The 60948-nt window shown below is 49.3% G+C and overlaps 3 protein-coding genes and 1 long non-coding RNA gene across 5 annotated transcripts in view; 3 read left to right on the top strand and 1 right to left on the bottom strand.

The window, feature by feature from the left end:
• The first annotated feature begins 1475 nt into the window (after positions 1-1475).
• LOC111065022 (ATP-binding cassette sub-family A member 13) lies at positions 1476-15580 on the top strand. The gene is made up of 11 exons (XM_022352965.2): positions 1476-1900; positions 8086-8549; positions 8626-8768; positions 8831-8914; positions 8990-9130; positions 9286-9425; positions 9497-10606; positions 10674-11202; positions 11289-11980; positions 12045-13309; positions 13388-15580. The coding sequence occupies exons 2-11, from the start codon at positions 8248-8250 to the stop codon at positions 14955-14957; spliced, it is 5976 nt and encodes a 1991-aa protein (XP_022208657.2). The 5' UTR covers positions 1476-1900; positions 8086-8247; the 3' UTR covers positions 14958-15580.
• A 14574-nt stretch (positions 15581-30154) lies between these two features.
• LOC121405023 lies at positions 30155-31744 on the top strand. Its single transcript, XR_005968329.1, has 3 exons — positions 30155-31070; positions 31165-31360; positions 31458-31744. It is a non-coding gene; the product is annotated as an uncharacterized LOC121405023 (long non-coding RNA).
• Positions 31745-36619: 4875 nt separating this feature from the next.
• On the top strand, positions 36620-38311 carry LOC111064993 (trichohyalin-like). The gene has a single exon (XM_041595485.1). It carries the CDS (start codon positions 36620-36622, stop codon positions 38309-38311), a length of 1692 nt encoding a protein of 563 aa, XP_041451419.1.
• Positions 38312-47011: 8700 nt separating this feature from the next.
• LOC111065035 (glycine-rich protein DOT1) overlaps positions 47012-60948 on the bottom strand; it is an 80227-nt gene continuing 66290 nt past the window's right edge. The window contains exons 3-5 of one of the 2 annotated variants that reach the window (XM_022352990.2): positions 53031-53190; positions 52389-52574; positions 47012-48143 (exon numbers count right to left, since the gene is read on the bottom strand). In XM_022352990.2, the coding sequence (XP_022208682.2) occupies positions 47161-48143; positions 52389-52574; positions 53031-53118 (1257 nt within the window). In that variant the 5' untranslated portion in view covers positions 53119-53190 and the 3' untranslated portion in view covers positions 47012-47160. Of the gene's footprint in view, positions 48144-50891; positions 51441-52388; positions 52575-53030; positions 53191-60948 lie in introns of those variants that run through there. The other variant, XM_022352991.2, reaches the window with a different exon arrangement.

Raw genomic sequence — 60948 nt, 5'->3', positions numbered from 1 at the left:
CTCTTTGTTCTGATAAACAATTTCATAATTTGGTTTTTAATTTTAATTTTTACTATTTTTGAGCATTTAGTTTTTTTACGATCCGCGGCCTGGGCCTGGGCCTGTGCAATAATGACTTTGGCAATTATGCCCCAACTGATATGCAACCAAGCGAAAACTTTTGGACATTTTTATTTGTATTTGTATTTGGTTTTCGTTTTCGTTTTCGTTTTCGAATGGGAATGTGAGAATGGTTCTGGTTCTGGCTCGTATAATCCGCCAAAAGGGGAAGGGGAATGGACTCGGTGCTGGATGGGTGGCATGGCGTACGTCCAAGTTCTGTTCTAAACAAATGTGGGAATGGGGCTTTAGCTTTGGTTTTGGTGGTATTTGGTATTTCTTTTGGGTGCCCAAGCACTCGACAATTGCCACGATTACTGGGAATCATAGGGCTGGGCTTGGCTCTTGTATGATTCGCCCACAGCTGTTTACAGGGGAAATAATTCAGCCATTCGGTCGAATCAATTTCCTAAAAAGTGCAAATGCACCCACAGGGTGGAGATCTGTTTTGCTCTAGTCCACGTGCACACACGTACACGTATGTATTTAATATCCAAAGTATGCACTTGACGCATTCCAAAGGAGTTCTTCCTGAGAAAACAGCTGGAAACAGTTTTGTGTAATCTTTGACTTAAGGTGTGTTTTTTTTCTCTATTTTCTTTTTTCTTTGTTTGAAGTTCTCTTCCCCATGGACCATTCTCTGTATATAATGTTGATCGAGAGTTGGCAAATATTTCATTATGTCTTGGGCGATTTCAGAGTGTTTATCCTTGCAGATTGAAAATATGTCGAGTCGGTAGCTCTCCCCCCCCCCTCGACTGGAAAATCCATTAGCAAAAACCTATATACATACATATATGGAAATTGCCTAAAGTCCGATCCCTCTCAGGTACAAAGTACAGGCATTACACGCCCCACTGGCCAAACAAATTAGCCTTAATTTGAGACCCCAATCCCAACCTCCCACCCATCCCCCGCTCACACTCTCTCGCTCGCATTTTGGGTTGGAAAAAGGCTTTTTAATATTTCGGCATATCATTGGATATAAGTACGGGGATCTTGACTGCTGGCGCAGAATCAGAACTAGCAATTAAAGCAGCCCCCAAATCTATTGGAGTTATTAATTATAGAAATATATTGAAATCAGAGTTGGAAATGGGATTCGCTTCCGTCACGCAATCGCAGATCGCAGATCGGAGAAAGAACAGTTAGGAGTAGGCTGTGGAAGGGAGCGCGCGCGTGCCCTCTGAGCAACATGTTGCTCTGTCTGAGAGCAAAGCAAACAAAAACAAAAACAACAACACACGCAGAGCCGAAGTTTAAAGTTTTGAAGAGACGATCGTATCGGTTCGGTTCGGATCGGATCGGATCGGAGAGCTTCGAACGCGTCGTTGGTCGGCCCACGCTGCGGAATTAAATAATTCCCGGTACACGCGTTTCGTCAAGCTCAGTTCAATTGTTGAACTGGAAGCGGACGGTTGAGCTTTTGATTGGAAGCGATCGATTCAATATTGGTAGTAGCTTTAAAATAACTTACTCTATTTTGTTGTTGTTGTTCCTGTGAGTGCGTAGTAAATGCGTAGGAGGAGGATGCACTTGCACTTGCACTCCCGCCCCCAGCCATAGCAGAAAAAGAACCAGTGATCAGTGATCTCAAAACTCAAAACTCAGAGGAGCCTAAAAGCAACAAAGTGCGTGTGTGTTCAGTGTGTGTGTGTGCTTTGTTTTTGTTTGCGTCTCCCACGGGTGTTGCATTCGGCATCGGCATCGGCATCTGCATCTGTGGCAACCAAGAACCAACCAACAGACAGACCTTCAGTGGGAAGGTAGTCCATCAATTTGGTGCTTCAACTGCCGCACAGTAAGTATTTTTCACTTCTATAATTCCCCCCCCCCACTCATTCACTCATGGGCTTGGGCTTGGGCAACAGCAGCGCCCAAGACCCAAAAAAAAACTGCACCAAGAGAAACAACAAACAACAGAAAAGTGCATGGAGATTCAGCTTGGCCATGGCGACATTTGTATGCCCTTTTTGGCGCTGAAATATTTAATTTCTACGTATTTTAGTTATCCAATTTTGGATCTTTTAAAACAGCAAGAATAAAGGTTTTCCCAATAAAGAACAAGTAGCTGCTATGAAATGAATACACCCTGGCCCAAGTGGCTTTGCCCTATCTCGCCTGCATGCAAAAAGCGTACACAAATGCGCTGAGGCCTGAAAAGCTTTTGGTCTTTAAGAGCAAGAGAGAGAGAGAGAGAGAGAGATAGAGAGAGACCCAAACCGTTCCGTACCGTGCCGACAGCTGTTTTCAATCGCCTATCGCTTTCAACTTGTTATTATTCAGTTTGATTTCTTGTCCGGGGTCCCCATCGTAGTTGCTTTTGCTTTTGGTTTTCTGTGTCTGTTTCTGGATCGGGTTTTCTTGGCACGTTGCTCCGCTATCTGCACCCACCTCCACCTCCACCAACACCACCGCCGATTGCTCATCTGCCTTTTGGGCAGTCTCCACCAACAAAGCAAAACAAAGCAAAAAGCTAAACAAAAGCCCATGACAATCCATAGACAATAGTTGTTGGGGTGTAGTTTTCGCGCTCGCAAAGCAACGCCAAGCCAAACGAGCAAAAGAAGGTGGCAAAATCGACAATAAACCAACGAAAGTGAAAACACGAAGCACGAAACATACATACAAAAAAAAAAACATTAAGAACTGTGGATGCCCTGCTCAGAGATTATAGTTTCATTGGAAGAGAGAGAGAGGGTTATTGTTGTGGAGTTTTGTGGAACGCTTTGATGATGTCAAAGTACATTAATTATTCACCTTGGTACACAGTACCTTTATTGCTGTTTGGTTTCCCCATTCTTTGGTAGTGTATTTCCTTGCCCACCCCACCCCCACCCCAACAGTCGGACGTATGAGAAATCGCTAACATGCATATCCAAGTAATTAACACGTTCGAAGTGTTATAGAGGCAGAAATCCGCGCAAAACTAGAAGGTTTCCGACATTGAATCTAAAGTTTAAAAGTTACAAAAGATTGCAACGTGCGAACTAAAAAAATATCACAGAGATCTTAAGTACTTGGGTTCGGGGTTTGGCGCTTGGGATTTGGCAACTGGGATATTTTCAAATACTATTTATAGTAAATCTTTGAGCTCACGTTATCCGCTGTGCTATTGCAATAACTCTAGCTGAATGATCGCTGCTTCTGCTTCTTCTGTGCCAATATTCTCTGGGAACATTAGCATATTCTCTTAGCATATGCCGACGCACATCAAAGGCCCTTGAGCAGCAGCAGCAGCAGCAGCAGTTATTATCAGAGACTGGTTATCACGAACAGACAGACAGACAGACAGACAGACGGAAAGACAGACGGAGACACTCATTCAGTCAGTCTCAGCTAAACGACGGGCTATATCCAGACTTAATTGCATCGCAAGTTTTTGCACATGTAAGCAATGACCTTGATAGCTGCTGCTGATATTGCTGCTTTTTAAGCCTTCTCCAGCAGAAAGCAGCAAGCAGCAGCAGCAGCAAGCAGCACCAGCAACAAAGTAAAATAAAAATAAAATAATACAAAAATAAATAAGAGTCAGAAGCATTTCCTATGCAGCCAGCCGCCAGCCAGCCTGCTGCTGGAGTGCTTCAAAAGTGTATAAATAAAATATGCGACAGTAGCTACATGCATACAAACATACATACATACACGAGTATGTCTATACTCTATACATACATACATACATATATAGCGTACATATCGCTATAGCCAACTCTACGCTCTACGCTCTACGCTATGCGGTTCTTGCCAACTCACGCTGATCGTTCGATCGATCGATGGCCAACAGCAAAGACACACACTAGTACTAGCAGAAGCACAAGCAGAACTAAGCTAAGCAATAACTATGGCCCTAAGTGGGCTGTGGGGGCAGTGGGTCTCCTCTTAACATTCCTTGCGGCTACACGTGTCCAAACGTCATGCGGCGGCAGTGCCGCTCGCTCGGTTTTTGGCATTTTCTAAGGATATATGTATGTATCTTTATGCTGCCTCAACTTAAGCCACTGTGAGGAATATTTTTCACAGAGTTAGCTACAAGAGTTGTCGATGCCAAACCATCACCAAAAGAACCCCAATTAAATGTCAAACATATCTAGGAATAACGAGAAGGAATGTATGAGTCGCTTCTGTGGACGCGACTCTACTTTTATGCCCGACCTCAGTCAGTATATAAATTTGTGAGCTTTTGATGCTGATCAAGAATAAACATACTTTATGGGGTCGGAAACGTTTCCTTCTCTGCGTAACACACATCCACATTTACCACAAATACAATATTTGAGTACGGGTATAAATATACTCATATATGTATATATACTGCGATGTGCTGGGGATACGTCTACGGGGTAGCAAGAAATCAGAAGAAACGGCAAAAAACGCGTGCGTTTTTAAACGCGTCACTGCAGCCACACGCGACTTTTGTCGAGCATTGCAATAGATCGAAATCTATCTATATATAGAAGATAGCCGAGAGCGAGAAGAGAGAGATAAGGAAGAGCTGAAGAGCGGGAGAGCTCTGTTAAATGTAATTGGGATAATCATCAAAATAAAATGTGCATTACACGCTACCACGATTACGGCGCAGAGAAGTTCCGGGGACAGGCCATCCATCCATCCATTAGGCGGACAGGCACAAACAAGTTTCTAGTTATTTTTTTTTTTTTTTTTTTTTAATTTAATATTTAAATTTGCATTTTTTGCTAGACTTATTCGCGGCGGATTGATTTCGCTCTTCAGACAGAGACTCATGGTCAAGGTCGCACATTCGATTAGATGATAAATGGCGCTTGTTCGCTCACATAATCGTTAAACTGTCAGAACCGAAGCACCGAGGCACCGCTGCCCCCCACCCCCCATGCACCGTATGCCTATGAGATATTAGTGCTCCAGTATACGAGTACTACGGAGTAATACGAAATGATTTAGTGAGGCTGAATGCGACTGACAGTAGCTCAGCTCGGGCGTCCAAGGTGGGTGGTGAGCTGGGCTGGGCTGGGCTGGGCTGGGATGGGTGGCTTGCCCATCTCCATCTTATCTTTGAAATGAGTGCACTGCTGTCAGTGGCTTGAGGCCGGACATTGTGTGGAGGCCTCTAATCAGAGGCTTCTCGACTGCAAGGGATCGATCTCTGATCTGTAAGCAGCCAATGCTGAGCAGCATCTTCAACTGCTACCCCTTCGATTAGATGGGCTTTGGGTTCTGGGGAATTGTTTAGCTGCATATAAACGTGATTTAAACAAGTTATGATTGCACAATCAGAGGTACAGCAGGGACGGGGGCCAGGGGCAGGGGCAGGGGCAGATTACTTTCAAATCACCATCAAAATCCTGTTTAGCGACTGACGACTGCATCACAGCACACTTTCTGCTGCTGATTTTAGCTGTGATTTTTTTTTTTAATTAGTCTAAATGCTGAAAGAGAAGTGGTCCAAAGTCTGGTTTATAATACGACTAGGGGGTACGTGGTGCGGTGTGTCGGCGTTTCGAGTAATGTTCGACTCGTGCCAGCCTCGTGGTGGAGCCCTGAATATCTTCCCGCAACAGTAGTATCCTCCAGCTGGCAATTAGAATAAGAACTTGTACTAGAGTTCCAAGTTAGGTTCTAGCTACATCATCAAGTGGGGGTAAGTGGAGACTATGATTCATTAACTGCCAGCATTTACAATGTTGTTTGTGTATATAATTAAATTACCTTGTAACAAGCGCAGCGTAGAATCAGCGCCAGCGCCAGCGTCAGTGACAGCGCCGCTGATAGCTGATAGAAAGCTCCTTCAAATAAATATCGCACAACGCACATGCAAAAAGTAGAGCATTAGCCGGGCAAATCAGGTCAATCGGTTATATAATATACCCAGACCCATCACCATCACCATCCCCATCCCCAACCCCATCTCCATGCATTCCCCCAACCATCGATCGATCGATCGATCGATCATTCGATGGATGACATTGTGACATCAGAAATCGAGAGTGCAACATATTATGCTGTTGGCTAATCAGTAAAACTGCCACTGCCACTGCAACTGGTACTGACAACTGCAAACTGCAATTGCAATTGCAACTGCAAAATAAATCTCAAAAAGCTAAAACTAAAACTGGCAGTGGAAATGGGTAACTGGTTGCCCATAGCAAACAACTTGGTTGGGTTGGTCGTTTTGGTGTTTTTGGATTTTTGCTCTTATGGGAAATTGTTTCGTATTGTTTTCGGAAATACATGCATAGAGAACGAACCCCCTGCCGACATCCCGACATCCCATCCAGCCCAATCAAACCGAAACAGAGACAATGGTTTCTGGGGCAATGATTTCTACAGTGATCACTCGTTACAGGCTCACAAGTGTGCGATTCTTTTTTAACAATAAATATATTATAGAACTTTAGTTCTATCGGCTGCATACGAGTATATATGTATGTATTTCCTCTTGTTTTGTCTAATCAATGAAAATATGCATTAAAGACATGAGACATTACCTCTGTATCTGGCCTGATTCTTTCAATTAATATTTGTGCCACTGGCATAATTTACCTCAATCATATTTGTCCCAAAGGATCCACAAATGATCGTTGCCTCTATCGAGCCTTGGCTGTGGCGGAATATTCTTTTGTCTCGCCAGCAGTCTGGCCTGGGATTTTCTCACTTTCGATCGTAGATCCAATCGCAAATCCCGGAGTTGATTGCCAGGCGCATGACGCGCCATCAAGCTATCAAAACTGAACCTGAAAATGAACCTGTTGCCGCCAGACGGATCCACCAAATGCACTGGATTGGTGGGGGCTGGCGCGGGGGGGTACGCAAAAGCCACAAGTCACAAGCTTTGCATACGAAATGCCAACCGGAGAACAGAACAGGAGTCTGGGCAGTGAGCCGAGCTTCTTTATTATTATTTTTATATATCCAGTATATGGTATATGCGATATGTAGTATGAGCGAGCTATAGACAAGCATTATTTGATTTGTAACTGGTTTTCAGCGAGGTTCCAGCCATAAATCGCCCGGCAAAATATCTGTCTGGGTAATGGATGCGGCTCATCTGTGCTGCTGCTGCTGCCCCTCGGAGAGTGCGGCTGTTAAATCTAATGGCACTTTGAGCTCTGCGGCAAAGGTAATGGGGCTGGAGATGGGGGACAAGGTTAAGAGGGATTCCTGCAAAGATTCATCTCTGCTTTAGGCCCGAACTGCACCTGCACTTGCACTGCACTGCACTGCACTGCACTGCACTGCACTGCTTGCCTAGAGATTCATTATCTATAATTGTGGCATGGGGCAGAGCCGGTCGGTCGGTCGGTCGGTCTGTCTGTCGGTCAGTGACTCAGGCAATAATTTAAATTAAATTACAGAAGCACGCTTTAAAATAATTGTCATCGCTTCCCCAACCATCAGCGCTCTTTGGCCGAACGGGTGCAAGGGAGGGGGAAGTGCAATTCGAAGGCGAACCACAGCGGAATTAACGGCCCGGCCCGGCCCGGCCCGGAATTAGCAATGTGCAAATCGAAACTAAAACCGTATTGGAGATACAATCGGAGATACACCACAACACAACACAACACAAAGGAAGCCAAGCAACAAACGCGGTAGACAAACACCCAGCTAATTATGCGATGGGGAAGTGCATGCTCGTACTGGGACTGCCACATAATGCAGGAAGTGCAGCCTGGGGAGTCGATCGATACGAGGAATGCCCTTTAACAGCTGCACAGAATCAGCTGCCCCAGCTGCAGCTACACATGGGACTAGGCACGAGTACTACCAGCAGAGACTATCGATTTACTGTGTCATGCACAAGCTATGCATATTGTTTTTGCATGGGAACGACTTACACGCGACGCCAAAGACCATGTATATTTTGTTGTTAAATTCATAGACGAAGAGACAAAGCCTAGCAGGCAGGCAGCTGGTTCACGCAAACATCTCCCCCGCAATTCACACACTTGACACCTTTGGGTGTCCATGCAGCCCATTAGCAGCCCCTTAACCGCACGCTTTCTCTTGCAGGCCAAGATGCCTCAATGATTGAACTGTTTCTGGAGCGACCCAAAGCGTCCGACCCACCCACCACAGATCGTTCGAGAAGCGCCACCAGCAGATTTGCTCAGCGAGCACTGAGCACTGAGCCGTGAGCCCTGAGCCCTGAGCACTGAGCTCTGAGCACCGACAATGAGGATGCATTTCAATACGCGGGAGGTGCGTGTGCTGCTGCGCAAGGACCTCCTGGTGCTATGGCGCCAGAAGGGCCTCTCCCTGACGCTGTTCCTTTGGCCCGTGCTGCTCTTCATGATGCTCTACTTGATACGCATGAAATATGGCTCCGAGGAAATAGCCGCCTGCCAATATCCCACCAGACTGCTGCCCACCAAGAACCAGATGGTGCCCAGTGCCTTCTCCTACATTTGCAGCATCGAGAATAAGTGCCAGCCGGCGGAGCCCTACGAGGAGTACTCCAGATGGAAGGGTGCGCCGTAAGTCCCTCATTTGCTGCACTCAATGAGCATTCCTTGATGCCTGATGCATGATGCCTGATTCCACACTTTGTAGACTCCATTCTGTGATCGATGTGGTGAATGCCTTTGTGACGGATGACAAGCTGCACGCGGCCATCGTGGAGCTGGCGGAGAAGGCGAATTTTGTGTCCGCTGTGACGGCGCTCATAACCAGCGATCATCTGGAAATTATACGCAGTGAGTGGGCCCAGGGACTACATCGATCTATCTGCTGTAATTTCTACCCGTACTTCCCTTAGCAAATATCACAGAAATTATATCCCTGGTGCCAGAGATCGAGCGCATGATGAACTACAGCTTTGACGTCAAGCATTTGTTTTCCAGTAGGTGGAATGCCAATGCGAATGCATCCCTGAATCGAATCAAATTCAATTTCAAATGGCAAATTTCCTTTGCAGATCGCGAGACTTTTGTGAAGCTGGGAACGCTGCTGTGTGGTCATCCGTTTCCCAGCACGGAGAGCATTCCCTTGGTCAATGACATTCTCTATTCGGAGGACTTTAGCGAGGTGAATGATGCGGAACTGGATGCCATGCCAAGTGAGTATCAAATCAGAAGAAGCGCAGGCAGTGCCAGAGCCAGAGCCAGAGCCAGAAGGCAGAGCAGTGGAACAGACTGGAGGCCAAGTGAGCTGCTTAGCGTGGCTACCCTCGAGTTTATATGTTTCCCTTATTGATCGTCTGCTGATCCACAGCCAAGTACTGCAAGCGGCTCTATCTGGATGTGACCTCCACGAATCAGGGCAAGCTCACGTGGAACACCATCAAGCCGATCATCCAGGGCAAAATACTGTACACCCCGGCGAATACACTCACCGAGAGTGTGGTGAAGTTTGTGAGTAGCCAGCCCATCCGTGATTCGTGTTGTGTTCCTTCAACGTCTTCCCTTCCATTTCTTTCCCGTAGAGCAATGCCACCTTTGAGGAGCTGGACAAACTGAAGCAACTGTCGCAGGCCGCGGCTACGATCCTCACCAAACTGCACACGAATGCCACCTTTCAGCTGGCCTTCGATAATCTCCTGAAGCTGGCACGCTCGCCGCTGGTGAAGAGCGTTGTCGGCGATGACTTCAACATCGAGGAGATCGAGTCGGTGTTCCAGTTCATTCGCACGAACCAGCTCATCTATGACATACTCACCACCGTCTCGGATCTCTTGGAGTGCGTCTCCGCGGACCGCTTTGTGGCTGTGGACACCGTCGAGGAGCTGCAGCAGCAGGCCTATGATCTCAACCAGCGGCGCATGTTCCTGGCTGCCCTGAACTTCGAGACCGTCGGCACCAAGGAGGTGGTGTACCGCCTGCACATGGACACGGACAACACGCAGCCGACGTTCGAGAATAGGAACCGCTTCTGGTTCCCCGGACCCGCCGACAGCATGATCCTCGACATGAAGTACCATCGTGGGTTCGTGCAGCTCAAGCAAATGGTGGATCTGGGCATTGTCAAGCACAAGCGCGACGAGGCGGGCTTCATGGAGGAGGAGCCGTCCACCAGGCCGCCGGGCAGCTTGTTCAGCATCAAGGCTCTAAATGCCGGAGACGACGACGACGACGACGATGACTTTGATCTGAGCATCGAGAGCACCTCCACTGAGGCCAGCACTCCCCCGATTCAGGATCCAGAGACCACTGAAATGGCGCAGGAGGAGAGCAAAACAACCTTTAGGCCAGAGTTTCTGCTCTCCCTGGACGATGTACAGGGAAATGGTGGTGGTGGTGGTGGTGGGGATGGTGCGGCTGGCGATGTACTCAGCCGCTCGAAGCGTCAGGGCCTGCTGGATCTGCTGAGCGGCCTTGGTGGTGGCGGCGCTGGCAGCAAGAAGCCCAAATTCGAGGTGGACAACATGCAGTTCTACACGAAACAGTTCCCCCATCCGGCGTTCGTGAACGATGAGTTCAGGCGGGGACTCTATCTCTCCCAGGCCGTGCAGCTGTCCTACTGCCTGGGCCTGGTGGTGGCCGTGGCCATCTGTGTGCGAGAGCGCATCTGGATGCGCGAGAGCAAGAACAGCATGGTAAGAGAGCATTCTGCCCTGCTGCCTGTCCGTTATTCTCTGCTGATGTTCTGCTTCTCCTCTTTAGTTGATGCGTTCGATGGGCTTGAAGGTTCACTCGGAGCTGCTGGCCTGGGCCCTGATGAGCCTCATGGAGCTGTGCCTGATCTTTGTGCTCGTCAGCCTGGTGCTCTACAGCGGCGGCATCCTGTCGCACACCAACTGGTTCTTCATGATGTTCTACTGCCTGAGCTTCGGCGCCTGCCTCGTCTCCTTCTGCTACATGTGCTCCAATTTCTTTACATCGGCGAACATTGGCGCTGTGGCCACCTCCCTGCTGTTCTTCATCAGCCTCTGTCCGTTCATCATTGTGCTGATGTTCGATGCGAAGCTGAGCCTCCTGGAGAGCTTCCTGGTGGACATATCCTTCACGACGGCCTTCGCCAAGGGCTGGGGCGAACTGATGCGCATGGAGGTGCAGCAGCAGGGCCTCACCTGGGGCCAACTCATCCAGCTGGGACCCGCGAGGAGCGAGTGCGCCATGGCTCTGCTGATGTTCCTGCTCGACTTTCTGCTCTACGCGGCCATTGGCTATGCCTATCAGCGATGGAAGAAAAGTGAGTTGCCCCCACCCCCCTCCGCCGAGGAGGATATCCTCGCTCAATATACATATTCTCAAGCCGAATCGGCATCTATCCTTCAGCCGAGTTCAGCTTCGTGCGGGTTTCGCGCACGCAGTTGGACGACAAGCTGGGCGCCTCGCTGCTGAATGTGACCAAGCTCTATGGCAGCCAGTGTGCCGTGTCCAATCTGAATCTGGACTTCGCACGCAACCAGGTGAGCTGCCTGCTCGGCCGCAATGGGGCCGGCAAGAGCACCCTCATCAAGCTGCTCACCGGTCAGATCCGGCAGACCGGCGGCAAGGTGCTGCTCGCCGGCGAGCACAATGTCGGCGTCTGCTGGCAGGACAACATCCTCATACCCAGGCTGACGGCACGCGAGCATCTGCAGCTCTATGCCCGCATTAAGATGTCACACACTTCCTCTGGCACTGGCTCTGGCACTGATTCGGGGCAGATGGCGTCAGTGTCGTCGCACAGCGTCGAGGCGGAGGTGAGTCGCACGCTGAAGAGCCTCAACTTTGGCCAGCACGAGGACTATCCCTCGTGGCAGCTGTCGGGCGGCTATAGGCGGCGCCTCTGTGTGGCCATTGCCTTCATTGCCTCGCCCAGTGTCGTCATCCTGGACGAGCCCTGCAACGGGGTGGATGCCAAGGCGCGCAAGGACATCTGGCACCTGATCGAACAGCTGCGCCAGGGTCGCGCCGTCATCTTTGCCACCCACTTTCTGGACGAAGCCAAGTACCTCAGCGATTCGCTGGTCATCATGCGGAATGTGAGTCCCCCACGGCCTTTAAGATTTCCCCTGCTAATCCTTTGTTTCCCTTGCCAACCTCCAGGGCCGCATCATTGCCCAGCACAGTCGCGACTCGCTGCAGCATCTCTGCACTGCCAACTACAGCCTGAAGATGCGCTGCGCGGATGGGCCCGCGGCCGCTCACATTGCGGCCAGAGGCAAGCAGCTGCTGACCAACAGCCAGCTGCTGCCTGCCGCCGAGGAGGAGCCCCACCATCGCCTGACCATCAGCGCCAGCTATGCGGAGAATCTCACACCAGCAGCGGTGCAGTTCTTGGAGCTGCTGCAGCAGCAGGAGTCGCTGGGTGCCATCAGTGAGCTGGAGCTGTCGTCGAGCAGCAGCCTGGAGCAGGAGTTTGAGCAGCTCAGTCGCAACGAGGAGCAGCCGAAGACGCAGCCGCGTGGAGGAGGTACGGGTACACCAGCGCAGGGAAGCATTGTGGCTGGTCCAGCGGATGTGTCCGAGGATCCACCCTCGTCCTGTGTGCAGATGCGGCTGCTGTTGGGCAAGCGACTGCGCCACTTGGCCCGCAACTATCGCCTGCTGCTGTACGTGCTCCTGCTGCCGGCTGTGTTCGAGCTGTGCGCCATGTGGTTCGTCAGCTATCGCCTGGAGGATGACTTTGACACGGTGCTGCCCCTCACCAGGGCCCTGTACCCGCACAGCGCACAGCTGCTCAGCAGCGAGAGGCTGACGCCATTCACCGAGCAGCTCTATCCCGGCCTGAGATCCAGCTGCGACGAGTGCCACGAGTTCGGTGACTCCTCGCTGGCCTACGACTGGGTGCTGACGAGCCTCGATGAGTACCGGGAGCGACGCTACGGCGGCTATGCGTTCAACGGATCGGGGGCCACTGTCTGGTACAACAACAAGGGCTACCACGCCATGATGGCCTGGCTGAACGATCTGAACTCGGAGCTGCTGCGCACCAGCCTGAACGACTCCGAGTACGGCATACTCACCCGCAACGAGCCGTGGAAGCTGGGCTTTGCGGAGCTCAGCACCAGCTCTGTGCTGCGGCAGGCCGGCGACTCCTGCATGGTGTTCATTCTGCTGGTTGCCTTCGGCCTGGTGGTGGCCGCCAATGCCGTTTATCTCGTCAACGAGCGCATCAGCGGCGAGAAGCTGCAGCAGCGGCTGTGCGGCGTCTCGGCGGTGACCTACTGGCTGGTGGCCTTCCTGTGGGACTATCTCATCATGGTGCTGGCACTGGGTGTCTGCCTGGGCATTGTGCTGATCTTCGGCATGCCTGTGTTTGTGGCCAGACAGCAGCTGATCGGCATCATTGGACTCTCATTGATGTTTAGGTGGGTCTCATCTGCATATCTGCATGGATCCCCCCCCCACCAAGCCTTCTCTTCTCTGCTCTTCTCTCCTTCCCTTAGTTTTGCCTGCGTGCCCGCCGTTCATGTGGCGGAGAAGCTGTTCAGCGACTCGAGCATTGCCATTGTGTCGATCTTCTGTGCGAATCTCATCATTCCATTGGTCACCATGGGCATCATTCTGGTGCTGGGCGTCGTGGGAGAGGGCACCGCCTGGGATGGCTGGCGGCACGGCCTGAACGAGGCGTTCCTCATCTTTCCGCAGCATGCGCTCGGCGATGGACTGCTGGAGCTGTGCAAGAACTACATGGTGGCCCTGATCTTCAAGCGCTACGACATCGACTCGTACAAGCATCCGCTGGCCAGCGATCTGCTGCAGCGCCACTTCATTGCCCTCGCCCTGGTGGGCGTCGCCGGACTGCTGCTGAACATCCTCTTCGAGTGCCACCTGCTGCAGCGGCTGTGGAAGCGCCTGGAGCGCGTCCTCGACTGGCAGTACCGCCGCGAGCTGGACAAGCTGCAGCAGCTGAAGATCGCCAGCCTGCAGAGCGTCTTCAAGGGCTGCGCGGAGGCGGGCGAGGCCCTGCGTGCGGAGAACTTGTGGGTGGCCTACAGCCGCGGCCGCTACGCCGTCCGGCAGGTGCACTTCGGCGTCAAGCGGGGCGAGTGCTTCGGGCTGCTGGGCAAGAATGGGGCCGGCAAGTCGACCATCTTCAAGGTGCTCACCGGCCAGCTGGAGCCCAATGTGGGCCACATCCACTTCGACCAGCCGGGTGTGTCCTACTGCCCGCAGACCAATCCGCTGGATCCCCTGCTGACCGTGCGCGAGTGCATCCTCTTCTACGGCCGCCTGCGGGGCATCCTGCATCTGGATGTGCTCTTGGCGCGGGTGCTGGACACCTACGAGCTGCGCCCGTACCGGGATGTCCAGGTGCGCAACCTGAGCGGCGGCAACCGGCGGAAGCTGACGGTGGCCGCCACCTGCTGCGGCCACACGCCCACCGTCCTCATGGACGAGCCCACCAGCGACATGGATCCGGTGACGCGCGAGTTTGTCTACTCGACCGTTGAGCAGCTGCTGGCCGCACGCCGTGCCGTCGTGCTGACCTCCCACTCGGTGTCGGAGATCGAGCATCTGTGCCAGCGCGTGGCGGTGCTGAAGGCGGGCCAGATCGTGGCCAGCAGCAGTCCCGCGCGGCTCAAGGCCGAGCATGGCGGCTACTACGGCGTCAGCTGCTTCTGCCCGCCCGCCCAGCAGGCGCTGCTGGCCAAGATGCTGCCACAGCGGCTGCCGGGCGCCTGCGACCTGCAGCACTACGCCCACAGTCTGCGCTTCCTGGTGAAGGTGCGCTCGAGCGGGGACCCTTCGAGTGGGACACCGACAACGATACCGCTGCTCTCCGAGCTGTTCGCCGCGCTGCGGGACATGTCCGTGGGCATCACACGCTTCTCCGTCAACCGCTGCCGCTTCGAGGCGGTCTTCGAGCGGATCCTGGACAGCAGCGATAAGTGCGCCTCGAATGGGCTGCAGCTGCACGAGCAGGAGGATGGCCTGCCCAGCAAATCGGCGGCTGTCAGCGGCTCCCTCTCCACCGGCTACATCCACTGTGGCTACGAGGAGACAACCACTTGATCTTGATTGAATTCACACCTCCTCCACGCTGCACGCTGCACACTCCACGCTGCACTCTCCACGCTGCACCCTCCACGCTGCACTGCTGCATTAATTAATTGTGTGTCCAATACGAGTTAATGTTTTTTTTTTTTTGTTTTTTATTTAGGGACGAATGTGTGTGTGTGTGTTTTTTTTTTATTAGTTTTTGTTTGTGATAAGATCGGACGCGGATCCAGTGATAGTTTTTCGATATGTCTATGTCTAACTCTGTTTCTATTTCTGTTTCTGTTTCTGTTTCTCCTTCTGTTCGGGTATTCTGTTAGACAGTTAAGTTTGGACCAGCAAAAGACCTATGTATTTATTTCGATGCGTTTATATGTATGTATGTATGTTTACCTATGTATATATACATATGTACATATATGTATGCAGCTATGCCAATGCCCCCTCACAGCGATCGCATCCCCAAAGGGGATCATCAGGCGCAAGTTATGTATATGTACGAGTTATGTATACCTCTATTATGTACAATACTTCTAATATTACCTACCCCACAAATGTATGATATGACATGATGGAATATGAATAAAGTGAAAGTAGTAAATGTGTGTGAGAAGATCGCTAGCTGGAATTCACAAATATACAAATATAAATATGTATAAATATATTTGGCATTCTCTCGAGATGATTTTGTGTGACTTCCAAGTGACACGAGCTGTAAGCGGAACTAAAAGCGTAGCCGAAAAAATCAAACACACTGCGCCAGTGCAAGTGCGCACATTGCTGCTTGGCTGAGCTGAAAGCTCAAGCATGATCAAACATGTTTGTTTCTATCAGCAAGCTCTGCTCAGCTCTGCTCCCAGCTAGTGTGTGCGTGCGCCCTAACAGAGCAGCAGTGCTGTTAGCACCCCCCAGGTTAACAGCCAGTTACAGCTCTCCGTTAACAGCGTTCACTGTTAGCGCTCTCGAACAACGCCCGCTCTCACGATCCACACCGCACCAATCACCCAATGTGGAACAGCAGAAAACTCTTTCGCAGGAGCACTCCCACATCAACACTTCGATTCACACTACAAAAAGATATCAATATTTCTATAGCCATAAATGTTAGCTTGCATCAATAGAAGTTGCAGCCCCATCAGCAGCCACTGCTTCTGTTCATCTGTTAATTATTGTTAATTATCTCAAATCCCTTTCAAAGCCACATAATGCCAACGAATTAGCTCGTCTGATGAAGCCGCTGATACAATTATTGAACTGCTTCTAAGGAGAGAGAGAGAGAGAAGATCCTTGGGAAGCGAACGGATATTTAATTAAGCTGTTGGATGGTGGGCGAGTGCCGCGGCAAAAGTGCAGTCGAAAGTGTGCAGGCGGGCGGGCGGGTGGGCGGTGGTTGTCGAAAGCCAAAAAGTAATTAAACCAAAAATGGTGTAACATTAACCAAAACGTGCCCCAAAAAGAGTCTGGCCACCCCTACCTCCCCCCCCTGCCCCCCCTCTCCCAAAGCATTTGAATAGACGCTTTTGAAGTATTTCGTTCCCCTCTCTCTACCATTTCGCAGCAGCAGAACGGAATGGTTGGGGGAGGGCGGGAGGGACAGGGATTTCTGGTGAAAATTCGTTTGCCAAAGCGCTTTTATAATTTGCCTTTTCTCTGCGTTTCCCCTGCCGTTGCCCTGCGTTGACCGTTTCTATTTTTTTTTTGTTTTTTTATACCCGTACTCAAAAAAGAGTTAAGGGGTATATTAGATTTGTGGTAAAAGTGGATGTGTGTAACGCAGAGAAGGAAACGTTTCCGACCCCATAAAGTATATATATTCTTGATCAGCATCAATAGCCGAGTCGATATAGCCATGTCTGTCTGTCCGTCTGTCCGTCCTCCGTCCGTCCGCCGTCTGTCTGTCTGTCCGTCTCGTTGAGCGCCTGGATCTCAGAGACTATAAGAGCTAGGGAAACCAAATTTGGTTTCCACACTCACGTGATATCACACTGCTACAAGTGTATTTCAAAATTTCGCCCCGCCCCTTTCCGCCCCCACAAAGGACGAAAATCTGTGGCAGGCACATTTTTAAAGATACGATAAAACTAAAAACGCAGTATCGTAGAGAATGACCATACCTACCAGACTGCCGAATCTGAACCAGATCGGATCATAATTATAGCCAGAATGAAGAAATTAATTTTCAGTTGCTTCCCCTCCCCCTCCCGCCCACGACAACGAAACTCATTTTCCTTCTCGCTCGCACACTCTGCCGCGTTCAGTGCGCGAGCAACCCCTAGCGGAGGAGATGTAGAATATGAATGGTACATGTAGAAAATACATGTTAGATGTAGAATATACATTGTAGATGTAGATGTAGATAACAGATGTAGCAAAAAAATGTAAAATGTAAAATGTTTTTTTTTTTTAATTCTAAAAAATCATAAGATCAAAAATGTATATACTGACTGAGTACGGGTATAAGTAGAGTCGCGTCCCCAGAAGCGACTCGCACGTTCCTTCTCGTTTTTTTTTTTTTTTTTTTTTTTTTCTTTTCCCTCGCCGCTGCTTTTGCTGGTCAATTTGAACAAAAAAGTGAAATGTTTTTGCAAAAGGGGCTTTCGGGCAAAGGATTAAATTAAATTCCATTTGGTTTGTGCTGCTGCTGCTGCTGCTGCTGCTGCTGCTCTGAACTTAACGAACGCAGGTAAAAATTAAATCAGCGAAAAATCAACATAATTAAAAGCGTTCAGCGTTCAGCACTCGTCGCGCTCTCTCTCTGTACCCCTCTCTCTCTCTCTCGTTGCCTACTTCCACATTTGCACATTTTTGCCATTTTCGCCCATTGGCCCATTCTTTTATTTTCACATTTGCCAAAAAGGCGTCCGTCTGCCTGCATGCGAGGCGATGCATAACCAAATTACTCGCCAAATGATGCTCTCCCCTTTGGATGAATGAATGAATGAATGAATGGATGAATGGTGGTGGGTGGTGGGTGTGGGTGCGCAAAGACAGCAAAATATTTATTTGCCTTAAATAAGAAAAGCACACGTGGACGTGGATAGGACTAATGCGAATATAGTTCGGATCCATCGAAGCTGTAGGTAAGGAGGGGCGTCCAAAATATTCCACAGCGATCTAGAACGAATTATAATATTGGAGAATACATTCCCATTGAATGGCAGTCGCATTATAAATGAAGGCAATACGAGATTCGAATGGAATGTGCCATCTAATGGTGTACTCTTTTTGGCAAGATAATTTGTATATTTAATTTGGCTAAAGAGCAGGAGCAAGAGTGGCGCAGAGACACAGAGAGGAGAGAGAGCGAGAGAGAGCGCTCCATAAATTATTCAGGAATTTACATTAACATTTTTTTTTGCTGTTCATAATTATTCAATTATGCGTTTATTAAGTTAAGAGTACAACAACAACAACAACAACAACAACAACAACAAAAAGCCACCAATTTAATTGCGACCCTAATGAGAATGCTAATAAATTAATATGCAATTATTTGTTTGTTTGTCCTTCCGCTTAAATTATGCACAGGATATGGCAAGAGCGAGCGAAAGGATGTGCAAAATATAACCATACAAACATACATATATACAAAATATGTATTACATATGTATTTTACTGAAGCTTATGTAAAGGTGTTTATATGCAAAAATCAAAAATAAATAATATATCTATGTACATTTTTCACATGATGTTCTTCCTGTTCTTCCTGTAGAAAAATGAAGCCTTAATTCCTGAAAATTAGCTGATACCTCTGCCCACACTTCCCCTGTGATCTTTGGACATTTTCACCCACCCACCCAACACCCAACTGTTGCTTGTTGTTTTTGCCAATTAATCGAATCGAATCGAGTGTCGCCAAAAGCACACAAATAAACTTCGACAAGGATTTAACAATGAACAATGATTAATATGACAAACCCTTCCATCAGGCCACACCATGTCCCTGCTCCCTGCTCCCTGCTCCTGCTCCTCTGCCCTATTTGATGCTGATTACAATTCATCAAAAGCCGAACAGGACAAAAAAAGAGAAAAGAGAAAGCCCCCAAAAGCGGAAAAAGAACTCTACGAGAGCCTAAACAAACGAACGGGCCGTGCCGCAAATTTCATTTGACAGCAACAAAGGGCTAAATGCCTTCAACACCAATTTGTTTACATGCCAGCGCTCGCCCCCCCTGCTGCTGCCCTGCCCCGCCCAGCCCTACCCTGCCCTCTTCTAGGGCTCCTCTTCGTTCTGATGGCGTTATTTATTGTTATCAGACACTGGGCCACATAAAACATTTTATCACTTGCCCCCAGACCCCACAACCAGCGAAACAAAGCAGCGAACAGAACGGAACAGAAAGGAAACAGAGGCACTTTCGTGACCGAAACGTCAGATACCCTTGCTGGGGCGGAGCGCAGAGACACCTCAGAATCATCGCAGTACCCGCTGCAAGGGGCAGCCCCAAGAGGAGCAACGACAACAACAAAAAAATAATAATGGGCGGGAGTGGGTGGCATAGGCCAGGCCAAAAGGCAGCAGGGCAGGGGCAGGACCCTTGGAACTTCATCACTCAATGCGGAAACGGAAATAACGCGTCGTTGAACAGTCCTGCAGCCGCCTGTCCACCCTGCGGCCTTGCCCCGCCCTGTCCAGCCATAGCCTTATAGGAAAGGTACCACACGCATCCGGACAGTGGGACAGATGGACGGACTGAACTGAACTGAACTGGACTGGACTGGGCTCTCTATCTATCTTTAAGTAATTTGTGTGCGCTGTTCTCTGTTCTCTCCTGTCTCCTGTCTCCCGTCTCCTATCCTCTTTTCCGGGTGCCCTGGCTAGCCGGAAGCGGACATTGTGCGATGGCGGACAAAACGGGACAAGGGGACAAGGGGAAGGCGAAAAGGAAACGAAGGGAAAGCGATAAGCGAAAAGCAACAAAAAAGAAATCACATTTGTGTCTAATAGTTTTTTTTGTTGTTTTTGTTTTCTCTTTGTTTGGACCAGACCAGCCCAGAACTCTCACTCAGCAATGATTAATTAGGCCCGAAGCACACGCCTAATGGCCATGAAGTAGTATCCACCACCTCCCCTCGCCCGTGCAGCGTACAGCATCCAGGATACAGCATCCATCCCACTCCATGCCACATCCCTCTGACCATCAAGTCCATGGGCCATTGACCTTGGCAGCGATGGCATTTGGACTAATTGGCAATGGTGGCAGGGTGGCAGGGTGGCAGGGGGGCACAGTCGTTGAGGGATTTATGAAAATGAAAAATTAAAATGCAACGCCAGCACAGCGGGAGGGACAGTGTCCACAGTGCCCACAGTGTCCTGCAAAGGGGATTTGGGACTGTGGGCTGTTGGCTTTGGGTGGCTCGATGGCGGGTCAAGGTCGGGTCAGGCGAAACCCGCTAATGAGCCTGGCATAGGGCACAGGACACAGGACACAGGACATTGCGCCTGCCTAACTGGCCTGCCTGCCGATTGGTGCCACGCGATGATTGCAAATGCTTAGCCACGGTTAATTGCAGAACTGGGGCCGGGCCGACTCAGCACCGCAATTGAAATTGAGGCTTTGATCTGTGTGAACTATGCCCCGCCCCATGTGGATGCTCCAGTTCGGCCAGTTCCTCCGGGGAGTGGCGACAATCTGCTTGCAGGCCGAGACCCAGTTGCCTGCCAGAGAGTGATGGCAAAGCCCTCTCGGGCGGGCTGCTACTTCTGAGAAGTTTCGATTTAAATTTGTTGTTAAGCATTATGGTGGTGGCCCCCCTCCCCCCCTGCCAGTCCAGTCCTTGCCACGGTTAATTGCTGCCTGCCTTCTAGAGGCAAAAGACTGCACAAATAACTCAATTATAGCGCGCTGGCCGTGCCACCTGCCAGCTGCCAACTGCCAACTGGTAACCCTCCCCCCCTGCCCTTTAGAGCCGCCATCAAATGTTGGCCATTTTCATTTGGCGCTAACTTCGTTTCTTGAGCCAAAAAGTTTCAAGCGCGTTGATGAAGAAGTCCATAAAGGTGCGAAGCGACGGCCTCCAGCAGCAGCAACAGGAGCAGTCTGGACGGGGACCTGGACATGGACGTGAACCTGGACGAGGACGAGGAGCAGGACTAACAAACAACAAACAAAAAGCAAACTCAATTCAAGCTCCACTCCTGCAGCTCCACTCCTGCAGCTCGTCTGCAGCCTCAACTTCAACTTCAGACTGCAGTTGGAAATAAATAAAAGCGTAAAAAGTGCTCAGCAGGAGGAAAATTGCAAGAGAAATTTGCCCAAAAAATGGCGTGAAAATGTAAGCGAAAAACAAAGTTAATTGTTGGAAGGATGAGGGAAGGGAGTCCGCCTCCTCCACTCGAAAGGGGCGCCACGGCACGGCACAAACACAAGTGCATAAATAATGAAATCTGTCTGCAGCTCTCAGCGATCTCTCGAATTAGTCGCAAGTGGCAAACTAAATGGCAATCATTCAGCGGGAGACTTTCCCCGAGCCACTTCCCCAAAAACTTATCCAAAGGGAAGACAGACACAGAGCTAGAGCTAGAGACAGAGACGGAGACGGAGGACAGAGTCCAGAGGAAGGTGTGTCTCAAGAGATACAAATGGGCATTCGCCTGTTGAGTGTGCACTCGGGGAATCAGCATTATAATGGGGGCATCCTTCAGCTAAGAGAATGAACCGTTTTTAATGCAGATACAATAAACCATCTGCTCGTAGTTCTGTTCTTAGCTCAGGGATGGATGCCTTTAAGGAGCTTCGCATGCAAAGTGCATGCCATCCATCCAAATGAGAGCCGAGCCTCTACTTTGATCATATTTCTGCGAGTGACTCCCTGCTGGCATTGCCATTACCATCTCTCGCTATGATTAGCATACATCTGCATACGGGCAGACATCCATCCCATCAGCATATGCATACCACTCGGTATGCATTCCCGCTGCCATTTGGCATCCATTTGGCACTGGTGTCTTGGTGTCTCCTCCGTTCGTGTTTGCCATTTAAAGGTAAGCAAGTAAGTGGCAGAAGCAGAAGCAGCCCCAGCTTCCATCTAGCTTCCATCTCGACTGACTCGTCGCTGACTTTGATGTACACAGACACACAGACAGACAGACAGACAGACAGTCAGACAGAAGTCGTCAAACGTTGTCAACGTTGCTGCATTTGCAGCTCTCAATTGAAATCGAAGTTGCATTTTGCGCCTTTTCTTTTGTCTGAGTTCTCGCGCTTTATAGTCGGGGACTTGTTCTTCATCATCCTCATCACTAGCTTTAGCTGCCTCCCCCCCCCACCACCACCCCACAGCCCACAGCCCTTGCAGCGCTTTGCCAAAAGTGCAAAAAGGGCGTTCGCGACGACGACGACGACGACATGTGGCAGGCGTGGCAAGCAAATGCTACTGCCATGTGTGCGTGTGTGCCAGGATACATTTTCGACGGAGACATCGCACGGATTTCTGGCATCAATGCGCATAAGGAGCAGAAACGAAACGAAACGGAGGCATCCTTTTTATTTAAAAGTCGCAGCGCGTAAAACGAAATTGACAAAATCGCATGGAAGTGGCTAAGACGACGACTACGCAGCCGTTGACTTCTTTCAGCCTGTCTGTCTGTCAATCTGTCTGTGAGATATGTGGGGGGGTAGTCACTTAAATTTAACTGCAACTGTTCCTTATGATAAGTAAGTAAGCTTATGGCAACCCCATGGCAGACACAACAAATGTAAATGGGAGGAGGAGTGGGAGTGGAAGTGGGAGTAGGAGTAACAACGGGTGGAATATCAAATATATTCGCACTGTAGGCAGGCACCCAGGCACCCTACTCGTAATCGGGGGCATGGGATATGGGGTTCCCCATGACACATTGACATATTGATGGCTTGGGTGGCTCTACGTCTGTCAAAGTGGCTGCAAGGGGGAGGTGCGAGCACTTGCGAGAGAGCTTAAGGCACAACAATAACTGTAGCTGCATTAAAACCCTTTCGAACAGCCCATTTAATATTGGAAAATATATTCAATAAATGTCCCATTACTATCAGGCATTGGCATAAAGGAATCTCTGATCAAATCTCTGATCAAATGTTGGGCTTAAATTTTAAATCTAAGTAAAAATAACACCAAAGCTGTCGAAATCGAATCGGGATACAAATCAAACCAATCAAATTAGTATATGCCGAGGGAGCTCCATCGGGGTTTCGGTTAGGCTCAAAGGGGGATCTCTTGGGGTCCTTTGGGGTCGTCCCCTGCCTGCCCGTCTGTCTGTGTGTGTGTGCTTGCTGTTTATTAACTTCATTTGAGTTTAAGCAGCAAAACGGCATCTTGCAACGGCGGCAGACCTGTGTGAGGGAGAAGGCCTTGTGGCAGGCAGGCAATGGGTGATAGCAAGAACGCAGAAGACGCCGACGAAGAGGAATGCCTGCAACTTTTTTTGCTCCGAAAGTTTTACTCTTGACTGCACTGCACTGCCATCTTCTTTCTTACTCCTTTAGTTAGTTCCGTTTTCCTCTGCTGCTACTTTCTTGTGCACCTTCCCCAAACGCGGTACTACGATTTTTATTAGAGGTTTGCCTTGCACTTGAGTTCATGTTGTTCATGGGGAATTCTTATGTACTTTCCAGATATCATCCATGTATGGAAAAGGAACTGTTCAGGGCAGCAGCTCTATTGTGGCGGCAGTGCTGTTAGCACCTCAGGCTAACAGCCTGTTAACGCTCTCCGTTAACAGCTCACTGTTAGCGCTCGCTCTCACGATCCACACGGCTATCGAGCTGCCTCTGCTTGTAGGCTGGTTCCAATAAGAGGAATTACTCCATGGAAAAGGATATCCAGAGATGCCTTTTCTTGTAGTCAGTTTTTGCTTCTCGTTTATTTTTCTTCTCGGCTGCTCCTGTTGTTTTATCCACCTGAGCGCCCCAGAACCGTGCTTTAAAAATTAACTTGAGACGTTGATGCTGATGCTGATGCGGATGAGGATGGGAAGGCGGAGACGGAGAGGGAGCTGTAAGGAGGCGGTTCCTGGCTGCTCTGTATCCTTGGAGCGGAGGCTGCAATGGGATGCGAGTTCCCTGGAGTGGAAGGTGGGGGAGTGGGAACTGCTTGCTGCTCACTTAATGAGCGTTTAATTGGCTTCATTGTTTACATTGTGGGTGTGTTCTGGCGAAGAAGAAACAGAAGGGGAGGCAGAGAAGAAGGAGAAGGAGAAGTGGTGGTGCATGAGGCGTTTGCCTGATTGAATTTCTTGAGAAAACTTTTTAATTACATCCCATTGTTGCTGCAACAAAGCAAACAATCAAATACAGCAACAGCGGCAGGCAACAGCGGCAGGCAACAGCGGCAGGCAACAGCGGCAGGCAACAGCGGCAGGCAACAGCGGCAGTAACAGCGGCAGTAACAGCGATTTGAAGCGCGTCTATAAACGCCCCGGAGCCGCCGCTCGCGATTCACAGGCGATTCTCATTTGGAAAATTGCTTTGGCTAGCCATAAAAATCGATGTCAAAAAAAGTAAAGGGGAAGGAGGGGAAATGGAAATGGTGCTCCGAAGCCAAGACAAGACATGAACTTAGATTTTGAACCCCAGCCCCAGTGCCCCCTCGGGTCTGATTTTATTTACAAATGCTGCAGCATTTTATGCGGCCATTAAAATATTTTATTGCTCTTAGCGTAAATTTTAAGCAATAATAAAACGTAAGGGTACATACAATGCTCGTCTCGTGGTGGGTGGAGGGGGTCGGAAGGGGGGGGGGGGGGGCAGGGCAGGGCAGCCTCAACAATACGTATACGGCTACTCGTACAACAGCCAAGCCAAGCCCCGAAAAACACAGACCGCAACAAATCCGGCTAAGGAAATGCCCATAAGCAAAGCCAAATAAAAGAAACGAAAAGCATAGAAGGAAGAAATAATTTGGCCAAAATAGAGGTCCATCGACGACTAGGGGATGCCCTGATCTGCAGCAGAAAGCAATGGGATTGTGGATTGAAGGGCAAAGCGGAAGATCAGTGCAGGATCTCCACTGCATTCAGCTCCTTTAAGGGTAATCTTCGCTTGTTTCTGCTCTTCTTTGTCTTCCTTTCTCTCTGTATACCCTTGGAGCATGCGGCATGCGGCATGCCTCAGACTTTTTGGTTACGCCCCTTAAATTGTTGCGACTGGCCGCGGCAAGGCAAAGCGTTTTTCCGTTTGCAGCGATTTTCCTTTTGCAATTCGGTGAAAATTTAATTTGCATTTGCGCATAAAATGCTGCTACATGCTACATGCCGCTTGCGGGTGCGGATGCGGATGTGGATGCGAATGGTGGGAGGCATGTGGCATGTGGGCGTATGGGGCAGCCACGCCCGTTAGTTTGACTTACACCTTAGCCTCCGACTCTGCCCCCGCCTCAGCCTCTCCGGTTCTACCGCTCTACGGCTCTTTCGCTCCGCGGCTGTTCGGCTCTTTGCCTTTTCTTTGAGGGGGTAACATGTGCGGGTCGTTCTCCTCTCTGTTTTTGTTTCTGGGGCTTGGGGTTGGGACTGGGGGTTCGGTTTCTGTTCCCTGCTATTTATGGCAGCAGCTGTTTGCCAGCCCAACACAGAAAAAAAATATGTAGAGATGTGGCTGGTGGCAGTGGCAGTGGCAGTGTGAGGGAGTATCTGGTGGCAGTGGCAGTGGCAGTGGCAGCAGCACCTTCTTGCCACGCATACAAATGGCATCCAATTGATTTACTTGTGCTGTGGCGGCAGTCATTTGTTTCACCCTCTGCCACTTGTTCGCTGCTGCTGCAAAACTTAAATTTGCCCCCCTGAAAATTTGACTGAAAAATGGAAATCGAGCCGTGCATTTTATGGCCCCCATCGCACACGAGAAGCAAAGTGAAGTCGCCGCCAAGGAAATCGTTTTGGGAATATTCTACTCACATAGTATATGTGTGTATGTGTGTATATGCACTACGATAATAAATGGAAACCCAATTTAACGTTTTGGGCTTTTATTAAATTTGTACTTAATTTCATTGCTTCATTGCATGTTAAATGCATTTTAATTTGCTTTTTTTTTCTCGCTTTATTTGTTTTATAATTCTATTTAATATGGCGCACACACACACACACACACACATGCACAAAAAAGTAGAGAGGAAAAATCTGTTGGAAAAACATGCACAGAAATTTGCGCCCATTTTGCATTGCTTTTTCCTGTTTAATATTAAGCAATAAAATTTCTATCGGCAACAAAAAAACACACACAACAGCCGTTCTTTTTCTTTCCCCTCTCCGTCCGTCTGTTTGTCTGTTTGTCTGCTTGTCCGTCCCTTTTCTGTCAATGTGTGTCTGTCTCTTTCTGCTCTTTCCACCTGTTTATGCAAGCCAATAAATGCTCCCCACCTGTGTGTGTGTGTTGTTTGCTTTTGTGTGTGTGTGTTGTGTGTTTATGCTGCAATAACTGTAAATGACAAACAAATGCGCCTGTTAAAATCGTTGATTAAAATCAGCATAAACACACACATACAGGACACACACTGACATTGGGCACACACACACACACATAGGGGACAGAGGACAAAGGACAAAGGCCAGAGAGAGAGAGTGAAGGCGGGCGGGGCAGGGATCAGAGCTCCAAATAAGAAAAATAATAGTAAGCAAGCCCGAGCAGAGGATTCGACTCAGTGGATGCCCTTTGCTGCCCTGCCCTGCCACATGGAAACGGGGCATCGGTATGCCGAGGTCGAGATGCCCCTAAATTAATTCCCCAATTCTCAGCAATCCACTCGAAGGCAGAACCACTTTCAACCTCTTATCATACCAATCTGCATGCAATCTGCAGCATGCAGCATGCAGCATGCAGCCCATAATTTCTATAATTGCTACATAAATCCTCATCAGAAATGCAATTCCAATCAGTGAGTATTCCGCACGCTGCCCCCCCAAAGAAAACACTGCCAAAAAAATATTAGGCACAAGTGAAATGATTCGACGAGGGAATGACCTAGACATGACAGCAGATGCATAGGGAACTTGGCCCCACAGATATTCATACGATAAGTGCCACAATCGGTGCGCAGGGCATCGTATTTGCTGCAGTCCAGAGGCTCTAAGAATAGTACAAGAGAAAAACTCATCTCTGTGGCTCTGATGGAGCCCAATATGCCCGCACGCACACACACACACACACACACACTCACAGCTAATGGGTGGCAACAGGGCAAACATAGAGTGCAGTGCATGCTGCGAAGAGGCTGGACAGAGGCTGGACAGAGACAGAGACACAAGGGGACGGTGGTCGAGTGAGCAGGACAATCAGCCGAAGGGAGACTCCATGCAGTGCGTCATTTATGCGGGCCTATAAGCGCACACACACACACACACACCCATAACAAATGCTGGGCAGGTGGTGGGCAGTGGGCAGTGGGGGGGAAAGTGGCACCTGGTGCCCAGGCTTCAGGTAAATAAGTTTCACTTTAAAGCAAACAAGCAGTTTCCAGGAGGCAGCCAGTCAGCTTCCTGCCTGCCTCTGCCTGCCGCCTGTCTGCCCACACAACAAAATGGCTTCTGTCCCCGCATATGCATGTGTGTGTGTGTGGGTGTGTGTGTGGGTGTTCTGGCTGCTAGTTGCACAGCCTGTAAATGTCATTGGCAGACACACACGAAAATATTTTAATAACTACTCGTATTCGTCTCCGTTTTGCTGCACTTCGTGGCAAATGTTTTCATTAGCCACAAAAACAACAAGAACGAAAAAAAGGGGGAAGAAAGCAAACCAGAAAATAGAAAAGAGGAAAACAAAGGGAAAATGGCAAATGGAAATGCGAGAACTACGACGAGATAGTCAATTAAGGATGGGACCAGAGAGAGAGGGAGCGAGCGAGAGCGAGAGACGGCACCCGGAGTACTCGTATAAGTAATTCCAACAAACAAATGGTTCTCCCTGGACAAACTTCCACTCTAAAGTGGAGGCGATTTGCTACCCAGACGAGTAATACGAGCTGCTCCATCCATCCGCCATCCGCCATCCGCCATCCACCATCCACCTCGATCCCCAAAGGAGTCATAACCGAGGCAAACATATTCGGCAATTGCAAAATTGCGCTAATCCATTCTTCTTGTGCCATGAGAAGGCAGATGCAGATGGAGACTGAGACGGGCTGGCGGATGGCGTAGTGTTGGATATGCCAGTAAAACAGTGTTGGCAGCTTTCGCTTAAAGCAACCCTGCAAAAATGATACCCAACCGATAGGCAGTGCCGCCTGTTGAGTGCTGCACAATGCAACACAGTGTTGGCAAGTCACTTTGGAGGCGACTTTCCGGTTCGAAGCACAAATCAAATGCCCCGGGGGAGGCTAAGGATAAGCTCCATCCCTCATTGAGGCTGCCATTAAATGCACTAAATTGCTTAACCAATTTTAGCAATTGAACACCGCCCCCCGCCCGCCCGTACTGTGTTTTATGCCCCTTTTTGGGCATGGGTATGGAAGAGGAGGGGGTGGTGTTGATGAAATGGAAGTGGCATCCAAAGCCAAACAACATTGTTATTATTTTTAAAAGCGATTTTCGAAACCCGTACGCAGCTGGGTCTCGTTAAAAGCACAAACAGCCAGCACAGGCGCAAGGATATGGGCAGATAGAGCAGCAAAACCCACTTCCTGTTCAGCCCCCGCACACACACAGAGAAAACCTCCTACCCCGTACCACATATGGACATGGAAAGCAGTTAGCCCCGCGGTGTATACACATAAGTCATTTATTGAAAATCCACTGCAGCAGCAGCAGCGGGAGCAGCAGCAGCGGCAGCGGGAGCAGCAGCAGCAGCGGCTGGCCACCAGCAAACAGGAACAGGAAAAGCAGGAAAAGCGAACGGCAACGGCAACGGCAACGGCAACGGCTGCCGTCCAAAGTATGACAAACAATAGCCAAATGGGTTTTTCCTACAACAACAATTTTTCAATATGCTCCCCAACCAAAATGACCAAAAGAGCCCCAGTCCCAGGCACAGTCCCAGTCCCCAGTCCCCAGCCCAAAACGAAAGCAAAGGGAGAAAGCAGGCTGGAAAGGATGGAAAATTGCCATCTTGTTGTTGCTATTTGTGCTCGTTATTGTTTTCCCCACACGGTAGCGGAGGCTGCAGCAAGGGAATGATGGGCGCAGCAGAGGAGAATGTAACAGGGGAGGAGTCACAGATCAACGAGAGGGCAACGGAACGCAGGCCGTTTTTACGATTTATTAATTGAGGGGTATAGCCATGGTCTAGAGTCCAGAGACTTACTGCCGCTTGCCCATTATTCCGCATTGTGGCGCTTCGCTCTGCAGCAGCTACAGCTACAGCTCCAGCTACAGCTCCAGCCCCAGCCGCAGACATTCGCAGACAGACACACACAGACAAACAGATGCAGCAGCCGATGGGCGGTGGGCGGTGGCCAGCCAACACTTCTGGCCAAGGCTAAGAACATTCATAGGTCGATTGTCGCTGCCATTAAGTGTGCATAAATGTGACAAGAACAATAATAAAAATGAAAGCACCAAAGAGCAGCAGGGGAGGAGGAGGCGGCTGCTTCCCTCCCAGGGACCCAACCAAGCGCAAATGGAAGAAGTGTGGATGCCCTTACAGGGTGACGACAAATGTGGCCCTTCAACTTTTGTGTGCTAGAAATGAAACTCCATATTTGTATGCATCTTTATCTTAAAGGTTTTTCTTTTTGGTTGTTAATTCTCTCTCACTCAGGACAGACAGGCTCGACGCCCAAAAGGCAGAGCAGCGTACAAATATCGAAAGATCTGTTGGATTTTCTTTTTTGTATTATTTGCTCCATTTGGCGGACTGGTGGGACTGTTTGCTGTGTTGTTTACCAGCTGCAAGCGAGGGGAGAACGCGGAGCAAGCCGAAGCCTTTAAATGAAAATTGTCAGAAAATAAATTTTAATTTCTGACACTGGCCACGGGGCAGTGCGGTGGAAAATGAATGGGAGGGGCGACTGAACGACTCAATGGTGAAGGCTGATAAGCAGAACTGAAATTCTATATTGGGTTTCATATTTACAGCCTCGAGTATGCCCCACGTATGGACTTTTGTGCGTATCGATGAATGTCTATCGAACACTGTGTCTATCGGGAGCGGAGCATGGTCACACTGCAGCAGCGCAGTAGAAAAAGTCAGCGAAAGTGTACAAAATTCGAGTGGGATTTGAGAACAAAGTCAGAAAGATACCCGTAGGTATTGGCTCTGGAAGGGAACTGATAAATTTGCAGGATCAAAACGCCTCTCGGCATTATTTACTTCGCGTGCTGATTGATTGTTTGATTGTTTCAAATACAATGTGGGCATTTTTAAATGATTGCTGCGGCATCTGGAGCCTATTGGGATTCTGGATAATTATCTTCATGGGTCTGCCTGCTGTGGTGGCTTTTCGTTCCGACTTTGACACCATGGAGCTGCAGCGATGTCGCCTTTCGGGCTTGGACACCAGCAGCATCGCCCTGTTTCTGGACGCTCTTTGATGATCACAAAAGGAAGTACGAAAGGCAAGGGGAGCAGGATGTGGAGGAGAAGGATGTGGACAAGCAGTAACAAAAATGAAGCATTGCAAAAGGAAAGGAAAGGAGAGGAAGCGGAGCTGAAGCTGAAGCTGGTTTCAGGCAAAATTAAACATAATCATGTGCTGCATAAATATGCGAGTGGAGTGGGGAGTGGAGTGGGGAGTGGAGTGTGGCCCTGCTATTGATATTTGGCTAAAAGCAGCAGCAGAGCAGCGACTGCCAGAGTTTGCACAGTGCAAACAGTGTGCATTTCTGGAAGAGGGACCCACATTCACATACACATACACTGGACACCCAGCACCCCAGCACCCACACCCCACACCCACACCCCACACCCACACCCCACACCCACCGACAGTAGTTAGAGTTCCAAATCAAACAGTACTGCAACCCCCCGCACACACATACGACACGGTCCGATGAATATGTTTATGCCAGTTGGCTTTGCAATAACTTCATAAATATTCACGAGGAACCAACTCTGGTACATGCTGCATGCTACATGCTACATGGCACCATGGCTGCATGGCCACATGGCTACCAATCCACAAATCGATGCACACAAAATTTAAATTCAAATTCAAATTCGTTAAAACAGAAGAGACAAACTGACAGAGACACAGAAGAGGATAATGGGACGAGATTTAATGGTGAGTACCGAGCTGTAATGCAATTATGATTTGACCAAACCCAACCCAACCGACGACTGTCAATTAAATGGCAAATTTACAACACTTCCCGCAGTACAGGCAGAGGCACCGGCACAGGCAGAGGCACAGGCAGAGGCACAGGCAGAGGCACCGGCACAGGCGATGGAATGAAATCATATAAAATATCAATAAACCACACACAAATTTATGGCAGAAACAAACACACAGAGTGAGAGGGAGAGAGCAGCAGCAGGAGCAGCAGCAGGAGGAGCAGCAGGAGCAACAGAAGAGTGAGTATCCTGCAGCATTGCATTCTGTGGATGCTCTCCACATCCGTTTCCCATGCTCGTAAATAAAATGCACTCCTTGCGCTCTCCTCTCTGGCAGAGATCCCGAGACACAACCAGAGCCAGAGCCAGAGCCACAGCCAGCGGCAAAACGATGACGAGCTGACGATGTCATTGTAAATACCATAAAGAAAATCGTTGCCGACGTGCTGTGTCCATGTCCCGTACTGCACCGTGTGCCCTTGTCTGTGTGTGTGTGTGTCTGTTGCCTCTTGCCGGTGCTTTCCTTACCCTTCGTAGCACGACCAAAGGAGCATCCGCATCGCATCCAGGAAGCCCTGCAAAATGTTATTTATTGGAATTGTGTAATAAATGTTACCGAAAGTGCACTCGACATAAACGAAATGTTGCATCCACACGAGTACATCCATCCAGCAAGGAGGAGGCTGCTGGCATTAGGAGCCCCCCCCCCCTTGCAGCGAGTAATGCAAATGAGGAAGGAGCAGCAGCAGCAGCAGCAGCAGCAGCAGCAGCAGCAGCAGCAGCAGGCAAGGATGCCATTATCCATTATCCAGCATTAGGTCTGCTCTCCCCCTTCGGCCTTGGGAACCGAACACCGATGCGCAGACTGGCTGCTGGCCAGAGAGATCTTCATTATCAATGGGATTTCATATTCACTTACCTTCAGCTGCCAACTGGGACCTTGTGGGACTGACTTGTGCGATGTCTTAATGCTCGTCGGAGTATTTGGCTCCGCGCTCTGCTCTACGTATTGCTGCCAGCAGGATCTGCCGGCCGTGTGATGCCTGCCCTCAGAGCTACGTGCCCTGTGGGCCTCTAGTGGGGCTGATCGCTCACTTAGAGCCACAGCGGCTACGTGCGACCACGAAACACTTGGCCGAGCATAGCGAGCATTGGCCAGTCTCTCGGTCTGGACCCTGGGACACTGAACTCTGCCCCCTCTGCAGGCGCCATGGCTCCAGGCATTTTGGCCAAAACGGAAACTGGTCCTTGGGGCGTCGACGCTTTGGCTTTGGGCTTTGGGCTTTCGGCTCTGTGTCTGTGTCTGTCTGTGTGGCAAGTGACAGGCCCACACAGGCCGCACATATGGCCACCCACAGGATACGACTGCTACTTCTGCTGCTGCTGCTGCTGCTGCTGCTGCTGCTGTAGATGTGTGTGTGTGTGTGTGTGTGGCACCTTTTTCGTGTGTGTTTGTGTGTGTGCGGACTGCTCTTTGTCCCGAAAATTTGCATCGATTTGATTTATATGCAAAATATTTAAATTTTATTGCCAGTTTGCATATGGCCCATACCAACAGGAGCAGCAACAGCAGCAGCAGCAGCAGGAATCCCCTGGGCTTAAGTGAGATCGATAGTTATAGTTGTAGCCCACACACACACACACACACACACAGACACATCCTTTGCTATCCTCTTCCATTCTATCCAAATATTTTTGGGGTCGTTTAAAGAAGAAACATCTGAGCTGAGCTGAGCTTCGCTTAGCTTCGGACTGGTGGAGTGCCAAGGCGGCAGAGCGGAAGAGCGGAGGAGTGGAGGTGTAATTTATGCAGCTTTTTGGTAATATTGAAATCGAAATTTAAATGCAAACAAGGGAAAGTGTTGGGTACCCAGCACCTGGCACCTGGCACCTGCCCCTGCCTCTGTGTCTGTGCGTCTGTGCGGAATGGAAATAGAATGAGAATCGATTACGGAAATTGCGAATAAATTACAGCCTAAATAAATTATGTGCTCGGACAATCGATGCCCATATTGGGCAGTACTTTAATATCTATTTTGGCATAATATCTAAATATCCCATATATTATAAATGCAACATGCAACATGCAGCAGCAGCAGCAGCCTCAAGGAGCAGCTTCAAATTCAACTAATGAGTCCTTGAGTCGAATTGTGTCTCCTTTAGAGCTCGACTTGCTGCAACTTTATTCATTTTTCATACTGTCAGAACAGCAAGAACCCCTGGCAGGGCAGGACAGGGCAGGGCGTGGGCGTGTCAGAAATTATGTTGATTGTTTGCTTTAGCCAAGGAAATAATTAAGCAAGACGAGGCAGCAGGCAGCAGACAACAGGCAGAAGAGGCAGCAGGAGCACATCCAGAGGCAGGCAAGGACTCCACGGAGACACGGAGACGTCGCCAGACGTCCTCCGTCGCACTTGGCGCCAAGTCAAAAATATATGTATGCATTTTCTCGGTATACATTTCCCGGAGCAGCAGCGGCAGCAGCAGCAGGAGCGGCAGCGGCAGCGGCACAAAAACCAACCCAAATCCAAATTGTCAACAGCTTTTTGTGCGTCGGCTCCTCCTGATTTTCCTTTTTATTATTCCTTTTTTTGTTGTTGAGCAAACTTAATCTAATTAGAGGGCTACTTGGAGCTGAAGTTTTGATTTACATTTTGGGGGCTGCCAGGAAATTGCAGACCGCGTGGAAATTAGCCGGAAAGGGACGCCGACGCCGACACCGACACCAACACCAGCACCGGACAGCGACAGCGACCCAATTCTGACCCAAAAGTTGCATCAATTTCCGGTTAAATCGTTTGACGATATTCGCGCTAAAACATTTTTGGAGGAAATTCAATTGAAATTGAAATTGATCGAAAATGTGCAGCGTATTTTCGGGTTTGGTTCGATTGCAGCTCCATTTGGGGTTGATTTTATCGCATTTCATTAGCAGAAGGAGGAGCCGTCTGGTCTGATTGGGGCCCAAATCTAGTTCCAATTCCATTTTACACATGCTTCATTTTGTGATTGAAAACTCGTGTAGCCCACCAACCGCATTGTTTGATACTCGTTGAATTTCATTCATTTATTTTCGCTAAATTTGGAAATAGCACAGGAGAGCTGTGAGCTGAGAGGGATCCTTTGTCCCTTGTCCCTTGTCCGCTGGCATCTTTTGTTTGGCCAAACTGGCAAATATTTAACAAATGAGACGATGGGCGAACAGAAGAGTCCGCTTGATGCGAGCGATAAGCCTCGTCTCGCCATGGGGCCATGAATAAATTAGTTAGCCACGAGGCCTCCGCCCCACCCCCCCCGACACCCAAACATCATCATTTTTTTGGAGGGCCACTACTCAGCAGAATGCAAAATAAAGTACTATATTGTACACAGTGAGGTAGTTTGCCCCCAGCATTCCACAAGCAATTCTCAGCGCTGCGCCACGATCTGGGTCCCCAGCCAGCACAAAAATTATCCAAAATCACGTCCAAGCGTAACCGAAGAGCCAGGCTCAGGGTTAATATTTAAATCCATAAGTAAATTTAAATTTAAATTTAAAAGTAATTTAAGTAAATTTAAATTTAAAATAATTTTTAATAAATAAATTTTGAAGCTGGCTCTTCGGTTCCGCTTGAACGTCATTAAATGAATGAAATTAAATTTAAACTTTAAATTTAAATATATTGCAGCTGCAGTGCATAATTTAGCTGGTGATGGAACTGATCTGTTTGGTGCATCTGAAAATTAACGAATTGCACGAATTGTGCACCTCATGGATGCTCAAGAGACACCACTGACCACTGACTCGAATACTGTTCTACTGTGGTTTGGGCCTGGCCCCTGCAGAAGACAGCAAACCCACTTAATTATTTAATATTTATTATTTATGTTTATGAGGTTTATGTTCCAGCCCAAAGAGCAGCTCTCGATTGTTCATTCAACTGATTCTTGCTTAGAGCATAATTAACATTGCCATTAGCATTCTTTTCGTTTCCGTTTGCTGCCATTCCAGGAGTTGCATACTTTTCGGCTTTAAATTGAATTAAAGCCGCCTGCAGGGGCGATAAAAGTCGCGATAAAAGTCGCGCCCAGAACGTGACAAACGACGAGGCTGTTAAAGTCGCAAGCAAACAAAGGACCACAGCAGAGCAGGAGCACTGGCTGTTGATGGGTGGGGGGTGGGGGGTGGGGGGAGTTGTAATGCTTACATTTTGGGCGGGCCATCGGCTGGGACCGAGACTGGTACTGGGCCTTGGCAGTTGTTAATCATTAAAGCCGCCTCCGGGGAGTGGCCCAAGATTTTGGTCAGATTTATTCATTAGCCGTGGGGAATCGGCACGGACCACGGGAGGAGCATTAAATATTTAGGCAGTAGTTCGTCCATGGGAGACGAGACGCGACGAGACGACACCGAATCCGAATCCGAATCGAAGGAGCAGCCGGAAAAGGAAAAGGAAAAGCGAGTGGAGGCAAAGTGGAGATGCAGATGGGAAAGGCGGGTGGGTGGGTGGTTGGCTGGTTGGCTGGTTGGCTGGGTTGCAAATGTGCATGCACTCCCCGCACCCCGCACCCCTGCATCCGCGCACCAACCCATTTTCTTCCTGCAATTTGCACTCAATTGCAATTTCCGTTTCGGCGCTGCCATTTGATACGTGTTCCTCCCCCATGCACGCCATCCACCCCTCCACCCCACCATTACCATGCCCATTCCCCCCGCCTACGTGCTGAGGGTGGCGAAAACGCGCTGAAATTTGTTTTGCCATTTTGTTTAGTTGTTAGTTGTCCCTGAACCCCCTCGCTGCGTGAGGAGTGGGGAGAGGAGTGGGGAGAGAAGCGGCATGGCAGCAGAGGTTTCTTTCTTTTTTAAATATCAATATAAAACGTGACAGAATGGACTTTTGCCTGCACTGCACTGAAATTCGGTGGCAAGCAGCCGGCCCGGCCCGGCCCGGCCCCATTTAAAGCGTTAAGCAAATCTTGCCACCGGGGGGAGGAGCAGCATTTCCGTAAGCGGTTTAACTGCTCGAAACGTTGCCCAGGCATAAGTAGTGTGGCGGGGAGGGGAGGGGGAGTTGGGGTACTGCCCACACGAACTATAATCTGTTCAGAGATGCGTGTGGGAGGCGACAGCTGAAGGAGCATAATGCGACCCGGGCTAAGCCTCAGCCTCAGTTCTCAGCCTCAGTTCTCTGCCTCAGTTCTCAGTTCTCAGCCTCAGCCTACTTGCCCCACACTGACTCGAGGCAACAGTTTGTTTTGCTGCTTTCATTCTGCTGTGGCATGGCTGATTGCCGATTATGATTAAATGATGGAACACGGGAAAAGTATTCATTCAATTCTGCGGATATGGGACACCCAACAGGGACAAAATCCCCTGATTTTCCACCCCACAAATTTCAACTGTTTTCCCATTCAGTTGGCTTGGCTCTAGGCCTCAACCAGTGTCTGCCCAGTGTCGATTCTATTCATTGCTATAACATTGTGGCACGACACGAACTACGACCATATTTATTTAACAAAATGCCGCAACAAAACAAGCAGACAACACAGTCCCAGCCACAGGCACAGCCACAGCCAAAGGCACAGCCACAGCCGCAGGTGGAGCTGATGGGTCAGCTCAAGGAGCAGCTATTGGAGGAGTTGAAGAGAGAAATCAAAGACGAGCTCAAGAAAGAGCTCAAGAAAGAGATTCTGGTGGAGAAGAAAACAAACAAACAGCCAGACTGTGGCAAGCAGACCCAGTTCCCGGAGCTGGAAGAGGAATCCCAGAAGAAAACAGATCAGCAGGCCAAGAAGGAGAAGGAGAAGGAGATCAAGAAGGAGCTAAAGAAGGAGCTAAAGAAGGAGCTAAAGAAGGAGATAGTGAGCGAAAAGCAGACAGAAGCAGTAGAAGAGCAGCAGCAGCAGCAGCAGCAGCAGCAGTCGAATAAGTTGGATGAGTTCATGGCGACGCTGATCGAGAAGCTCAACAAGCAGATCAAGGTGGACAAATGGGCAATGGTCGCGAGCAACAAGCAGGTGAGGGTGAAGGAGGATCTGTTCGATAAGATGACCAAACGGATACTGGAGGAGTTCGTTCTCAAGAAGAAGAAGGAGCCCCTGGGCCCGGAGCCCAAGTCTGGGGCCCTGTCCGAGAGGGTAAGGCAGCTGCAGGAGGAGATCAACGCCATCGGTAAGAGAAAGGAGTTCAAGGAAGCCCAGTTCGAGAAAATCTTGGCCGGGAAAATCAACGAGATGAAGGCGATCGCAAAGCAGAGCCAGAGCCAGGGCCAGAGCCAGAGCCAGAAGGAGTCGCCCACTGGGAACAACGGGCAGAAGGAGAACCAGATCGATAAAAAGAAGGACAAGGACAAGGAGAAGGAGAAGGAGAAGTGGCCGCTGATCGACTACAGCAAGAGCCTGCAGATGTCGAGCCACGAGCAGGAGAAGCTGGCCAAGAACTTGAACGACTTCAAGGAGTTCTCCAAGCGGATTACGCAGTCCATGGCAGAGCGGGAGTCCCGGCCAGACTGCCTGAAGGATCTGCAGCTCCAGAAGAAAGCTCAGATGCAGAACCTAACGAAGGACTTCCGCACTGCCATTTCGCTGGGCAAGAAACATAGGAAACAGATCAGGGAGGAGAAGCAGGATAAGCAGGATAAGCAGGATAAGAAGCAAGCCACCAAGCAGCCCATTCCAGATCGCAAGTCCCAGGAGGATGGAACTCTAGGCGAGAAAATCAACGAGTTCAAGGCGGCGCTCGATTCGCTGGGCCAATCCATAAATCAAATCAAACAGAAGCTAATTAGCGAAACGAAACAGGCCCAGGCCCAGGCCCAGACCCAGACCCAGCCCAAGGAGGATCCTCCCATTAACGACGGGCAGAAGCCGGCCAAGCAGGAGAAGGACGCCACCACTGGGGTCGAGCAGGCAGAGCAGAAGGACATGTCGCAGCAGGCCATGCAGCAGCGCAAGGCGGAGCTGCAGAACGCGACAATGGCCGACAACATTCACGCGATGGTCTTCAAGGTGTCGGAGAAGTGCTTCCGCAACTGCGTCAACAGCTACACCACATCGCTGGAGGCCCAGGAGCGCTCGTGCATCAATGACTGCATGAGCACCTACATTGACTCCTACCGCCTGGTCAATCGCGCCTTCGTCAAGCGCATTCACTCGGAGCACAGGAAGCGCAGTGAGCAGCGCGAGCAGCAGCAGCGCGAGCCCAAGAAGTAGAAGTCAAAGCCGTTGCCAGAACTTTGATTGAAGTTTGGCGACACGACAAATTGTTACTCCCCAAAATTGTTGGTTGTTTTTGCTGTTTTGGAATTTTGAATTTGGATTATAAATACACGAAATTGTGTGTGTGGCTGCGCGTAGGTTCTGCTCTCTTTTGCTGTTTTGCTGTTTTCAGTTGAAGAGGGAATCATTACTCCCATGGAATGGGAATGGGACTGGTTAGGGGTATGTGGGCTGTCTGTCCGAATGAGTTTGCGAGGCAGAAGGCAGATTCCGTTTATGATTGCTCTCCTGCTGCGTAGAAACAGTTTGGCTTGGCATTGGAATCCGGTTAACATCATCAACTGTTCTGTTTTCAGTTTCCCATCAGGGGCCCATCATCATCAACATCAGACAGAGCAGAGCAGGGCAGGGTAGAGCAGGGCAGGGCAGGGCAGAGCAGGGCAGGGCAGAGGCTGTGCGAATGGAATGGGCTGATGCTGATGCTGTGGAGGGGCATGTGGGATGTGCCATTGGGCGGCTGGGGTCAAGGGGTCGTTGCTTCTACAGTTTTGGGTACATACACTGCCACTGCCACTGCCTCTGCCTCTGCCACTGCCACTGCCTTTGAGGCGGCGCTGCCTGAATAGCGGTCCGCTGAAACTGAAGCTGAATAGCGGTAGCCTCTGTTCGCATTAGTGGCGTGGCGGTACATCCGAGTACATCCTATGTATATCTATGGCGGAGCCAACCAGCCGTCTACACATTCTCCATTCTCCTTTCTCCATTTCTCCATTCTCTGTGCATTTTGCATTCAGGATGCGTGGATGCTAGATTTGTTTTCCCCACCCCACCCCACCCACCGCCGTGTGCCTCATTGTGCGATGGGAAAATCATGTCCATGCTGCTGGGAATACAGAGAGGGAGCGGGTCGGGTCGGGTCCCATGGACTGCTGACTGCTTTATGAATGCATAATTTTATTATGCACAAATTCTATTTACAGGGCCCGACACCATCACCACAGCCCATCACCAGCATCACGCCACCACAGAGTGTTGCCCTCGGCGGGGGTGGCGCGGGGTCGTTTCATTGGTTTCCAGGCTACACCTGAGGCCCGAGGCCTCGCTGGCAACTTTTCGATGGCATCTCGCATGCAGATTTCATTTTCATTTTCATTTCCATTTTCATTGTAATTAATATTTGCATTTCAATTGCATTTTGGCCGCGCTCTGGCCACGCCCACACACAATTATCACATATGTATGTATGGCGGGGCATTGATTAAACATTTAGCGGCGAATCGCTTGCAAAAATATTTGCAAGTACTTCGTACAGGCGGGCCCTGTCTCTCTCTCTCCCCTCTCTCGCTTTGGCTAATTATGGCGGCACCTCTGCCAGGGGCGGGGGCGGGGTCGGGGTTGTTTATTGGGTCTCCTAACAGAAAGTCAGCCAAATGGAAACCTCAACAGCGCTTGGGCCAGAGGATTAGGGCAGGGCATTGGGTTTCAGGTTTGGGTTTTGGGTGTTGTCCGGACATTGGCATCTGGTTATGGCACCAGGCACCAGGCACCAGGCACCAGGCGATGATTGCTTCCCCGGAGCGACATCAGAGCATCGACATTGACATGGTCCAGTGCCTATAAATCAACAGCTGCAGCAGCTCTCTCTCTCTTTTTTTTCCACCACGAGCTGAGGGAATGGCAGTGGGGGAGCTGAAATCTTTTCAAGTGGTCAACGGACACAAATCCCAGCCAGCCCAAGCTCAGGGCCCGCATCCTTGTGCCCTTGCGGTTGAATTAAGGCAAACAAAGGGGCAACCGGGCGAGCTCTTACGAGTGTATGGCTCTGGGTGGGGCAGGGCTTTGCTTAGATTACGCATACGCCGTGTTGAGCAGCACATTCTGTGCGCCTCCTCCCTGTAGCGACCAAGAGCGACCCCCCCCTCCCCCATCCCACACACAGTTCGCTCCCTCGACTCTGAATGAGGTCGAGAAAAGAAAGTGCAAGACACATGAAGGCGAAAGAGGAGAAAAATACAAAAACACAAAAACACAAAAACGCAAAAAGGGCAAACGCAAAATGTAAATGGGCTTTTCACAAAATGAATATTAAATTGCACGAAGAGGGGCGGGGGGCAGGGAGCGAGGAGTGCAGCTTAGCCGAGAGTGTTAGACATGTCTGAGCCTTTAACATTAACATGCAGGCAGGCAGGCAGGCAGGCAGGCATTATAACCCATCCGCCTCGTTCCCCTCTCTCTGTCTCTATAGAGACCTCTTCATGCCCTGCCATTTGTGTGATTTGATTTGGCAGCATGCAGCATGCAGCGTGTGGCACTCCCTCAGTGTCAATTGAAGATGCACTCTGAACTCTGCACCTGCACCCTGCACTCTGCACCCTGCAGCCAGAGGTGTGTCGGATGTGCATCTGCGAATGATCCATGGCTTTGCATTCTTCCTCCGTGGCTGTGGATTCGCACATCATCATCAGCTGTAAATCTTAATCCCAATTAGACTTTCGTCTCTGCAGCCACACAACTAATTAGCAATGGGGCTGGAGAAAATCTCGGATATCCTTCTGCGCTACAGCAAATCTCCTTAAATAGATGAGGAAATTCTGGCTCATTTCCCAGCTACCGCTCCCGCTCCCGCTCCCGCCCCCTGCCGCCGCACACAAAGATTGCCTGGCATGAACATTTTGCTGTCATTTCAGGGACTAACCGGGAACTGCCGCATCGTCTGCCACCGCCCCCCCTACATATATGACATGGCATATGCATTGTTTTCAAAATGATTTGCGGTTCTAATTTTTCGCACAGAGAGACACACAATGGAGACAGCGAGTGGGGCCAGTGGCACAGTGTGGCAGAGTGTGGCAGAGTGGGAGAAAGTTATGCATGGCTGCCATACTTTGTCGTCCTTGTCGTCGTCGACGTCGTCGTCGTTTCGTTTCTTATTTCTGTGGCTTTCGCAGCACAACTTGAACAGGCTCTGAGGCGGCTCTGTCTTCTCCATTCCTTCACTTGCCTCTCCTTTCCTTTCCTTGCCTCTCTGGCGCTGACTCTGACTCTGGCTCTGTCTCTCGACTCTGGCGACAAAGTATGCAGCAAGTACAAGCAAAATGCCGCCACAAACCGCATGCTGCTTCAACCTCGCTCAACTATTGCATCTTCTCTTCGGTGCTTCGGTGCTTTGGTGCTCTGCTGCTCTGCTGCTCCTTCGAATGGTGTGGAGCTGCTCTTCTGCTCATTTTGTGTGTGTGTGTGTGTGTGTGTGTGTGGGTGGGGCGCCTAAAACAAAGCAAAAACCGTCGCTTGGTTCAAAATTTCAACTGCTTGGAAATTTATTCATTCCCCTGCTCAAATGCTCAAAATGTTGCTTGGCCCCTGTCTCGTGTCTCCTGTCTCGTGTCTCCATTCTGCCATCAAGCATTTCCATCTTCATTTGTCTGTCGTTTTGTATTTGAGCATTTCGGTATTTGAGTTTTCCCCCCACTCCCCCCCACACTCGCTACCCTTTGACTGCCACAACTGGCTGTGGCAGTTTCAGTGGCAATATGTACATGCACCCCACAAACTTTCCTTCGGCAAATACTCAGTAAGTAAATTTTTAATTGAAACTCTTGTGGAGAAACAGAAACTCACACGGAAATGTTGTCACTGCATGGCAAAGTTTGATAATTCAAATGGCAGAGCATTTAATATTTGATATGTTCTCCCACACCCCTTACACCCCTTACACCCCTTACACTCCTCTGCTCTGTCTCACTGGACACAAATTTAATTTCATTTGTCGAAATCAATTAAAATTCCTTTCGAAATTTATCACCTGCAAAAATGAACGATTTAAGGCAAATTTTGTTGCTGCGGCAGAGTCGCCTGTTTCGGATAACCTTCGGCCGGTGGTGGAGTGCATCAATTACTTGGCTTACTCGCCCTCTCTCTCTCTCTCTCTCTCTGTCTCTCTCTGTCTCTCTCTCTTGTGCTGCGCTTGGCCAAAAACTTCGACTCTATTGCTATGAAAAGTTTCTGTCGCCGGCCGGCTCGAAGGCACACCCAGACACAGCAAAAGTTGAGGTAAGTTGTGTACTGAAGTTAAAAGTTTTGTGCCACACCACACACAAAATGCAGCCCAAGAAGACGGAGACTGAGAGATCGCTGGGCTGCAAGGCGTCTGCATGGCGTAGCACAAATATTTTTCAACAACTTTCCAATGTTTTCGGAAGGCAGCCAGCCAGCCAGCCAGCCAGCCAGCCCGCCAGCCAGGCATCGAATCCCAACTAAATTTACGTGTTCCGTTCAAGCCGAAATCAAAGAAATTTTGTGGGCGGCAGCAGTGGCTGCACTGGCCCAAAAAGTTTTTGTGTGTTTTTTAGTAGAGAAAATACCAAAAGAAAAGAAAAGGAAAGGAAAAGCAGACAGCAACTATTTTCTCTCAGTGCATGGAGCAGTGCAGTTTGTTTTGCAAATTTTTGGCCATGTCGTGGGTGGCAGCTCTCACTTTAACCATCAGATCAGCCAGGGCCAAAATCAGGGCTTCCCTCTGTCTGTTTGGCTGTCTGTCCCTGTCCCCGACCCGACCCGACCCGAGCGGTTGTTGTGTTGTGTTTTGTATGTTGTGTGTTGTGTGTTGTGTTGCACTGCTGATTTATCTGGTGAACGCGCCAAATGCGTGTAAACATGGGTCCTAGAGTCCTAGAGCCGCCACTCGATTTGGCTGCTGCTGTTTGATGCTCTGCCCCGTGCCCCAATAAGTAGGCAATGGATTTTTGCCTGCCTCCCACTCAGCGGCATTCCACTCGATTGCGAATGTTTTGTGGCTGCCGTGTGGGCAGTGTGTGTGTGCCCTCACTCTCTCTCCCTCTCTCTCTCTCCTTATCTATGTAACAACTCGTCCCTCGTCTAATGGCCACAAATTAAAGACTTTGTTCGGACAAAAGCTGAACTTTCATTAATCGCAGCAAATGTCAGCGCGCACAGATTTCCAGAGTGGCAGCAGAGGAGCATGGAGCATGGAGCGGGTAGTGTACTACAAACTATCAAAATAAATAACAGAACGTGACGGCCACGTAACGTGCCACATTCTCTCCGCCATGCCTGCCACTCTTGCCACTCTTGCCGCACAATTGGCACACACAAACGAAACTTTTCAGCCACGAAAATTGCACATAAAACTTAATTAGTTTTTTCTCTCTCTGTTTGGGTCTGTTGTTTGTTGCAGCCGCTGCTGTTTGTCTTTGTCTATGTATGGGTGAGTGCCGCTTCCGCTTCCACTTCCACTTCCTGTACGTGTCGCTGTGTGTGTGTGTGTGTGTGTGCTTCGTGCCGTTTGGTCATTTTTATCATTTGCACTTAATTAATTAAGTTGTAGCATTTTTATTGCCCAACAGCAACAAGAACTACAAGGGATACAAGGGGCATAACTACCACACAGACACACACGATTACACTTACACATTATGGGGCGTATGTTTATGGGGGGAATGCCCCCCCACCATTCCCGTTCCTTTGCCCCTAAGAAATATCAAACTCCAACAGGGAATTCCATCGCAGAGAGAGGCATTGAATACTCTGGATTCTTCAAGGACCAGTTTTTACTCTCACTCTGTTTTACTTCAGTGGAAGTCTCCTGCCGCCCATCTTTATCCCTATATGATGTATTTTTCTGTTCCCAGGTAAGGCTCCATCCCCAGCCATAATTGGATTTGCCGAGGGGCAAACCAAACACAGATCCATATGTACATAAATATATGTACATACATATATGGTCCAGGGAGTACGTATGTGTGTGTGTGTGTGTGTGTGTGTGGCATGTGAGTAGATATAAAAAATTGATCAACTTAGGGAGGCCATCGACTGTCGTTTATAAAAATTGCCGTAAGCATAAAAATTAATAGCCAGGAGATGGCAAAAAGTGGAGGGGGAGCATGTTTTTGCTCCATTGAAATGGGCATGGGCATGGGCATGGGGGGGGCTTGAAGTAGAGCCTGTTGTCGACCTGGTCTTCTGCTTCAAGTACGTGTAATATCAATAAAATTAAGCCCAGCCAAGGGGGGCCCCAGAGCGAAAGCAGAGCCAGAGCCTCAACCAGAGCCTTTGCGCGCAATCATAAAAATGCGACAGTGCCAAACAATAAGCTGAAAGCCTCTTACATGTATCTTTATGCCCCATGCCCCATGCCCCACCATGCCCCACCATGCACCAACATGACGCCCACACTCTCTCACTTTGGCCGCCGTAGCCGTAGCCGTCGCCGTCGCCGCCGTGTCGCTTCTAATGCGACTTGAAAAGTCAACGACATCCGGAGCCCTGGAACAGAGGTGGAGGTGGCAGCAGGAGCATCAGGCATCAGGCAGAAGCCAGGGGGCAGGGAGGGAGCAGGGAGCAGGGAGCAGGAGGAGGCATAGAGAGGGAAAGGCTTCCAAATGCGGCGCGTCATTGTTTTGCCCTGAAGGAGCTTCAAGCTGAAATCCAAACCCAAACCTCGAACCCAGCACCCAGCACCCAGCAGCGCAAAGCGCCCGCTCTGCCATGCTGCAAGTGCCAACGCAGCAGTCCTGTCTTCCACCGCTTATGTGGCGTACACAGTGGTGCAAGTGCCTGCAAAACGGACCATCTTCAAAGGTTCTTAATCCCCCGAAAGCCTCTTGGGACAGCAGCCACCATCTGTCGCACTTGCCCGCCTTTGAACGCCTAAATGCGACATGGAAATTGAGGAGACTGGAGGAGCATGCACTGGACTCTAAGCCACTCGGAAAATCATCTCTAATCGATACATTCCAGCCATGGATGATGCACCACTGTAAGCCACTGTAAGCGCTCTTGCTGCTGCTGCTGTTGCTGCTGCTGTTGTTGTGGGGTGAAGTGCTGCTTAAATATGAAAAACTAACTCGCAGCTGCTTTCCACATTTTGCTGCACTTGACACTAAATTCACTTTGGCCAAGTAGGTGCTTCGTGCACTTGAGGCGCACTTTCGCTTGACAACCAGCAACCGGCAAACGCATCCTGGCTGCTGGCTCCTGCCTGCTGGCTCCTGCCTGCTGGCTCTTGCCTACTGGCCACAGGCTGAGCTTCGGTGTGTGCGGTGGTGGTGGAATGTGGTGCAGTGTCGCTCGGAGGAGTGCCCATGCTTCGGTTCGGCTGCACTGTTGCATGCGAGCATTGGGTGGGTGTCCTCTTCAGGTGCTCTCATCCAGCCAGCTGCACAATGTGCCAGCGTACGTACATATATTTATTTTATTACTTAAATAAATTACAAAATGGTAGTCGGTTAACCAAAGCCAGAGCCAGAGCCAAAGCCAAATGGCCACCCAGGGCTGTCACACATACCCAGAACTAGAACCCTTCCGTCCTCACCCTCGCCCTTGCCCTCGTCTGGCTGCATAGTTGAGGAGCTTAGCGCATAATATATTGTTGCCATAGGTAGCTGCAACAGCAAGGGGCAAGAGGCAGGCGGCAACCTACTGTTGCCCCTGCAGCCATTCCAACCAAAAGGCAACAAAATGTTTGTTGGCCACTAACCGGCGACGATGATGGGTTGGGTAAGGCAAGGTGATGGTTGCTCTGGCCTGGTCTGGTCTGGCCTGGCTATGGGGGATAGGCGACTGCCAAGTGCAGAGCAGAGCAGAGCATGTGGCTAACGAATAGTCCTCACTGGCTGGCAGGTTGCACATGTGGCAGGCAGCCACACGCAGTTCACTTCTAGTGTGTGGCATGAATGAAACTTACGGAGAAACTTTTGTTCGCCAAAACACACTCGCAACATCATCATGCTGCAGTCACCCGAAGAGTGCTGCCAGCTCGGATTCATGTAGATCACTTGACAGATCCATCAGCGGATCACTCGCCCATTCCACTTCAAGCCCAAGAGTGGCAAGCCCACAGATCACCTGCCGCGAAAGAGCGACCACCTACCACGCAGAGCCCCAGAAGATGGCAAACACCGAGCTCAAATATCCTATATGGAGCAACTCCCACTGTGGAAAGCTAAATCAGGTGTATCATATAGACCCATCCAGCCCATCAGAGATGCCTTGCCTATCAGAGATATTTGAAAAGCTGCTCCTGAATCGTATCAAACAACAGCTACAGCTACAGCTACACCTACACATCAACGGTGCCATCCCGATGCAAAAATTTGAACAAGTAAAACGCATAATTTCAATCGAATTGCATGCTGAATGCTCATAGTTAATGCTTGGAATGGAATGGAATTCCATGAGGATTTCCTGCTAACTTACTTACCCTTTGATTCAGCCATCCATCCATCCATCCAGCCATCCATCCATCCGTCCACGAATGACAATCAAATAAAAGACTCTCTTCATTTGGCTTTCAATTCTTACGTATATGTATTATCATTCTCAATTTCAATTTCAATTTCAGTTTCGGTTTTGGTTTTTATCTAAGTATTTACAAATGAACTCCGAATGGGGAATGGGAATTATTTTGGAGTGGGGGCTGCTTGGGGGGGCTTTCTTCTTTCTTTGTTTGTTTGTTTGTTTGCTTGGGGTATGGGCTTTTCTACGGTATTCGAATCGGTCGAATCGGTCAAGTATTAGGGGTATATTCTTGTATATATATATATAAGTATATATAATGTATGTATATGTATTTGTATAATCATCGTTACAGTTATGTATTTGTATTTGTATTTTTATTTTTGTATTTTCGTATTTTCGTATATGTATATGTTACGCTTACGCTTATGCTTGTGTATGTATTGCAATATTGTTCAGTTAATTTCGTTGAAAGTTCTCCATTTGATTAGATGCCATCCAAAGGAAACAAAAATACACGACTACACAAGAAAAGAATTTCCACTTTCCACTGACTGGACAGATCGATCTGCATGCTCCTCGATCTCGATCTATCCATAGTAGTTGCCCGGCGCCTGGGTGGGATAGCTCTTGGGTCCGCCGTTAGAGGAGGCGGAGGCGGATGAGTCGCTGGCCGATCCCCCACGGGAGGAGGGATTCTCGCTGAAGAGGCCGCCAAAGTTCTTCGAGCTGAAGATGTCGCCCAGGCCACCGCCGCCGCCGCCGCCAGAGCTGGCGCGATTGGCGTTGCCGCCGCCATTGAGGAGGCTGCCCAGGAAGCTGCTGGCGCCGCCCGATGAGCCACCAGCATTGGCACCGCCGCCAGACAGCACGGAGCCGAGTAGACCGCCCAGGATGTTGCTGCCACCGCCGCCGCCTCCAGAAGAGCTGCCTCCGGATGAGCCGCCGCCATAGCCGCCGCTGGGCTGATAGCCGCCGCTTGGATAGCCATTCGAGCTGGCAGCACCGCCACCTGCACCGCCACCGCCTCCTCCCTGCAGCTGCTTGGCTATCTGGCCTGCAATGATACCGGAAACCGCTTGACTCACCGCCGGATTCGAGAAGAAGTTGGAGAAGAAGCCGCCCTGCTTGTCCTTGGGCTTTTGGCCTCCTTGGCCGCCATCGCCGTTGTTCTCGTAGCCAGGTGCCGGCGGTGTGTAGCCGGGCCTCGGCTGATATCCGCCGGGCGCCGGCTGATATCCGCCATTGCCGCCGTTGTAGGGGTTGTAGCCACCGCCAGCGCCCTGTGGGGGCTGCTGTGGGTTGTAGCCGCCATAGGGATTGTAGGGTGCAGCACCACCACCACCATTGCCATTGCCATTGCCGCCAGACTGGGGGAGACTGGGATAGAGACTATGGCCGCCAGCCGAGAAGCCACCACCATATCCACCGCCACCACCGTTGCCATTTCCGTTGGAGCCGACGCCGCCGCCGCCGCCGCCACCATAACCAGCGCCACCGCCCGCATCCGCATCCGGCAGCGGGGCACTTGGTGGATTCGGGGCATACGAGTTGTGGGCACTGCCGCTCACCTCTAGCGTGGGATTACGGGCGTGTGATTGGCAGTGTGTTTGGCAGCGTGGCAGCGGAAGCAAGCAGTTCAAGCAGTTCAAGCAGTAGTTGTGTATTTTTCCAGTACGCGGGGGCGGGGGGGTTAGCCACAAAACAAAGCGCAAAGCGAAATGAAATTGAAAAAAAAAACAAAACAAAAAAAAACACAAAAGAAACGAAAAGAGAACACAAAAGTGGATTAAGAAATGATTTAGAAGGATTACGGGCTTGGATTAAACGGATAAAGCATTAGAGGGTGTTGGGCAGGGGTACGGGGGAAGGGGTTGGTTGGGTGTGAGGGTGGGGGTGGTTGATGGGACTTAGCTTAGCTTAGCATTTTTCTTAAATATTAATTTTGCTCTTAGTCGCGTATTTTCGTTTTGTTTTTTTTGTTTTGGTTTGGATTTTGATTATACATATATGTAATTGTATTGTAATCGATGTTTTGTAATCGATTAAAATCTACACAACTTTGAGTTTGTCTGTCATCGTTATCGTTATCGTTATCATAATCGTTGACGTCTCTCGCTTACTGTCTATATAAGTCTTCATCTGCCATGCCATATAATCATCATACATACATATATTAAATATATATCTTTTACATCCATATGCTCGTACTTAGAGATACTTTTATGCAGATTAGAGTATCTCTTTGTGTGTGTGTGTCTGTCCCTGTGTTTGCTATATACAATCCGTCAAAACTGTTGCCTGTTGTCTCCTGTCTGTACTTTTAGTTATAGTTTTTATTAGTTTTTAGTTTAAGTGTTAATTTTAATTGTAATTTTAATTGGTATTAGTAGTAGTAAATACTCTCGAATACTTCTTGTTGGGTCTTTGTTTGTTTGCTTGTTATCTTTGCCCGTTTTGTGTATTTCTGTGTGTGTGTGGGGGGGGGATTAGTATCTGTATTCCATGCCTTAGGTGTAAGTACATACGAGTATCTAACTGCAACTCTTTCTCTCTGTCTTTCTCTTAATAAAATGCCAGCCACTGTGTTAATACTGTTTTGAATGGTTCTGTTTGGTTGCTTTAGTTTGGTTTTATTTGGTTTCGTTTGGTTTCATTTGGTTTGGTTCTTCTGCGGTTTAAAACGTATTGAATGTGAAATGAAGTTGCGTGTGCAAATGCAAATATTTGTTATACAAAAAACGGATAAACGGACGGAGTAAATATTCTCTCTGACTCCTTTTTTCATTACAGACAGAAAATTCAGAATTAACAGCTACAGAAATGAGCATTGTCGGGCCTTAGAAAACATCGACAAACATCGATATTGCATCTACAAATACTAACTGGCATTCGTACGTATCCTTAATCCCTGCCTCGTTTTATTTTATGTATTTTTGGCTTTAGTGGTGTGTGTGGTTTTCCCTTTCCCTTTCCCTTTGTGTGTGTGTGGTGTGTGTTGGTGTGTATTTTCTCTGGCAGTTGGCTAGCAAAATGTAAATGTAAATGCATTTTAGTGACAGTTTTCCGTTTTGATTAGAGGTTTACGTTTAAGTTAATATTAGAATTAGAACACACCTTAGAGCTCTAAAAATGTTTTTTTCTTTCTGATTCTATTTCCATTTCCATTTCATTTTTAAAATGTCATTCAGTAATTAGTTTTTTTTTGGTTTCTTCTTGTTTTATATTCGTATTCTTATGTATTTGGTATGACAAAAAAAAATAGCTTCTGTCTGGGGGGTTGGGGGCACTTGGTGCACCTTCCATTTCCCATTTCCCATTTCTTATTTCTTATTCCTTCTCCTCTTTCTCATGTAGCTCATTATGCATTTTGATTGACATGCGTATCTGGTATCTACAACACTATATGTATCGGTATCTGTATCTGTATCTGTATAATGCATCTATGTATGTATCTATGACTGCAGCAGTGGCTCGGCTAAAAATCCAACACACAAATTGTGGCTAAGAGCTCTCGCTCGCTCCGGTTGGCAGTCCATAGTCTGACCGCAAATTCGTAACATCAACAAAAATGAAATTAACATCAACATCAACATCAGCGTCAAAGTCCAGTGCAGGCCCTACTCTGCCATGTGCTGGCATCTCTTGCCCTGGCTGCCTCCTCCTGTATGTATCAGCATGTGTGTGTGTGTGTGTGTGTGTGTGTGCTTCCATCTCTGTTAAAGAGTTAGAGAGAGGCCAGGCCGCTGCCTCCTTTCTGTCTAAGCTCGAAATTAAATTCCAATTTAATTGAGCTGCAAAAAAGAGCAGCCAGCAGCCAGCAGCCAGAAGCCTCTCCCGGAGGAGCTGGAGGTTGCCTGATGGTCGAAACACACACACACACACACCACACACACACACACACAGAGAAATGAACTCGTGTCCAGTGAGCCATGCAACACTCCACCCCCCTTTCTCTTGCTCTTTTTCTCCCTCTTTTAGCTGTTCTGCACAATATTAAATTGAAATTACGTATACGTGGTGTGGTACACACAAAAACAGGCACTCAACAGGAGGGTGCCCATCTTCTACTACTCGCACTGAATGGATGTTGAGGTGTTCTCTTAAATGCAGAATCTCCAAGAGTTGCCACTGCCACTGCCACTCGCTGCTGTCTGCTGTCTGCTGTCTTAAGCTTAACAAATTGTAGGAGCAAAAACCCAAAAGAAATACAATAAATGCGGATGGGGGGGGGGGAGGAGAAATACGAGTATGTGGGAGGAACGAAAGAAGAAACAAAAGGAAATATTGACGAAAAACGAAAGCATTGCAAATTTGTTTATTTTTTAAGATTTTGCATTTCGGGGATGATCGTCGTCGTCGTCGTCGTCACTGCTGCCACATTTTGCTGCCGCTTCATCTTCATCTGCCGTTGGAGATTATTACGTCCGTGCTGCAGTGGCGAGCAGCAGTCCCACAAGCACCGCCGCCCCGAGGGTGACCGGAGCCAGTCCGGACTTGGAGCCCGCTGCTGCTGATGGATGCGCCTGGGTCTGGCGATTGTAGGGATTCTGTTGGTTCTGATTCTGGTACTGTGGCGGCGGCTTGTTGAACATATTCGCGCCCGAGTGCTGGCTCTGGTAGCCCTGATAGTTGCTGCCGTAGGGGGCAAGGCCGCCGCCGCCGCCGCCAAGGATGCCCAGCGTGGAGCTGGGCAGCCCGACGCCGGCGCCAATGCCGACATTGCCACCACCGTTGCCGCCATTGGGTGGGCCGCCCGTTCCAGAGGGACTGCCGCCATAGAACGGTATCTGGCCGAATACGAAGGGTGGATTGTACGGGTTCACCGGCTGCAGGCCGTGCATGGGATATCCGGGATTGAGGACGCTACCTGGATGATTGGGTTGGGGAAACTGTTGAAACGAGGGCGCTGAAGTGGGGGAGTTGTAGGGGAATATGGGCATATTGGGTATGACTGGCATGTGGTGCTGGGCCCCAAAAACATAGTGCGGATCCACAATGCCCGTCGACGAGGCGCCCGCAGCCCCCTCTGCGTTCTGGCCCCCGCCGCCGCCATTCCCCGAATGTCCGCCATTACCGCCACCGCCACCATTGTGCTGCATCTGCATCTGCATCTGTTGCTGGTGATGCTGCTGGTGGTTGCCATTGCCATTGCCATTGCCATTGCCGTGGTTCTGGTGGTTCTGGCCCGTGTATGTGTTTAGCGTGGGATTCGATGAGGCGGGTGCAAAGATGTTGTTCTCAGGTCCGGTGTTCAGACTCGATCCTTTGTTTGATTCAGGCATTAGTAGCAGTAGTAGTAGTAGTAGTAGAAGGAGGCAGGCAGGCATGATTGTATGGGGGCAGAGATAGAGAGAGAGGGAGCATATGGGTTTGGGGGTTAGTTATGCCTGTTGCATGTTGCATGTTGCACGATGCATCTGCATGCTGCATGATCATCATCTGCCACAAGATGCGCAGTGGCTGTGAAATGAGGCGATGAATGAGCGAGCGAGGCTGATTGATTGATTGATTGATTGATTGATTGATTGGCAAAAGCTCTCATGTGTGTGTGTGTGTGTGTGTGTGTTTAGAATAGAAAATGATGCAAACGAAAATTCAATACAATTTTCAAGTGTTTTCCCCTTTTTTCCCATTTCAATCTCCGATATTTTCCATTTGTTTTTTTTGTTTTTTTCCGCCCCACAAAAGCAAAATGATAAACAGGGCAGGGCAGGGCAGGGGAGGTTGGGCAGGGGAAGGAGGAGTAGGTAAGGGCCAAAGGGCGTTGGGTCGGGAGGGGGCGGACCGGGCCGGGCCAAAATAATAAAATAAATACCTGACGGATTAACAGAGGGCGCTGCCTGGTTCGTGCTGGAACTGGAGCTGGAGCCAGTGCGGCGCTTGCAGGTCGGATAGCTGCCGCAGTCCTTGCCGTCCCGTTGGCTGTAGCTGCACGAATCGCTGGTGATGACGCACTCCTCCGTGGGCAGACATCCAATGTCTCCGCATCCGCGTCCATACTCTGCATTATGGGAAGGACATTCGGCATTCGTTCGTGGTTCGAGGGGTTCGAGGTGCAGTTCAATTGGGGGTTTTTTTTATTTCATTACGGTTTTGGGGTCATTCATTGTGTGGTGTTCATTTGTGTGTGGGGGGAAATCGAGTCAAAATTATACAAAAAAGAAAAGAAAAAAGAAAAGGATAATAAAATTATAAAATTCGCTAGAGATTCTAGAGGTGCGATAGGGTTCTGGGTTCTGGTTTCTGGTTTCTGGTCTGTTTGCTCTTTTTGGATCGAATGATGGTTCAATGATGGGAGAGGGTGAATGAATTCATGATGTACATTTTCGATATTTAAATTTTACAGATCTTCTTTCTTCTGGGAACAACAAACAAAAGAACACCGCCGGATGCAAACACATTCGGTGGAATGGAATGCCTTTGCATCATCGGGATGCCAAACATCACGTATACGTACTGGAGTATGCGTCCACGCTGTTGAGGGCCATCAGGGCGAGGAGTGGAAGCCACAGCATCGTCCTCTTGCTCAGCGTTGCCACGCCCATAGCTCTCGATATAGATATGTGGGCGAGACTGTCTTGAGAGTTGTGTTGTGTGGTTGTTGTGTGCGTTTTGCTCTGCAAACAAACGAATAAAATAAGAAAGAAAGTCAATTTTGTGGTACAGTGCATGGCAAAAGCATAGGTACATGAGCATATAAAATGTCTACTGTTCCCCCCTGCCCAAGTCTAGACTCTAGATAGCGGCGGGGAAGAGACAACAGACATGTCCTCGTATTATTATTTATATGTTGCAGCAATCCCTCTCTCTCTCCCTCTCTCTCTCTGTCTCTCTTTCTCTGACTGCAGAGTGCAGACAGACGGCGGGGACCCTTTTGGCACCAGCCAAGTTTATTTATCACATTGACAGCTGGCTCAAGTTCATTGCGGTTTATGCCCGTATGCGTCACAGAGACACACAGCAAAAGATACAGATACAGATACAAAAACAGACAGCAGCAGCAGCAGCGAGCGACCAAATGGCGTCTCATTCGTTTGGCTCTTCTTTGTTGTTGGCCTTCCTTTCGTCAGTGCCCGCCCACAAAAGTGCGGCAAATGTCACAAGCCATCGAAAAGTTTGTGTGGAAAATTCCAAAGAAATAACTAGAGAGAAGGAGGGGCGAACTTTGGACCGAAGCCCATGTGGTGCAGTACATTTTGGCAAATAATATTTTATTATCAATCCATAATCAATTTGTTGACTGAATTTCATGTGGATTACATGTGGATTCCATTCGGAATCCAATGTTAGCGCTCTGCTATGTTAATGCTCTCGTGATCCTCTTCCGAATTGCTCGCTCATGTTGCTGTTGCTGAACATGGTATATGTACATTGTGTACAATTTAATGCTTAAATAATATTGTAATAAAACGCAAGCTTTATTATTTCTTCATTGATTTGGGATCGCTTGTCAGAGGGTTGGGAAACAGCCAATGAATGAATGCTCTGCTGTCATCTTGTGAAACCTCCAGTCATGCCACCTGATGGGACCACTCCATCATCCCTTCCCACCCCCCTCCCCGACCAGCAAAACGCCTTAATCAATTGCCAAAAGGAGAACACACCAAAAAGGGAAAGAATTTATTCAGCATTTCAGTAGGCAAACAATTTCCAAGAACTTTTTCATAATTTCCTAGGCCACTGATCCACTCGACTGCCTGTCCGTCCCTCCCCTTGTCCCCTTGTCCCCTTGTCCCCTTTAATATTTGCATATTCAAATTTTTGCAAATGACTTGGCAACTTTTCAAGAGGGGTTGGGGGGTGGGCTGGTTGGGTTTGGTTTACTGGAAAATGTTGCTTAGCCCTGAAGGAAATTAATTTAACAGAATTTTGTGCAGTATTTTTTTGTGTGCCTTCATTTTCTGGGGTCTTTTGATTAATTTTGAATTGCGCTTAAAGATTTTTGTCATTCTTTTGCCGGAAATGGAGAAGTGGAGAAATGGGGGAGAAATGGGGGAGATGGAGGAGGCACCAGGCGATTGCACAGCAAATGAAAACGCATAAATTCGGTTTTCTGTCTATGATTTGTGTCTTGCTTCATTTGTCCCCCCCCCCCCCCGCCATCCTCCCAGGAAAAAGAAAAACGAGACACAAAATGACACTGAAATGTGTCTGTGTGGGTGTCTGGGCAGTGACAATATACCCCGTTGGTCATTGCCCACTACAGGGCAGGGTAGCTGGAGCAGGGTATGTTAGATTTCTTCTACATTGAAAGATGCAGATTTGTGGTGTGGTGGCAAAGCAGTTCACTCTCAAGCACGAAAGAAAGCAGGATAGCATGAACAGTTCGGATCAATGCAGTGGATAAGCAGTTAAGGCAGGCAGATGGATGGCTTCAAGCAGTGATCGTCTGAAAAAAAGCTTCCCGTCGCTTTCCAGGGCAAAATCACCGTCTAAACCCCCGTTGCGACGGGGCTCGACCACAACTCAACTCGACTGTTCGCCCGCTCGTCCGCTCGTCCGTCTCTCTGTCCAACAATCCGTCCGTCTGTCCGCCCGCTAGCCTGTCGCTCCTGACTGTGCGCGGGGGGCCACGTCCTGGCCGTTGGTCGGCGGAAGCCAAAAGTGGAAATGCATGATAAATGACACAAGGTTTGGGCTCCGTTTTTTTTTTTTTGTTGCTCTTCCTCCAACTTTTTCATATGCCCCGTGCTGTTGTGGAGAGGGAGGGGCGGTAGCTAGGGGGCGTGTGCCCATGAAGAACGAGAGCGGCAAGAAGTACAACAACAACAAGGATTCTAGGGCAGAAAGAGTGATAAGGAGAGAAGGAGGAGGGAAGGGGAATTCTGTGGAGAAAGTGAGTGGATGTGGAGTGGGCGGGGGTCTATCCCTAGGGGCTAGCGGGGGGTCACAGCATGAAAATTGTGAAACGATGACGTCGTAAATGTTTTGTTGCAACATTTTTCTGTTGTAAGCAAAAAAAAAACAAAACAACAAAAAAAACAAGCAACAAGAAAATGGGAGAAGGCCCCCACAGAGAGAGAGAGAGAGAGAGAGAGAGGGAGAGGGACGGAAGAAAGATGAAGTAAAAACACAGCAAAGCAAACTGTCCGCGAAACGGAAGCGCAAATAAAACAACTGCAAAGGGGTGTTCATCCAAGCAGTGCAAGAGGCAGAGAATGGCGAAGGGGAAGGGGAAGGGGAAGGCGGGAGTGGTGTTGTGGCATTTTTTTGGGGATGAACCCCCGAACGCAAAAAACTTCAGCAATCCAAGCCACAACGAATGCACTGAATGCGCTTCATGTATGAAGGGAATCGAAGGGGAGAGGACACAGACACAGACTCAACAGGAAGCGCAACACTCGCATAATATATTAAGCAATGCGGCTTAAAAAATTGATAAAATGTTTAAAAAGGGTTTTGCAATAGCATAAAACTATTCTCTTTCATTTATGGGGTAAAATAAGGATCCAGAATCATTAGTGATTAGAAATTCGTTGCATTTCATGAACTGCGACTGTAAGCTGTAACCTGCTTGATCTGCACTGCTCTGTCCTTTCTTGCACTGCTTGCGGAAGTAAATTTATTGATTCACTTTTCATGGAAATATTCCCTGCTCTTTCGATTCGTTTTGGAAAGTGTATTCCCATATTCAGTTGGCGTTCAGGGAAAATCCCTTTAATGGCCATTGCCATTGCTTGTACCTCCTGTAGGGTGCAACCACTGGCGCTGCCATAGAGCGAGCGTTACATGGATCCTCGCATACGACCAACCCGTGTGCACGAGTATCCCACCCGTAACTGACACCCGGATAACCGGAATGGCAGACCAACCCAAACCCAAAACCAAAAGCAAAAGCAAAAGGCATAAACCGAAAATTCACACTTGGTTACTTCCTTCATGACTTTGGGATATTATTGTGGTTTATGTTAGTGCCTGTCACTAGTGTGCCCGCCGGCTGTCCAACCACGCCTTCCCCTGCCGCTCTGCCGCTCTGCCACTCTGCCACTCTGTGCCCCTCCCTGGGGAGAGCAGAGCAGCCTGCCTTCTGGCTGATGCCTGACTCTCGCGGGTCGGGCTCTGTGATGTACGACTCCATGAAATGCGATATATTCATGTTAAATTATTTTGCCGAGGCAGAGGGAAAATGGCAAAATGGGTGGTGGGGAAGGCAAAGAAGAAAGCAAGTGACAACTGACTGCGGAAGTGAGAGGGAGAACAAGAGAGAAATCGGAGAGCGAGAGTCACTGACTTTCTATCTATCCCGCCCCCCGCCTGCTCAAAGCCAGAGATAGAGAGAGAGCAAAAGGCGAAGAGCCACAAAGTCAAGAGAGAAAGCAAACAGACAGGAGCGAGGCAGGCAACAGGGGCAGGAGGCAGAGGCAGAGGCGATAGAAGAGTGCAAAAGTTTGGCGCCAGTTTCGAAATTGCAATTGCAATTGAACAAACAATTAAAACTTTTAAATATTGTGACAGCATTTTTCCAGTTAATTGCACAGGCGAACGAACGAGCGAACGAACGAACGAGCGAACGAGCGAGCGAGCAGCAGCTGCATTTCATTTATTCCTCCATTCATTCATTCATTCATTCATTCATTCATTACTTCCAATTCATTTCGAAAAACTTGTCCCTCCGGCAGGGCAGGCAGTTTGCTCTTTTGGCATTCCCCAAATAAAGGTGCAAAAAAAAAAGAACACAAGCAAAAACTTCCCTTTCTCCAACTATTTGTATGCACTGCGAAAAACCTGGGGAAAATCCACTGCAAGTCCCTGGAAAAATGTTGAAAGAGCGCAGTGTAGATTTCAGCAGACTTCCAAGCCCAAAGAGGGACCGACTTTTCCCCCTCAAATGATCCTGCAACGATTCTCTTCTTTCGCTCAGTGTTTGTGCGGCAGTGCGGCAGCGTGGCAGCTGTTGCCGTTGCCGTTGCCGTTGCAGTGGCACCAAAACTGACAAACTGACAACCATTTGTCATTAGCTGTGGGGGCGTTGCACGAAGCAGGCTTACACCCGAAAAAGGCAACGGGCAGGAGTAGCCATAGGATCGACTTTAATTAGCGAACGGTGCGGCGCGTTGTGTCGCATCGCATCGCAGCGCGTTGCAAGAGTTTTGCTGATTTTTCAAATTTATTTCGGGCTTCCCCTGCAAGCACACACATTTCTGACAACATTTTTGGCTTATTAAATTCCTCTCGCTCATAGAGAACAAAAAAAAATGCTGGGGAATGGGGCAATGGAAAATGGGAAAACCCTAAAAGGTACGCTCGAGACTCGCCAACAAAAATGTCAATTTGTGGCACGGGTAGGAGGGAGAGGAAGTGGCAGTGCCAGAGGGAGAGGCAGCGGCAGAGCCATAGTCCCTAGTCCGCAGGCAAACAGCGGAAGGAAGGAAAAACGACTGAAGAGGAGAGGAAAATCTTTTTGTAAGGCAGTTAATTAAAAACTTCACATAAAGAGCACAGGCCATGAACGTGGGCGGGGAGGTGGTTGGCGTGGGGGGTCATGTGTGTGCGATGAAAATGTGACAAAAGGCCCCCTGGCTCCTGTTTTTCTCTGTTCCTTCGTCCCGATTGAAGTTTCCGGACTGCAGCTATAATTAAAAGTCGGCAGGAGCAGCGCAAGCAGCAGCAGCCCCCGAAAATTCACACTGCCAAAGCCGTGCCGTGCCGTGCCGTTCCGTTCCGTTCCGTTCAATGGGGCGTATAACAGATTTGAGGCATGTGGCATGGGGCATTTACAGGGCGGGGGCAAAGGGCCCCGCATTCACGCATTCAATTAACGTAAAATCATATCGATGATGGGGCTTAGGCGGCATGCCACCGAATGATGCATGGTCTTCCCTTTCACTCAAGGCGTCCTCGCTTCGTCTTGTGGGAGCCATGGCAAGGACATGGCACCTGTCCTGACAGACAGACAGACAGGCAGACAGACAGCTCTCTCTCTCTCTCTCTCTCTCTGATGGGTTGATGATTGATTTCGTTAATTTAGTTGAGCAGCAGAGCAGCAGCAGCAGCAGCAGCAGCAGCAGCAGCAGCAGGAGTGCCATGAAAAATGCATGAAAGGAAAGAAAGCAGCGAAAGGAGAAAGCGAAGATAATCTAATGGTTGGCCATCAACTGAGCAAGCAGCTGCTGTGGCAATCGAGCATTCGAGTTTCATTTAATGTTTTGGCCCATTGAATGGAAACTGGGGAAACTCTCGGGCAAACTGCTGTGGAAAATGGCAGGGCTTTCCTCCTTTCGTACACGGGAGCATCGACTGAAGTTTGATCCCAAAATGTGCCACAAAATTAGCTCAAATTGGTAGGACACGAAAGTGAATGCCCAACAAAGTGGAATTCGATGGCGTGAGGCAGGCGGCAGCTCTGCGATTGAGTCACCCGACAAAGATCATTCCTTTGGTGCTCTCAAACTGTTCGATTGGCCAGCCAATGAATCTCTGGATCCCTCTCGCATGGCCTCTCCGTCCAAATAAGCTTTAGCTTATTTTATTCTGTTGTTTCAAGTTAAAGTTGCAGGAGGAGTTGCCATGCCATGCCATGCCGTGCCGTGCCGTGCTCGCCCCTTTGGCCGTCGCTTAAGCTCCATTGAGCTGGCGTTTGGGTGCGGGAAAAACTATCAAGTGGGTGGGTGGGTGTCGCTCTTTCGCTCGCTTAACCCTCGAGTGGTTTCCGGTGCTAGGGTGATGGTGCTGGTGGTGGGTGGTTCTGGTGCTGGTGGGTGGTTCCATGGGTTGGGCTGGAATGTTACTTATTTATGTCGCTTCTGTTTTGTTCCTGTTGTTTGTTGCACTTGTTATTTGTTGTACTTATTAGCAGTACATAAGGATAACTATCAGCCGGAGGGGTGCTCTTACTCGTGCTTGTGCTGGTGCTTGTGCTGGTGCTCCTACTTTTACTCCGCCGCCCATTAATTTTCCCCACCCATTTGCCAGCGCTTTTCCTGCATTTCACGCTCTTCCATCTACTACTTCTGCCTCTGCCTCTGCCTTTGCCTTTGCCTCTGCTGTGCTCTCATCTTTTTGCCAGTTCGAGAGTCGAGCAAAAGTTTCCTTGGTAATAAAGTTCCCTTCAGTCTGAGTCCTTTTTTTTCCGTTACCATCCTTTCGCTTAAATGTGCCTTGTAGCGCAGGCTAGTGGTGGTAGTGGAGGGGTTGGGGGGGAAGGGAAAAGCTGGACCTTGTTTTGTAATCATTTCATTTCTTAGTCAAAGCAGCAGCCAAACGCAACGCCAGAGAGGCGGAAGTTATTATTTCCAAGGCAACAAGGATGGAATTTCCACAGAGAGAGAGAGACAGAGACAGAGGGAAATGCAAGAAAATGCTCTGAGCCCGAGACAGAGAGAGGGATTGGGAGAGAGCGACGGCAAGTGTGTGTGTGTATGGGGGGCTGTAAGGGAGTAAAACAATTTGAAATGCAAAACTTTTAAATTGCAGTTGGGGCGAGAGTTTTTTTCTTGAAATTATGTGACTGACTGTACCGAAGTCCGCTAACGATGCAGCCGCCAAACACCACTTCCCTACTGGCCCCACACCCTACTCCCCCACTCGCTGGCTAATTGCTGCCCGCTCCCAAGCGAGATCCCTGCGAGTGGCGAGTGGCGAGTGTCATAAGCCTCGCCAGCCCAAAAAAGGGACGAGCTCCCTCTCTCTTTCTCGCTGCCTGTCTGGAGGTTCTGCTCGGTGGCCATGTTTATTGAACACCGAATGAAGGAACCTTTTGAACCAGTCTGAACCCTGGGATCTTGCTGCTGCTGCTCCTCCTCCTCCGCCTCTCTCATCCGTTGCGTTGGCTAACAAGTTGCCATCGCCTGTAATCCACTTAAGTCGTTGCCATAGCTCCAGCTCCTGTACTCCCCCCTCCCGGCCGTTGCTGTCGTTGCTGTCGTTCCTGTTGCTGTTTCTGTTGCTGTTGTGCATCGGCATTCCACCAGATGCTTTGGCTGTTGAATCTTTTGTCCTGCTGGCTGATGGCAGAAGGCTGGCAGGATGCAGGCATTGCGATTTGCATAATGTCACACGAAAGGCAAAAGGGCAAAGGAAAGGGGACAACAGCAGCAGCAGAGCAGCAGGAAGAACACTTGAGTGCACTACGAGGGACAATGGACAATGGGGGGCTGATCCTGGCCGCTGCTTGCTGGACTCTGGACTCCTCTCCGCTTAAAGTCCTTCGAGTGCTTGCTGGCTGCCTGCCGTCTGCTGCCTGCTGCCTATGTTGCTTATATATTTTATGGCATTTTATTTACTAATAAAGTGCTTATAAAGTTGAACCGAACGCTGGTCGAATGTCGGCATAAATCATGCCACAACGGGCAAAACTCATGGCAACAGCGCTGCCTCAATTAAAGCGTCGGTAAATGTCACAGCCTCACTCCGGTTTGCCCCCCTGCAATTATCAA

Source organism: Drosophila obscura, unplaced genomic scaffold, assembly GCF_018151105.1.
Source record: "Drosophila obscura isolate BZ-5 IFL unplaced genomic scaffold, ASM1815110v1 contig_73, whole genome shotgun sequence".
Classification (NCBI taxonomy): domain Eukaryota; kingdom Metazoa; phylum Arthropoda; class Insecta; order Diptera; family Drosophilidae; genus Drosophila; species Drosophila obscura.
This window is presented reverse-complemented; position numbering and strand designations above follow the sequence as displayed.

What these genes read in the sequence shown, in the direction of transcription:
- LOC111065022 (XM_022352965.2), top strand. Translation starts at nt 8,248, where the DNA reads ATGAGGATGCATTTCAATACGCGGGAGGTGCGTGTGCTGCTGCGCAAG. An exon ending in GGAACTGGATGCCATGCCAA is followed by an intron (nt 9,131 to 9,285) that starts GTGAGTATCAAA and finishes GCTGATCCACAG; the next exon opens with CCAAGTACTGCAAGCGGCTC. An exon ending in CCGAGAGTGTGGTGAAGTTT is followed by an intron (nt 9,426 to 9,496) that starts GTGAGTAGCCAG and finishes TCTTTCCCGTAG; the next exon opens with AGCAATGCCACCTTTGAGGA.
- LOC111064993 (XM_041595485.1), top strand. Translation starts at nt 36,620, where the DNA reads ATGCCGCAACAAAACAAGCAGACAACACAGTCCCAGCCACAGGCACAG.